We start from the raw sequence: 71,471 nt of genomic DNA, 5'->3' as shown, positions 1-71,471 counted from the left end.
CCGACATTGGAAAAAAAATTATCGAGGATGCCGGTAGTAGTTCTAAAGTTTCTGGATACCAAAACTCAAGTAACGGCATGGAATCTAACCTAAAATGTACGTCGTTACAAATAACTAAATCCTAGGGTTTTCTGTTTATTAGAAGCTTACTACCGGCGTACTCGTTCTGGTGCGGTCTTCAACCTAAATTAGATGCCGTAACTGACTACCGGTGTGGTATTCATCCTAGATTGAATGCCGGTACTGATTTCCGGTGTGGTATTCATACGAAATTGAGTGCCAGAACTACTGAAACTCAACTGTTTCAGTTAGGGTTTCGCGATTCTGACCTAAACCCATAGCTACAAATCGATTGAAACACTAATTAAACAGTTTTAAATGACTTACCTTCTCACAGAAGCCATATTTTTGAGTAGTTGATCGTCCGATAACTCTTGTTCTTCGTGTTCTTGCTCTTGAGCAATCAAAGCAAGCCTTTTCTCTAATTTTTGTTGAGCAATCGATTTTGATTTCGATTGGGCATCTGATTTCTTTCGTGGAGGCATTCTTATGGGTTGGTTTTAATCGACGAATAAATTTTTGAATTAACGATTAATTGACGATGAAGAACGATGGTGTGAACGATGAAAAAGATGAAGAAAAGAAAATTTTGAAACCTAACCTAACTGAGAATGTCGGAACTGATAGTGTAGAAATAGGGGACATTTGATTTGGTCTTTGATTTTATGTTTTAGTTGAAAGGGTATAACAGTCTTTTCACATTGTTTTTTAATTAATCTAAGAGTGTTTTAGTATTTTCGGCCCAAAAAACACCCCTTAGCAGACACCTTTGGTTGGGGGAAGTAATTCATACCCCCTAATTGCGCGTTTTTAATGTCATTTATTTGAGAGTTATTTCTCCCATTTAATATTTGTGTCATTTGTGCAGTTTAATCTCTAAAAATAATTTTTGTTGGCTTTTCTCTTTAATTTTCTTTAATTTTTGTTAGCTTTTCACCCTTTGGACAACTCTATTCTCAAGGTATAATTCTCTGTTGTTTTGCTTGATTGAGATAATTTTTGTTAACTTTTCTCTCTAATTTTTTGTTTAACATCAATGAATTCATGGTGCCTCGAAATTACATTTCTTCAAATAACCTTTTGATGGTTTACAAAGTGAGTATTTGTTTATCTTAAATTCTTCATGCATAAGACAATGGATTTCAATTTTTGATTTCATTGTTATTCCTCCCATTTAATGTCAAACTGTTTCTTTTATTCAAAACTAATTTTGCTTAAGACAATTAATTTAGATTTTTAATGTCATTTACTTGGGAGTTATTCCTCCCATTTAATATTTGTGTCATTTATGCAGTTTAATGTCTCTAGATAATTTTTGTTGGCTTTTCTCTTCAATTTTTGTTAATTTTAGTTAGCTTTTCATCCTTTGCACAACTCTATTCTCAAGGTATGATTCTCTGTTTTTTTCTTGACCGAGAGAAACTTTGTTAGCTTTTATCATTAATTTTTTGTTTAAAATCAATGGATTCATGGTGCCTCGAAATTATATTTCTTCATATAACCTTTTGATGGTTTACAAAATGAGTATTTGTTTATCTTAAATTCTTCATGCATTAGACAATGAATTTCAATTTTTTATGTCATTGTTATTCCTCCAATTTAATGTCAAACAGTTTCTTTTTTTTCTAATTAATTTTGCTTAAGACAATGAATTTAGATTTTTAATGTCATTTATTTGGGAGTTATTCCTCCCATTTAATGTCAAACTGTTTCTTTTATTTCTAAATTAACAATTCTATTCATCCTCTGAACAACTCTATTCTCAAGGTATGATTCTCAGTTGTTTTGGTTGATTGAGATAATTTTGTTAGCTTTTTTTTTGTTAATTTTTGTTAGCTTTTCATCATTTGCACAACTCTATTCTAAAGGTATGATTCTCTGTTGTTTTGCTTGATTGAGATAATTTTTCTTAGCTTTTCTCTTTATTTTTTTGTTTAATATTAATGGATTCATGGTGTCTCGCGCCTAATATTTGTGTCATTTATGCAGTTTAATTTCTCTTTGTTACTTTTCATAAATATTATATTTTGTTATCTCAATTTTGTTTTTTCATTTGCAGTCAAAGGATAATGATCAGATATGATTGCTATCTACTCATTTTTATTCTTATGTTAGGTTCTTTTTAGTACCATACCATTTAATATCCATTTTTTTACACTAAATTTTTTATTTTTCTCTGGACAAGAAATTGTCCAATTAGGCTTTGACTTCTTCGGGCCAAAATCAAAGGATTTACATATATGGAGTGAAAATAAATAACGAAGAAAATGATGGTTCCATTGTTATGCACTTAACTTGGGTCGGTAAATAACATTTTTTAAATGTATTGCTACTGTTGTTAGAGAGTTCATATTCTTTGTTGGATTAGAGTCATGTACATGTTAGTATCAAATGGATTAAAGTTTCTTGATTATGTATATATGTTATTATTCAAATTTTTGGTTTTATGTGAAACTTGAAATTACATTTCTTCATATTTATCATCTTTTGATGGTTTACAAAGTGAGTATTTTTTTATCTTAAATTCTTCATGCATAGTCAAATAATGGTCATATGTAGTTGATATCTAAAAATAGTTATTATCTTAGAAAATCATCTTAAATTCTTTACACATAGTCAACCATCTTGCTGATACTGAAATTTAAGAAGCCTCAAAACAAGCAACGCCGAACTGGCTTATTGAAACTCACCTATAATCTTTTATTTTCTGAATTCAAGAGATTGTTTTTAAGCAATGAAGAAAGCGGTTTAGGGAGCAATACAACAATACAATTTTTTTTTCTGTAGGATGCGTCAATATATCTATATGTGTCGGGACTACACAAAATTTTCATTGCATGCATTTTATCATTGATACAAATGAAGAAGTTTTGGTATTCCAGAAAGGTACAAGCCTAACTTTTGCTAGAATATGTGGTTCATATGAACATATGTGATTGCGATGACTAAATTGTCGCGTTTTTTAAAGATTATCTTGGTTTAAGAGATCTTAGTGCATATGAACCCAGCTACATTTTGCATCTAAAGATACCATGACTAATACTTGATCCATTACCTATCTTTTACTATGTGGATATCATCTAATACTTGATCTTCTTTTATTTCATTGAAGATACCAACTAACCAAAGTCGATATAAATACCTTACACTTTCTAGAAGTTGATTTAAAAAATATTTTAATATTCAATTGTACTATCATGTTCATTTTATGCTAGAAAATTATAAATTTATGCATGTTTTAGGCCTCTTATGTACTCTTAAGTCAAGGTATAATATCAGTTCCATTTGCAAGTTTTCATCCCATTGATATTTAGGTTGTGTCTCTTATTTACTTATAGGTCTCAAACGCAAATGCTGATAAAGAACAACTCTCTTATACATGTATCGTATTGGAGGGGGAAATTTCTTTTGTTTGGATATATAACTTTATTTAATGCGAGTCTTTCACTACTTAGTTAAGACAATAAGATTGTATTATTAGTTTGCAAGGAAAAACATATTTGGCATATGATATATGAAATATCATCGCGCGCGTCATTTTTCACCGCTAAGAAAGATTTAAGGATGCTTCTTATTACTAGTACCCAAGGGAATGCTGTAGGATTTAATGTTTTACGTTTTATTTATTTATTTATTTTTAATTTTTTTTGACGCTATAAGCTGGGAATTTTTCATATGTTAGTTTAAACCATAAATGTATAGTTATCATTCTTTATCAAGGTGTTTCATATTACAGTATAACATCTTCCAAACCTAGAATATTATAGGGAATGATGACGTTTAACGGCCGTAAAATGACTGGCCGTAAATTATATTAACCCAACTGATTCAATTTTTTTACCACGGGTTCGAGTATTACTAATGTGTAACCATGCCAATTATACATTGGTACAAACACAAAGTCAATATTCGTATTTTAAAAATTTCAGCGGTTCCAAAATTAATGTAGATATAACATTTTTTAAGGATATAAAAGAAGGCTTATCAACTTAGATTCAACTTTTTGAATTTCGAAAAAAAATTACTAATTTTTTTTTGCACAAAATGACAATCTTTTTAAACAATGACTGAACTGCATTTATAATTTGGAATGCAATCGACAAGTTACTTTTATTCAAACCTAGAATTTCTAGGTGTTCCCTCTTAGGACATTAGGTTTTCAAGTTTGTTGGTATTATTTGCAACAACTATGAATGGATGGTTATCTCAATTACCATAAAATGAAAACGGGTGCAGATCCCAGTGTACACACTTACATTGGATATCTTAATCACCAAAAAAAAAATACTTTCTACTGTATATATGTCATTGTACATCCATGTGGACATCCTAATCGCCATTTAACAAGAAACCGATCCGGTTGATGGTAATAATATCGATCAAAGCTTATTCAGTTTGAGACAGATTACAATTCCCCCAAGTTTCTCACGCTCAGCTCTTGGTAGTCACACAAGAAAAAAAAATTTAACCAACACAAAAAAAAACTCATAGCCCCGTGCCGTTACGACACGGGTCATATCCTAGTAAATAAATAAATTAAATATATTTACTTCACTGCTGCTTGCAAAGGAGTTGAGCCACTCTGTTTTGCACACAACAAAGAAAAATTAGCACACGAATAAAATGAAGAATTTCTGCAATGGATTTGTAGTACTTTGAGAACAATTACCACAAGACACTAGTAATAATGAGAAGAACAATAGAGAGATGTACTATCATGCATAATATTTAACATCGTCGCAATTCTGCCGATTTTTCCCTTTTGGGCTCACGACAAAGCGAAACAACTGATTTGGTCGAGACAGAAAGGTGTCGGAAAACTCGGTCGACTCGGCCGAGATCAAGCCTACGAGTCAGCCTAGATGAGGGTATTTTAATAAGGATCATGTTATAGGGGCTGAAGGAATTATTAGAGGGACTGAACCTAATAGGACAAAAGGGGTCATTACATGGTAATTTCAAGTGCCCCTTATCCAATTTTTTTTTTGAAAAATGACTAATTAACCCTTTCTTAGTTTAGTGTTGATAATTAAGTTTCACTTATATTAACTCTTAATCAAAACAAAATCAGATTTTAGAGTTATAAAAAAAAAGGTTTAGAGAAGAAGAAAAGAAAAACTTTTGTGATATTTGTGAAACCCTAGGTTTTGATTCACAAGAAGACATCAACAAGGACTTCATCAATAAAGGTATGTGGTAATTGACTTCATTTGGATTCTTGTTCAATTCTACCTTTCTAATCTATCGAAACAAATGCTCACTCTATGGAACAATTCCTATGACGGTTAATGTACATTTATGTATATATACTCGAGGTTATTTGACACACGACTTTTGTAACAATAACCTTTATCCCTGGAAAGGTTCTCATGTTATAGTGAATGATCTTACGAATTCAACGAGCCAAGAATCACTCAATTCCGAGTAATAACGATGAAGTTATGAGTGATTTATTAAAGTAACAGTTTGCTGAAACTATTACAGTTCGTTAGTAGGAAACAATCCACCAATTGTTTGTAATGGTTCATGGACTTGATCCCAATTACGTGACTATAAGCCATTAGCAGGTTATGAAAACAGGGTTCTCGTGATACTCGATAGTCTTTCCCTTCTCAACTTCGCCTTCCTTGTTGCATCCATCCATTGTGCACACAAAAAAAAACTTTTTGACGTTACGAAACGTGTATGTATCAAAAGGAGCATGATACACACACACACACACATATATATATATATGAGTAAATCATAGGAAACCCTAGAGTTACTCGTATATGTTCCGTACGGGTTAGATAATCGTGCATTTATGGTTACAACCTTGGTGCGGGACCAAAAGAGTAATGGATCCAAATTTAGAAGTATTCTTGAGAAATATCAAAGACGCATTCCAAACAAATTGACGGCAGTCTTAGTTCAAAAGAACTTAAGATAATTGTTGATAAACAACAACTAGTTGGTCAATGAGAAGAAGACGGAAAAAGTTCCAAGGCAATCAACAAAGAAATAAAATCTCAAAAGTAGAAGATCAAAACTATTACATCATGTAAAGTACTGGAGCAAGACTCAACAGTTTTATGATCATCATTAAGTAGGATAATGAGAAGAGTAATATAACAACGACTACTTTCTCAAGACAAGAGCTCATCTTGAGAATTATGAACATCCTTCCATAACTACTAGGAGGATGCTTCTTTGACCAGTCAAGTTGTATTTTGATGAGCATTTTGCTCATCAAGAATATTGACTTCTTTTCTCCTTTCTTCATGAAGATTTTCAGAAAAATCAATAGGATTAGTTGAAAGATATTTAAACAAAAGTGAACAAGAAATACCTGAAACTGTAGCTTTCCTTGCCTTCTTAATACTCTGTTTGAGTTTTTTACACTTATCTTAAGCCCCGAGATTCGATTATTGATATGAATGAAGTTTGGAGCAGACACCTTGGAATCAAGGCTTTCTTAAGAGAGAGAAAAATAATTTGAACTTTTTTTCTTCCTCTTATGACTTTTTCTCTTCTCAGAGTAATTTAAAGAATCAGTTGTCCACCTGACATTCTTTCTTCTACATTTGTAGCCATTTGTTGTCTCAAAATCATAATCAAGAATTGGTTCATCACATCATTTTTCTTTATTGCAGACAATGCCTTTTACACCACCTAGATGACAAACAGGTTTAGTAACTTCGTTAGACACCCATACAAGAATGTTATGAAGTTTTTCATAAAAGAATCTGATTCATTTTTTATAAACAGTAAGATAATAAAGAAAAAATAAAAAGATAAAATACAAAATGAAAATGCGTCGATTGTCTAATGGATAGGACGGAGGTCTTCTAAACCTTTGGTATAAGTTCAAATCCAGTTGCTGAGACGGATTTCCACTATTCTTGAAAAGCTTACTTGAACTCTAATTTTTCTTTACAGTTGCAAAACATATGGTTTTTCCTATTTTCGACCTACGTTTTCCTACTCGCCATTCACATAAATTAACACCTCCATTTATCTTATTTACCACTCATATAAATGTTAAAATATCCTAATTATCACCTCTTGACTAGATTTTACACCCAACAATAAAATCAACCTAATAAGGAAAGGAAAAAAAAATCCTGAGTTATACACTATTTCTTCCTCCATCTTCACCCACTAACGACCTTCTCTTACTGCATCATCACCGATCAACACCCAATGCTCGTTGTCTGATAAATAAAATATTGAATAGAAACACATTTGGAAACTCCACTTAACAGTGTTTTTAAGCGGATACACGAGTCACGACTTAGAATTTAGCTTCATATATACATTTGTATACCCTGTTTGAGTATTTTGTATGAAAAATTAAAAGAGCAAGGTGTTTCGGCACCACTAATCATGAAATTAATTGGAAGGTCACCATGTTTAGGGATTTGGCTCAACAAAGCTAACATGATTAGTTCGTCCATTTTCTAGGGTTAGTAGTTTTTAATTACATGGAACTTTAGGGTTAATAATTTTTAATGAAAATAGAAGAAAAAAGAAGGCTTTAAGAGACCCTCCTGCCCAACACCAGACACTCTAGGATCCTTCCCATCCAAGCTAAATACAGTTATAACGCCGGTGGGCCAGACAAAGGAAATAGTACCGTTGATTAGTTGTCAAAAAAAGCAACTGAAGTTTTTCTAGCGTATGTGAAGCTTTTAAAAACCGGATAAATATTCTCATTTCATTTATTACTCGGATTAGACTCCAATGGCTTAGGTAAAAGGGACGGGAATGCTACGAATTTTAGATTTAAACCAAGTCGATGAGACTAAGAGCAAGTCTTATGGTGGAATCCATCTATTTTCCATCTTCCACGCCACCTCAACATCTGGAACTATGGATGGAAGCGCAAGTGTAATGGTGGAATAGTAGAAACGCTATTCTTAATGGAGCTAAAAAACGCAATTAAGAATGAAGCTTTTTTTCAGCCGTTAGATTTCAACAACTCATTTTAAATCTACGGATAAATAAAAAACGCAATTCTTAATTGCGTTTTTTATCTCCATTCTCAATTGCGTTTAACGCTATTCTTATTGGCGTTTAGATGGATTCCACGAACCCTTCCACCAATCCATGGAACCTTGCTTGGATTTTCTGTGGAAAACCCCAACTTGGAAACCACTAGATTTGACATTCAATGAATTTTCCACGCTTGGAATAGGTTGGATTCCACCATAAGACTTGCTCTAATGAGTGAGTCTCATGCGCCAGTGAATGTTGTGGATCGCGGTCTCACACACTAATCTCTACTGAACTGAGAGAGCAGTTGATTATAGTCTAATCTGGTCAACAGCAAGGAGATCAATGAAGAAGAAAGAAGGTACTCTAATGAAAAGGAAGATTAACAATGAAGAAGAAAAATAAGTGTGGTCAACCGTGGTAACAAGTTGATGGTAAATAGAAAATATTAAATTGAAAAATAAAACTACTTTTAATATTCTAAAGGAAGTGGTAATTAGGAAAAATGTGAGTGGCAAATAAGTGAAATTAAAAATATTGCCTTCACTTTGTGAGGTTAAATTAATTGATCAACGCCCATACATTTTGCCCATGCTTCTTTGATACTCAATACCGTGATGTCTAGCACGACTGTGTTACTGCCAGCAGGAGCGTCAAAGATCATCTTATTACACTCATTAGCAGAACCTAATGTATTGTTGTAGTCTCAAAAACAGTTGTCGGGAACTTTTTTTTTTTTTTTTGAGGAGAAAGGTTAATGTATTAAATGAAAATGTACAAAGGCAAAATGCCCCCATTTTAATATCAATTTGACATTTTACATTATGTCTATCACTACTTTTCCAATGAGTGATCAAGTCTTTAAAGTGTAAAATTTAAACCATTTTTGTTTGCGGCCGCATTTGAAGATCAGAAGCCTGACTTCAATGATAACTTCTGAAACATCTTTATGCCTGTTGTCAGTCATGACTCTATTGTTTCTTTCTGACCAAATTTCCCAAGTACTAATTGCAAAAATTACCAGTGGCCAAATTCTTCTACCTCCATTTCTGCCTCTTCTATACTTCCAAGCTTCAAGTTGATTGCTGATTGATGCTCCTTGAACCCAACTAACATTTTACCCACCAATGATATAACACCAAATCTTGTAAGAGAAAGGACAGTGCAGTAGCAAGTGGTTGACAGATTCTTGTTGTAAATTGCAAAGAGAACACAAATGGTTCTGAATTGTACAGCCTCTTCTTGTGAGATTGTCTGTTGTAGCAATTGAGTTTTGGGCAGCTGACCGCATAAAGAACTGTACCTTAGGAGGTACAAACTGAATCCAGATACAAGACACTGGGACTGTTATGAGAGGGTCTGGTAATTGCTCTACTAGCCATTGATAGCAAGCTTCTACACTGAAGCCTCCATTTAAGGAGCATACTACTGCATGGATGATAGTGTTTCCTCTAGCTGATTTATAAGAGGTAACCACGTCATAATGAGGCTGTAGATTGAACAAACCTGAACACCACTGCCAAATTTTAGTTGCAAACATACAGCTCCACAAAATATGCGCCAATGACTCTTCAGCCACCTTGCAAAGATAACATCTGTTGGCTAACTCGATTTTGAATCTGCTCTTGATCTTGTCTTGAGTCGTATAGGCTTCTCTTGAAAGTTTCCAGTTCTGCGCAGCTAATTTAGGGTGTATTGCACTCCTCCACAGAAGGCCATACACATCTGCAGTTGTATACTTCTTTCTAACCAGCTGTTTAGCTGAAGAGACCGTGAAATTACCTTTCAATTCTGGCATCCACACCCTGCAGTCAGTTCCTCCTTGTAACACCGGCAAATTGTTTAAGTTCACTCTGGTACAATTGCAAGACTCTGGGAGAGGATAGTTGTTTATATGATAAACCAATCAAAGATTGTTACCCAAATTTATTTAATGTCTCCAGGTCCAAGAGTTTGAAAATAGCTGAAGTTGGTGTTACTTGGAATCTCAGGGCCCCTAGGGTGAAGCCTGCACAAGTTACAACTGCTATTCAATCAAGGAATTTACCTCAATCTTCAAAAGCTTTAACTTGTATCTGGAACTTAATCCCAGCTGCTATCTTGTGGAGTATTTGGCAAGAAAGGAATGCAATAGTTTTCACTGACAAGGTGAAGCTACAGTTACAAACAAGGCTATTCTTGGTCCTTAGCAATTAAAGATTTTGAGCTCATCTCTTCTGCTGATGTTATGAATAATTGGCACTCAACTTTCTTTGAGAAGCAATAGTTGGGTATGTACAAGTCTGGTATGTTTTGAGCTTAACTTGTTTGTAGGTTTTTCTTTTGGGAAAATTATGCTCAGGCCCCACCGATGGGTAACCCATAATATGAGACCCTTAATTAAAAGAAGTTTAAATCTAGGTCCCGAATTATTAAAAGATCTTGATACCCTTGTGCATATTGTCAAGTCCATAATTAAATAAAATTTAAATATAGGCCCGAAATTATTAAATCTAGGCCCGAAATTATTAAAGTACATTGTGAATGTGTAAATAGAAGTTACACATGCATATGACAAGTGCAATCAAAAGTTACACATCCTTATGACATGTGTAATGCAAAGTTACACTTGTATATATATGCAGAAAATAGACATCAAAAAGAAAACACAAAAAAAATACATGTATTACTTTAATATTCATTTACAACAATTTTTTAGCATGTGTAACTAGAATTTACACACATCTGTCTAGTGTAATTGAGAGTTACATATGTGTCTATCTAGTGTAATTGAGAGTTACACATGCATCTGACTTGTGTATTCAGCGTCAACTCCAGTTCCAGCGAGATCATTACCACGTTTAAGCAATTAGCTTTTATGAAGTTATCTGAAACCTGAAATATAACAACAAGCAATCAGTATTTATAAGATCAAAATGAACAGTACATACAACAATGTATATTCAGTTTCACAAGCATCTGACTAGAGTAACTAGTAGTTACACATGCATCTGAATTGTGTAACTGAGAGTTACACATGCATATAACATGTGTAACTAGGAGATACACATGCATATGGCTTGTGTAACTAGGAGTTACACCTGCATATGGAATATGCCATTTACCATGAACTTGCAAGCCTAAGTTACCTAAAGCAAAGTATGTGTAAGTAAAGGTTACACATCTAATTAGCATGTGTAACTAGAAATTACACATCTATTTAGCTTGTGTAACTAGAAGTTACACATCTAATTAGCATGTGTAACTGAAATTTACACATCTATTTAGCTTGTGTAACTAAAAATTACACATTCATACCAAAACACCACCACTAAGACAAGCAGAATGTAAAGTAGATCCAACTTACAATGTCTAACACAGCTCTAACATCCATACCAAACCTCTCAGCTTCATACCAAAACACCACCACTAACTCCAAATACAAATTATCTTCCAAATCTGATCCAGTACCACCACTGCCTCCTCATCCTCCTCCAAAACCTGCACCTCCACCATCAACACCACCACAAGTGTTGATTTTCCTGTAAAAGAAACATAAAAATATCAGCCAAACTAATCATTGTATACACAAACTAGTCTAGATGCAAAAGCAATACTGCCAGCCTCCAAAAGTCATAAAACAAGCATGTATAATCAACTAACTAAACAAGCATGTGTAAGTCCCAACATCTACAGATGTTTTAACAATCAGATTTCATCTTATCATCTACAGATACAAGTCAATAACTGAATCCATTGTAATCATGAGAGTTCATCGTTTTTAGATGATTGAATTCAACTAGTATTACCAAGAAATTGAACCTAAAACAACAACATCAACAACATCAACAACAATCTAAACGTACCTAGATTCAAAATTCATTGATTCCATAAAAATTATATTTTTCTACTCTGACCTGAATAGAACAACCAAAACAAGAATCAAAACCTAATCAAACTAAATAAGAAAATAGAACTACTAAATGAGTCAATCATATTGAATCAAAACAAAAACGTTACCTGAAGTAGCTTCAAAAGAACAAATTGGAATAAATTGATTGATTCAAATTGGAGTCACCACAATATCACCAACTGAAACCTGAATCATTCAAATTGGAGTTCTTATACAAGATGACAAGTACTACCTAGGTTTAATCATGAATAAGTTGTTTCCAAGCATTAAAAACCTTCAGCTGTTGTATTCAATCAGTATGTGTAAGTAAAAGTTACACATCTAATTAGCATGTGTAACTAGAAGTTACACATCTATTTAGCTTGTGTAACTAGAAGTTACACATCCACTTAGCTTGTGTAACTGAAAGTTACACATCCATAATAAAGCACAAACGGGAGCTAATACCAGCAGATTAATGAGGATAATCGGACATACCTGTATGAATTGAACATATCAACAGCACCTTGGAGATCAAAAGCCCATGTTTCATGGTCCCCAGATTTCATAAGGTTATTGCCAACCCACTCGGAACCTTGGAGATCAAAAGCCCATGTTTCATGGTCCCCAGATTTCATAAGGTTATTGCCAACCCACTCGGAAAGTGATTTGAAGAACCCAAGCTCCATCATGTAATCTACAAGCCACCTGAGTTTTAGAAACATAATATGACATGTTAGATAGTTGATCTACTAACGTCAATTCTCTTACGAAGGTATGATTTTCCATGAAAAAAGAAAACACTTCCAAATGTGTTGTTCACCGGCAGTTCATGAACTCCAAAAATCGTCCACCTTTACAGTGGATCCATATATATAGTAGCGTAGTTGAATGTATATATCAACTTCCCAATTGCACAAATGAAAACTGTAGTATACATACAGCTTCCAAAACAAAAAGCCAATAACCGCAAACAAACTTAAATTCTAATCCCCAGAGGTTTTGGAACTACGAAAATCGTTTTTCAACTCCTTTGCCCTTTTCATACATACAGCTTTAGATTTACCTGGAACAGCAACTGCAATTTTCTCCCATCTCGTTGCAACATCCTTTGGAAATGCTTTTAAAGCATTAAGAAGAGCAACATCTTCAGCAGAAGTCCAATTTGAATTTTCTTTCTTGTCATCATTAATCAATTCGAAATCCCCATTTGATTCTTCCACCAATCTCTTATCTAATGGTTTTCTCTGTTTCAAAAACTGAGAAAATGAATCCCCATTACCTACTTTCCTTTCTGATAATGATTTCCCCATTTTAATCACACTTTCTAATCCATGCCTACCTTGAAAAGCTTCAGTAATCAATTCCCATCGTTTTGGTTCTCCAACTGGATGTTTCAAAATCTGTTTCTTCAACATCTCAAAATCCTCTTCCACCCATTCTTTCTCTTCATAAACCACATCAGTAGTATTATTCGTATTCATCTTCAATTTCTCAGAACTCTTGGCATTAACATCCCTGAGATCGTCATTTTTCTTAACTGTTTGGTGTTGTTTCCGATTAAATCCTCTTCTCTTATCCCCGGTTTGATCCGCCTCATCCTCTTCATTTAGTGGTTCGAGGATTTGACCTTGACCAACACGAATATCACCAGCAGTGATTGAATTAGGAGCAAATGGACCAACAATTAGAGAAAGAGAAAACCAAAATACAATGAATTTTAGGGTTTCAGATTCAAAAACAAAGATTGATGTAATAATAAGAATTACAGAGATGATGATGCATGAAACTGCAAGGGTTTTGTTTACTTTAAAGTTTTCAGGTTCTGTTTCTGTTGATGCCTTGGATTGAAACATAAATCTGGAAGGTCTACTCTCTTCATCTAAAAACTCCATCGCTCCGAGATTTAGATGCAGAGAGAATGAGAGTTGGTGTATAGAAGAAGACTATATAGAAACCCCAAAAAATGGAAACAGTTTCCGGTTCGGATACCGTGTATGGATGCGGTTCTTAGATGAACCCGATGTTTGTTAGTCCGACTCTCTGTTGGTATTTATTACTACCGGGTTTCAACAGTCTTTCTCTTTTTTTCTTTCTTTGGTTCACCACCACCAACTTCTGTGTGTTCTAAGTAAAACCCTAAACCCTAATCCCAGATTAGAGGATAAAAATGGGGATACCAGCATTTTATAGATGGTTATTTACGAAATACCCATTATCAGTTGTTGAAGTTCTTGAAGAAGTACCTGGTGTTGTTAATGGTGAAAAAATTCCACTTGATACTAGTAAACGTAACCCTAATGGTGTTGAGTTTGATAACCTGTATCTTGATATGAATGGAATTATTCATCCTTGTTTCCATCCTGAAGGCAGGGTATTATAATTTTTATCATCTCTTCCTGTTTCTCAGTTTATTTGTTTCTCTACTTTGAATTTTAATTTTAATGTTTAACTTTTCTGTATATATAGCCGCCTCCTGATACTTATGATGAAGTATTTAAAGATGTATTTCGATATATTGATCGAATTTTCTCGCTTGTTCGACCTCGCAAGATTCTCTATATGGCAATTGGTGAGATACACGATCTGTGAACTGTATCTTTGAATTTTTTGCACACTTTTCTTACATAAGCTTTTTCTTTGTTTCTGTTGGCTTCCTGTTGGAATAGACGGTGTTGCACCTCGAGCCAAAATGAATCAACAGAGGGCAAGGCGATTTAGGTCTTCAAAGGATGCGGCTGATGCTGTGAGTGGGTTTTTATTGTATTTTTTTTAATTTTGGTCAATAAGAAATGAATCTAAAGACTCTGGCAAAAACAAAGTGGTATAATCAGTGCTGGATTCAGTTTTTTAGCTCTTTTACGGAACAATCCAGTCCACCTATTCTATACTTATTTCTTCTACCAGTGACATACTAGTGAGTAGTGATTACTGTTTACCACTTAGAAGTCCTGCGCGGCTATTTTGAGAGTTGTTCATAACTGAGTTTTGTTAGGCTGCTGAGGAGAAGCTGAAACACGAGTACGAAAAAATGTTGCCTACATTGGAGCAAGCTAAGACACTTGATTCAAATGTAATCACACCTGGAACAGAGTTCATGGCTTCATTGACATCTGCTCTTCAATACTATATACATCTGAGGCTTAATTCAGATCCAGGGTGGCGGGGAATCAAGGTAAGTTTATATGCTTATTTTTGCCATTTTTATGTTGTTGTTCCCTTCCCATCTCCCGCAATATCCTTATTGGATTTGGATAAGATTCTGAATCCGAGTATACTGGTATTTTGAAGGTCATTCTTTCCGATGCTAGTGTGCCGGGTGAAGGGGAACACAAGATAATGTCATACATCCGCTTGCAAAGAAACCTACCGGGATATGATCCAAACACGCGGCATTGTTTGTATGGGCTGGTAAGCAAAGTAGATTCCTTTGTTCTTGTGTTTGAGATATATTAGCTAGCTGCCGCTGTGCTGCCTCTTAGTTAGTGTCATGATAGATTTTTGCACTACTCCTTCTTTCAGGATGCCGACTTAATCATGCTTGGTTTGGCTACACATGAAATACATTTTGCAATTCTCAGAGAGGTACTTGTGCCTGGAAGTACGAATTATTTTTATGGTTTTTTCCTTTTGGTGTTGGAGCGTCAAAAAATTCATTTGCTGAATTGATTTATGTCCTTGCACAGGATGTTCGTATGGACCAGAACAAATCGAAGCGGGGAGCAGAGGCGAAGTTGAAGCTTGAAGGCAAGGACGCAAATGATAACATCTCGAATCAGTGCTTTGTGGTACGTTTTGTTGTTCAAACGAAATACTGAATGTAAAGAATTTTTTATTCAGTCATCAACTCAAGTAGGTATCTTGATTTAGTAGGTACACATTATATGTAGTCTATGTATGACTGCATTAGCAAGCCAATTTGTTACTATATTTTAATGAGTATGGAGAGGTATTTCTAATGCTAAAATGGAGACTTGGAGACCAACAGTAGTCAGTAGGTACTTATTTCTAGGCGAAGCAATTCTGATTTCTACAGCTACTACAGAAAAAACCCTACAGAAATGAAAACGACAAAATTTTATCGGAGGAAAGCAGTAACTTTGTTAAAAACCCCATTCGGGAGATACAAGTGGTATTGATGAGGATGATGGTGGTGTTGAAGTTGTTATGACACAATGGTAGAGGTATTGGTACTTCCTTCTAGGTGAAGCAATTCCATTTTCTACTGCTACTACAGAAGAAATACAACACAGGAAAAAAACACAACAGAAATAAAAACAGAAACAAGAAAATTTACCGTGGGAAAGCATTAACTTTGTATAAAAAAACCATTTGGCAGAAATATACGAGTGTACTTGTAATGTTTGAGTGGTTGAAATAGTATGAGGATGATGGTGGTGTTGGAGTAGTTATGACACAGTAATAGAGGTATTATGTGGTAGGGACTGGAGTGGTGATGCTGAACTGGCGATTTCCATTGGTGAAGATGGCAGTGCCAATTGCTAGTGGCGGTGCCAGTAGTCTGTCATAAGTTGAACGCCTTAATTGTGTAATACATTTTACTCTCTATAATCAGAAGCGGAAACTCTGCCTGCCTTAAGTTGTAGAATAATTACCGTTAAAGTCATGTTGTACAAGATACTAAATTAACTTTCGATTTTATCTCAATCCCTCATTTGACTTTATTTGAACAATTTAACGAGTTGTACCATTCTCATTACAAGGTTGAGTTCTTTTAGTCTTAACCATTTTCTTACTCATTGGCACCACTATCTTGTTACGAGATATCATAACTGTATGTTCTATAATTAAACAATGAAGGTAGTGATTAGCTTACTAATACTGAGAAATCAGAGTTGCTGGCATGAGCAGTTTGATTGTAATTTTCGGGAGTTAATCGTGTTCCTTGACAGCCATATGGATATTGTGCTTACCTCATCTATCAGTTAGTTTCCACATGGAACGTAGATATTTTATGTGAACATTTACATGTTTTACAGGAATTTACATCCACTGAAAATCAAAATATCTATCATTTCCTGTGGTAATGATGTAATATTTTCACAATCACACCATACTTTTTGATTTTCTATGCCAGTTTCTCAACGTGTGGGTGCTCAGGGACTACCTGGTACATGACATGAAAATACCAGGTTCAGCAGTGAAGCAAGATATAGAGCGTCTGATCGATGATTTCGTCTTCATGTGTGTGTTTGTCGGAAATGATTTTCTACCCCATGTGCCATCGTTGGATATCTCAGAGGTTCGTCTTGGATTGTGCTCATTTTTTTGTAATAGACTACCATTTTTCGTGAATATAGTGTGATGATTAAGTGTATTACAAATTGAACTCTATTTGGGAATAGAGCCAGACCCAATCACAACTTGCACAAATGCTCATCTCATCACAAACAGCTGATTCTAAAGTCTGATTAGTGAGTAGATGATTGTATTGTGTTGTGAAATATAACACTTCTCTAATGACGCAGGGAGCGCTTGATCTACTAATGGATGTGTACAAAAAGGAATTTGTCAATATGGGTGGCCACCTTACCAACTCTTATGAGGTGCATATACCGCATATTTGATTTGAAGCAGAAGAGTGCAGAACCATTTTGTTTTTCAACCTTCTCTTTTTCCTTTCTCGAGCATCACTTTTATCTATTCTGTCACGTTAGTTCTTGGCCGAATTTATTGAAACATGTCGGTGATATGCCAGATCACAACCTTTAAAATTTTCGTTTTTCTGATTCTTGAAAGGCATGCAGACTGTTAAGAGAACAATTTTCTTCTTATTTTTCCATTAACATGGCTATACGATGTTGGCTAGTGTCTGGTTATGTTCTTGTCGTTCACTTGCTCAAATTTTGTAGTCCTGTAAAATCTGTTTTGGACGTAATATCATATTTTATTATGAATTGAGCTATAGGGTTACACAGACAAATGAAATTAGGAAACTAGGAACCACCATCAGAAACTTTTAGTAGTGAAGATAGGGGTTCAAGAATGGTAAGACCATCCTCTCTCTTACTGTTCATCCCAGCTTATGTGATTAGGTTCCGCATTCTTGAAACATAACAGGTTTTTCCTTTAGTGACATACATCAAAGACCGTATTTTGTGGCTTTCAGATCTAAGTATATTTTTGTGCTACATTTTGGGTTTGTGAGCTAATATCTTACTTAAACCTGATACTACTTCCCTGGTCACTGGATGTGGGCTCAACCTCGCCCCTTAGTATTTTTTTAGTTGAACTTTGGGTAGCTTAGCGTCACCTTTTCATATTTTGACACTCATGCTTCTTTTCGGGTTTGTTTATGCTTAAGAATTCTACATTCTGAGTATCATTGCTTTCATGTGCTTGCACATTATCTTTGCCATTTTTTGAGCCACCTCTTGAGTGCAGTTGCTCTCATGTGTTCCAGATCCATAGTAGATAATCTTTATCATCTTTGGGTTAGCCACCACATACTTCTGCATTGTACCGTACATAAAGACATATGTAATCTTTCTGGTGTTCTAGTTTGGGATTGGCAATTCTCTTCCTTTCCATTATACACATATTAAACAATTTTATTTGTAGGTTAACTTGAAACGCGTTGAGCACTTCTTGCAAATGGCTGGGCTGAATGAAAATGCCATCTTCAGAAAACGTAGCCAGGTTCTATATTTTCTTATATTTTTTGAATTCAAGAATTGGCGCATAAAACATATTAACTTACCCATGCAGTTGATATTTTCTTTTGTTCTATTCTGCTACAAATATTGAACCATTTCTAACTCATCTTGGGAAGTTTCTGAACAATGACATTCAGTCCATGACTACCCTTGAGAGAATATTGGTTATAAGTGATAACTTGTCATGCATGTACAGTTGTGCTATGCCAAATTCTATTGAGTGTTCCGTATTTTCTTTTGTATTATTTCTTTAGTGAATCTTTGGTCTTTTACCTCGCCTTTCATGAGTCTCTTAGCACTGATCTAGAAACAAAATCTTAACTGTACTTTTTGTTCCATTGTACTGAAGTTGGTCCAGAAATAACTTGGCTATGATGATCAGGTAGAAAAAGAAAAACGTCAATTCTTTAAGGATATTCCGGGTGTAAACCGCGGTGGCTTTAAAGGCACACATAGGCTTCCTGAGCAAAAGAAGAATCCTAAAGCTTTCTGGGAATTCCTTGAGCATAGCTCAAAGACAGTTTCTGCTACATTAGGAAATGTGAGTATTTGGTGAATGTTTGGGCTTCAAGTGGAGTTTTCCTTATCTGATGCTCTATAGATTTGTCAGTCATGGTATGTACTCGATCTGACAAATATAAATTGGTAACTACTCGCTTGATTCAGTCTGGTGCAGAGGAGGTTCCACCCCCCATCATTACTACAGCATCTAACGGCACACTGGCGGTAGTTGACAATGTTTGATTTCTCACCCCTTCTCTTTTATTCTTATTAAAGTTTAATCAAGGTTCCACCAACTTAGATGTTTCAATTCTTTAGCCTTGGTTGTTTCCATATACACTCTTTTCTTCTTGTTAAGACACTGTTTCTTTTTCAGGTGAAATTAAAGCAAGTTTCTTTTTCATCTTATGTATAACTGACATTGTTAGCTTCATCATTCATCCTACAAGATAATCAGCGTGACAATTAAAACTGATAGCCACGTTTTTATTTAGTCTGGTGTAGAAGAGGCTCGGACCCACATCACTGCTTCAGCTGCTCCAGCATCTAGTGGCATAAGCGCATTTGTTGACAATGTCTGTTATCTTTACCTTTTCATTCTTACTGAAATTTTAAGTTGCTAATCATGGTTTTGTTTTAGACTTTTCATCTCTTTACCCTAAGTGGTTCTCACCTGCATTCCTTTCTCTTTCAACGATGCTAATGCTTCTTCGTCTCAGAAATCAAAATGTATAAAGATGATATTTTAAAAAGTAGTATGAAGATTGAGAACCTTGTCAAAAAAAAAAGTATACTGTATATCAACTAATGCAGCAGCTTTCTTTTACATTGTTCTTGCAATCTTGTGTTGCCAGTAGTGATTTACTGTATTGGGCATGGTATTTGGATATGATAGGTTAAACTGGGAGAAGAGGGCTGGAAGAAGAGATACTATGCTGAGAAATTTGAAGCTGATACTCCAGATGAGATGGAGAAGTTTCAAATGCATGCAGTAAGTAAATTTGAATTCTTGAACACCGCATTAATTTGAATTATTCAAGGTTCTTCTTTCCCGCTGTGGTTGTAATATTATTCCATCCCGGTAAAGGTTTCTGGTAGCATGGGTCATATTCAGTTTATTACTTGTTTTCTTCTCACATTGGTTTTTGCCTCTGGAAACATACACGATGCATCCATTTCTTTTGACCCCCCTGAAATTTACATTCTTAGAATATACAGGGCCCCTTCTGGTAGAATACAGTCTCCAGTTTCTGTTTGTATACATCATACCTATATTATTGACACTAAAAAAACATACTTGATGTTGATATGCAATTCTTTGAGTGGTTTCCCAACAAAAAAATAAATAATTCAATCTGCAGGTACTGAAATATATTGAGGGGATCTGTTGGGTCATGCATTACTACTACCAAGGAGTTTGCTCCTGGCAATGGTGAGGGCAGATATCTTCACTTTATAATTTTAGAAAACTTGTTGTTTCTTGGTTCTCGCTTCTTATGTTGAACTTCACGATGATTGTTAGTTTTTGAGCATATTAAATACCCCACCCAAATGGTTAGGATGGGCCTTTATGATGAACAAGGTTGTTTTGATCATCTTTATAGTTTGTCCATGATTTTTTTCCTCTCTACCATGAGTCGGTCAAAATTGACTACAAAACTGTATACCCCAGGTTTTATCCATACCACTATGCTCCATTTGCTTCTGATTTTCATGGTTTGGAACAATTAGAGATCCACTTTACGCTCGGGGAGCCCTTCAAGCCATTGAATCAGTTGATGGCTGTTTTGCCTGCAGCAAGGTATGCTGTTAAGATTATCTTTTTCCTTGGTGATCTGATCTCTCAGTATGATGACTGATCCAAATTATTCACACCTGCAGCTCGCATGCGCTCCCCGTGCTTTACAGAAAATTGATGACAGATTCAACATCACCTATTTTGGATTTTTACCCAGAAGGTAGGATATTATTGCCAACAGCCTGTGTTAGTTTTTTCACAGTAACAAATTTTTCTCCTAACTAGAAAGAAGCAACTTCTGTTGCAGATTTTGAGCTCGATATGAATGGGAAACGCTTTGCATGGCAGGTAAATTTTGCTTGTTCTAGTGTCGTAATATGACAGAGCCAAGTAGCTTACTCTTAAACTAATTCTTTTTGTTTGTGTTCTTTGCTGTGGTAGCTTGCATGTGTTTTCGGTTCCATGATGTAATTAATGTTATTAGCAGGGATTGATACTAAACATGCATATGTAATTGAGTAGCCATTTTTATGTTTTTTTTTTGTTAACTGTACAGGCTGTTTGTAAATTGCCATTTATAAAAGAATCTCGCCTGCTGGCGGAGATTGCAAAGGTGGAGCATTCCTTAACAGTAAGTAAAATTTTGTGAATGTTTGTTGAGCAGATTCTTTTTTAGAAGTTACCATCTATTCTCTGAGGTTTTGGAATGACAGAGTTTCTTGTTCTAGGAAGAAGAAAAGAGGAGAAACAGAGTGGGTTTGGATGGGCTATTTTTCCACATTTCACATCCTTTGGCGAACAGTGTTTTTTCATTTTGTAAGAATATGAAGGATCACCCAAAATTATCAATGGCCAAGGTCAAACGGAGAATCAATCCGGGTTTCAGGTTCGGATAGCTTGTAAAATCTTGTACTGCAGATTTAATACGTTCATATCTTCAATAGATTAAGGTTTAGAATCTCGTCATGTCTAAATGGTTGCTAGTAGAAGCTGAAGGAAAAATTTGATATAGGGTGCTTTATGGGCTATTGAAGGACAGCCTCAGTTAGGTAGTATTATCACCCATCCGTGGGTAATCACTGATGGTGATAAAAAGTTAAAAAACCCTACAAATATGAGTTATACATACCACCTTTGTAATTCCTGAATTTCAGTTCATGTTACTTTCTTCTTCCGACTTAGTGCTTAGCAATGTCATATGACAGCGGAGGGATGAATGGGTACATGTATATATCTGCTGAACCTGTTCAGAAGCCTGAAATCTGCTCGCCAGTTGAGGACATGGATATTATAAAATCAAATAAAGTCATGTAAGTTACACATCTGATCCTATTTTGACGTTCCTAACCTGATTGGGACAATACATCATCATCATCGTCTTATATCCACAGTCTTGTTTGTCTTTTGATCTCCACAGAGCTGTCTTTTATAAACTGCCACCTCGTCACCCTCACATCGCAAGGCCACCAGAAGGGGCGGTCATCCCTAGGAAGGTATACAGTGACATTTTCCTTAATTAGTGGCTGCTTTGTTAACTAATCCAATGATAACAAATATAACATGATTTGTTTCAACTTTACTAATTGATTCAGCTCTTGAAATCTCTATCAACCAATGTATTATCCTGTAACCTTCTTTTTCGATTCTTTGGCTCATCAAGATTGTGCGAAGGAAAGATATTTTGTTATCGGGAAAGTTATGGCACGAGAAGTCCAGCATCTTTGGATGTGATTCTGAAAGGTAATCAACTATCACTTATGATCCCAGAGAAATATGTTCTATCTATGTCTTTCAACATTTCCATTTTCTTATTCGCTTCACCATCAATGCTGGGTTCAAAGTACCCGACCTGTTTGTTTGATTGCTTTATGTAAATTTCTGCTAATGAATATGTTATATTTTCAACCTACTGTGTGCAGTTCCACAGTGAAGTCTATTTCAGGAAATCTTTTGGGAGAGTTGTCTCATAGACTCATATTGAGTTATTATGAACGGGACGTGAAAGAATTAACTCTCTCATGTGTTACTGAGCCGAAAGTTCAGGTGACCAAGCAAGGGGTGAAGAGGGAGCGTCAACAAAGTGGGGCTTCTATCCCATGTAAAAAAATGAGCTTGATAAAGACCGTCCCTGAGAAGAATATAATGGAGATCTGTGAGGGTCCAGAAGTCAGATCTATGAAATATGATGGCGATGTTACTACTGCTACAGTTGCCACCCCATGTGAAAAAAGCTCGAAAGAAACAGCTTGTGAAAAGACCAAAGAGAATAGTGAGACTGTCAACAGAATAGGGAAAAGGAAACGGAATGGACATGCTGAGCGCCTTAAAAAGTGGAAACTAAATCAGAAGGCAACCACAGATCTTAATGACAGTTTAAGTACCAGCAAAGCTGGGAAAAGGGAACGGCGTGAAAAAGATGGTGAGCACCTGAAAAAGAAGACAACCCCGAAACTTGTTGGTCATGTTAGAGTCAACAACGCAGGGAAAAGGGATCAGAGTGAAAAAGATGCCGAGGGCCTGAAAAAGAGGAAACTCAAGCAGAAGACAATCCCAGAACTTGATGGTAATGTTACTACGACTACTGATGCTGCTGCTGCTGCAACAGTTATCGCCCCATGTCAAACAGGTTCGAAAGAAACCGCCTGTGAAAAGATCAAAGAGAACAGTAAGAGCGTCAATAAAGCAGGGAAAAGGAAACATTGTGATAAAAATTCCAAGCGCCTGAAAAAGCGGAAACTAGAAGACAACCCCAGAACTTGATGGTAGTGTTACCTTTAATGCCACAGGTTCTGCTCCATGTCTGACGAGCTCTAAAGACACGTCTTCTGAGAAGATATCAGAGAATGGTGATATTACCATGGCGAGCAACAACAAGGCAGGGAACAGCAATAAAAACGCTCTATAGGATGCATAAAAGAGTGGAATGATAAAAAAGAAAGGAGGACAACCTCTCATTTAGAAGGCCAAACTCTGGTGTAAAAGATTACCTGCAAGTAAAGAAGAGATGAACAACACCTTGCTCAGAAAGCAAATTTTCGTGCTAGATTTGAAGTTTTCTAGTTATTTGTTGTATTGGTACTATAGTCTGAATCCACTTGAAGTTTTCTAGTTGTTATTTGTTGTATTGGTACTATAATCTGAATCCACCCAATTTTGTGCGTCTAAAGTAATATAGACACTAGGAGCTTCGATCAATCATGGGGTGTCCCCCTTAGTAACATCTACCTCTCCGTCCTCATTTTCATTTGCAATTAATCTGAGGTATTCAGCATCAACAGCAATTTTCACTAGAATCTCTGATTTTTAGATTACTCAATTGGTTACACAGCTCATGCTATATATAGAGGTCAATATTCTTAACATAGGAAAGACCTATAAACTAAGAAATAATATATTGTAAATAAAGTGAGTATCTATCTTATAAAATGCAACACTCCCCCTCAAGTTGGTGCATAGATATTACACATGCCCAACTTTCCCAGAAAACTGAAGTACTGCTTACTCGATACTGAGTAAGGATGTCATCGAGCTGATCTTCAGAACAAATCGGTGGCAACTCAATAATCTTCTTGTCCAGCTTCTCTTTGATGAAAAATCTATCAACCTCCACATGTTTAGTACGATCATGGTGTACATGATTATATGCAATATCACGTGCAACTTTATTATCACAATACAAAAGAATTGGTTCCTTGGGAAGAAATCCACAAATCCTTGAGAAGAAACTTTAACCACAAAGTTTCACAGATACCATTCGCCAAACCTCTAAACTCAACCTCAGCACTTGAACGTGAAACAACATTCTGTTTTTTGCTTCTCCATGTAACTAGGTTATTACCTCCCACAAAGGTAAAGTAGCCCACAGTAGAGCAACTGCCATCTATTTCTCCCGCATAGTCTGAATCTGTATATGCCACAATTCTTTGACAATCTTCATTTTTAGAAAATAAAATCCATTTTCAAGGAGCAGGCTTCTAATACCGCAAGATACGTATAACTGCATCCATGTGTTGCTCTCCTGGATTGTGCATAAATTGGCTAACAACACTAAGTGCATAAGCAAGATCTGGCCTCGTGTGAGATAGATATATACATCAATCTTCCCACAAATCTTTGATATCTTCCTTTATCAACAAGTACTTGATCAGGCTCAATACATAGTTTCACCCTTTCTTCCATAGGTGTATGAACTGGTTGACATGCTGACATGCCTACTTCTTGTAATAAATCAAGGATATATTTTCTATTTGACAAGAAAATTCCCTTACTAGATCGAGATACTTCAATCCCAAGGAAATATTTTGGCGAGCCAAGGTCTTTCATTTGAAATTCCATAGACTTGGTAAATCTTCTAATCCATGCTCTTGGAGATTGTTTCGTCCACACAATGATTTATTTAACTTACATACCTTTTTATTATGGGATGAAGAAATAGGAATACCTGGCGGAAGCTCCATGTACAGTTCTTCAGATAATTCACCATGCAAAAAGGTATTTTTTACATCGAACTGCTGTAAAGGCCAGTCTAAGTTTGCAGAGAGAGATAACAATACTCGCACTGTATTGATTTTAGCTACAGGAGCAAAGTTTCAGTATAATCTATCCCATAAGTTTCATTGTATCCCTTAGCAACTAATCTTGCTTTATAGAGTTCACTCTTACCATTTGAATTGTATTTAATTGTGAAGACCCAACGACACCCCACAATCTTTCTTCCTTCTGGACAATCAACATAATCCCAAGTACCATTTTTCTATTAAGCATCTCTCTTCTTCTTCCATAGTTTCCTTCCATTTTGGATGAGCTAATGCTTCCTGCACATTGTTAGGAATAAAAACAGTTGATAATTGATTCACAAATTCCTTATTTGATTCAGACAAACGGTGGGTAGAGACATGATGGCTCATAGGGGACTTGACCTTATTAGAGATTCTGGTTCATATGTGGGTTTACAAATACCTCTGTTTATACGCTGCGGAAGCTGTTTTCTTGATGATTCAGGAACAACCTGGGCAGACGATTGGTTAGGTGTATCGTCTTCTTGAAGTACTGTAGACTATGGAATTTCTTCTCTTAGAACTTCTAGAATTTCTTCTCTTGGAACTTCTTCTTGAATTTCAGTATTATGATCTGATACTGTATTTCCTGATTCTGTTTCTTCTCTAGAAACTTCTTCATCTCTTAAAATTTATTCATCAGCAGATTGACTGTATATCATCAGGGCCGATAATAACATATACACCAGTATCAGATATATCTTCATCATACTTAAGAGTCTGAATTTCCTTGTGGTACTCCCCCTGAATTTCAGAGTCACATGAAAAATACATGAAATCTTCATGAAATACAACATCCAAAGTAACAAACCTTATTTTGGTTGGATTATGATAACAACAATATTCCTTTTTTGTTGTTTCATATCCTACAGATACACATTTCAAAGCTCAAGGATCCGACTTATCACGTTGACTCTTGTATAGATGTACAAAATCTACACAACCAAACACCGAGGTAGTAAATTTGGAACAGTTTGGAGCGACAACTACTTCAGTAAGAGCCTGATCTAGTGTCGAGTATTTCTAACACATGGACGTATGTACGTAATAACCAAAGTCAGGTCATGGGTGCACAAGTGACAAATTCAGTCACAATGGCCAAATTAGGCATACACCCCGCATAGGTACTATCTCTGATACCAAATCCAAGTAATATAGCTTCCCACGCTTAACACCATAACCAATCGTTTGCCTTGTTTTGATGTCCTTAAATACACAAGAGTCAGGCCAAAAAATTACCACACAATATAAAGTATTAGTTATTTCGGAAACTGATAACATATTATAATCTAAGGTGGGAACTACCAAGATATAATATAAGTTCAAAGTTTCAGTGAGGGATACTGATCCTTCACCAGTAATTGGAGCTTGTGAGCCATTTGCAGTGGAGCCTGTTTTTTGTAAGGATGGTTTAATGGATGAAATTTGTCTGGAATCAAATATCATATGGTTTGTAGCACCAGAATCAACTATCCATGAATTATTAGAAATAAATGAAGATATATTTAATATCTTACCATCATTACCTACTCTTGCAACTGATGCAGATGTTACCATATAATTTTTTCCTTTCTTTGTTGAAGCCGAAGCAGCATTAGAATTCCTCTTTGACTCCTTGTTCCTCTCGAGATGTTGATCCCACCATTCTGGATATCCAACCAGTCAAAACAAATGTTTCTTGTATGTCCAGTTTGATTACAGTGGGTACACTTGAGTGTATACTTGTCCACCTCATTTGAATATCTCTGAAAGGGTCCCTTTTGATTGTACCAGTTCCGAGTTACCATAGCAGAAGGTTCAATTTCTTCTGATTCTTTAATCATCGTTGTACGTCGAACAGATTCACCGCGAACAAGTGCATAACATAATTCCAATTCAGGAGTATGGTCATTTCTCAAGATTTCACCACGGATCAGCTCAAAACTTTCATCTAACTTAGCAAGGAAGATATGTACCATTAGCCGCTAAATTGATTTTTTTCATAGGTTTCAATATCAGTTGTATTCTCCATAACCACTTTATCACGATGATCCAAATCTCCAAAGATTTCAGTTAGCGCTCCGTAATAAATAGAGAGTGCCTTGCCATTTTGTTTCGCAGAAAACGCTCGTTGATTCAGAGAAAATACATGTAGTTCATCATCTCCATCATTAAAGGCTTTATATAGTGCTTCCCAAATATCTCGAGCAGTCAAGGTAGTCAATATCATTTGTACATGCCGATATTACAGGTTATTATCGGATATCGGAAAATACCTATACGATATCGAAAATATCGGCGATACAAAGACGAAATGATATTATCGGTTGTACAGGCCGGTACAGACCGATATATCGGTTTTACTTGTACACCGATAATATCGGTTTCGTGAATAAATTTTTCATCAACATGCATCTAGTCTTTACAGACAAGTACAATGTCAATTGGAGAAGGTAAAAATCCCTAATATATTTATGATATAAAATCAATGACTATATGGTAGGATATAAGATGGAAACCATATTTCGATTGCAAGGCAGAGAAAGATAAAAGATAAATATGAAGGATAAAAAAAAGATTTATTGGCATAATTGGACAACAATCACAACGTTACCACCTTGTATTTTGTAAATTTGAGATATGTATATGATTCTTATTATTTTTTACTATCGTTTTATAATTATTTGAAATTCTATATTAAATGATGTATCGCCTGTAAAAATAGATATTATCATTTGTATAAGTGTATAGGACCCGACCGATACGATACCGATACACGATATTAACTACCTTGCGAGCAGTAAGTAATCGAATATATATCTTCATGATTTCTGGTGACATGGACATCAACAACCATGTCTTGACTTTTTGGTCATCTATGTGCCACTTTTCATATCTCTCGTCTTCTTCAGTAGTTTTTTTTGTCTTTCCTAGAATAAAAGAACTTTTTTCTTTCTCAGCGATATGCATCTCCATGATTTATGACTATAAATCATAGTTGATTTCATCAAGAACAATCCCTGCCTTGAATGTTGCACCTTCAGATTGAACTATAATGGGGGTAGAGTTGTTAGATATTTTTATCTTCTCTTTATGTCTTAGTTTGCCAGATTTCTTATATAATACTGAACCACTGACCATGATTTAAGAACCCTAGATCTGTGATACCAAGTTCAAATATAAAGATATAAAGAATCTCTGATTTTTAGATTACTCAATTGGTTACACAGCTCATGGTATATATATAGCTCAATATTCTTAATATAGGAAATACCTATAAACTAGGAAATAATATATTATAAATATGGTGATTATCTATCCTATAGAATGCAACAGCTTCAGCCACTTGCATTAGAATTGGGGCGACAACAGTTGCAAGCAGATTTGGACTTCGGAAATTGGGGATCTTGCCATTCTATCCTTTCTCCGAAGTTACTTATTCTTTTAATTTATCATCTTGATTTCTTAAAAATAGCTTTTATAGAGACCATTGTTTGCATTCCCAAAATATATACGGCAGTATTTACTTTTCTCTTTTAAATTTAAATGAGGTTTAATACATATTCATCCATCTGAATTTTGTTTTGAATCCTTGATTCACGTCACTCTTCCTACTGAATAAGTTAATAGCTTGTTTGGCTTAACAATGAGCCACATGAAGAAATTCTCTATGGGCATTGGTGCACTTCCAACTATCAAGTATTCAGCTCTATAAAGTTTCTTAAAGTCCATTTTCTCGCATTCCCATTTCATTCAGAGTTGCAACCACATTTATCTAGTTACCTTCTGGATGTAAACTAGATGTCGGGCTCTAGCCTGCAAAACTTCCTCAAGAAAAGCCCTTGCCCTTGCCTCAACACTCACTAAGTGTAGTTGCACAAGACCCTACAACCAAACCCAAAGAGAGATCTAATGACCACACCGTATAGGACTTTATAGAGGTAACAAACAATAATAAGTAAACCGCATGTAAGGAAATATGAACACAAGGAGTTAACGTGGTTCGGTCGTTTCAAGACCTACATCTGCCAGAAGGAGAGTATATTTTATTAATGTTGTTACGAGGTCTTACCCTTTCGATCAAACTCTACAAGAGTAAACTCTCTTCTCTCTCGCTACTTCACTTCCCACTTCAATGTTCTCTCAAACTGGCTCTTTTTAATCGTATCACGTTCCTTTATGCAAGCCAAATAATTATAGACATAAAGGGATTACAAGATATGTTGGGGTTTCTGATATTCTGACGCATCGTACTTTCTTCTACAGTTCTAGCCCTGCGTTAAATGCGATGTCTTTGGTTTAAACTTGGTCATCAGATGGTTTGAATGCCATTCCACGCGTCACCTCAGAGTTGAGGCGGTGGATATCTTGGTTCTGGTGTAATCAGCTTTTGGACCTCATTCGTCGTAATATCGACTTCCTTTAAGCAATTTTGAACTAACTTTTCCAATGCAACTTCTCCTTTTTAAGGAAAATTATCATCTATTTATTTATCTCACGTCTGCCTTCTGAAATGTGTCTACGTAGCCATATTTTTCTCCCATCATAGTTTGCTCCTTTTCGTTTCGTCTTCCCAACAGGTATGATCGGAAGAAAATTAGGTTTTTACTTTTCAACCGTCGCTATGTCCCGAATATCACGCTACGTCTTTACTTTATGACTTGTTTCACCAGTGATGTCGGTTTTATATACTTACACTCTTTTTACACTCTGTTATTTATTTATATGAAAAAAACGGTTTAGTCCAAAAAATCTCCAAAATTACGGATTAGTCCAGCACTAGTCGACCCGGTACAGATTAGTCCAGAATTTATCTAAAAATGTGTAAAGACACTGGTATCCTTCACACGAGTTTCACAAAGCACACGTGCGGCAAATGAAAAGAATTGTGTAACTGACACATTGAATATGCATGCGACACGTTCGATCAAAAAAAAAAACTGAAAAAAACAGAAAAATATATTAAATCATTTAGTCTAACCGAGAGAGAAGAAAATCAGAGAAGAAAGAAATCAAATTTTTAACCTAGCTGACAAAGAAAACACAAAATCAAAATCCTAAATCTTCATAATCAAACATCATTGATGAATGCAGTAGCAATAACATCATGGTAAATCCAAAAACAGTAGCTAAAAAGAGAAAAGCACAAGAATTACATGAAGTTTCAAGAACAATTGAAGTAGAAGAAACTCCAAAATCATCAGCACCTAAGACGAGACCAGAATCTTTAATCTTCATACAAGATCAATTTTTGAATTGCTTCTAAACGTTTTTAATCTTCATACAACTTTTTAAATTTCAGTTTCTAACTTTCTGTTTAAGACTTATCGCTAATATAAATACCTTGAATTAATATTTTTATTAGTTTTAATATTGATGTTTTGAATGTAGACTTGTGTCAGACTTGCAGGGTATATTACAGGTTAGGAAAAATGTTACAATAGAGTACATTATTGTGAACATGTACTGAAAGAGTATAAAATATTAAGGCGTACATCATTGTGCACATGTAGTGACAAAGTAGAAAATCTTAATAATTGAAGTGTTCAGGAAGGTGTACATAATGGTACACATGTCCTGACACTAATTATCCAGGCCTAGAAAATTGAAAAGACATTACTAAAAGTAAAAACCAAAAACATAGAATCTTTCAAAACAAAAATAACATAGTAAAAAGCATCAAGGAATGGGGCAGGTAGCTCTGTTGTGATGACTAAGGGTAAAACACTTTGTGCACATCATATCCCTCTTTTGCTTCTCCCAAGCACTCCTGATATGTTGTGTTCTTCGTCTACCAGGTGGAGGAACATGAATGGGAACAATAACCCTATCACTAGGATCATAAGCCTGCGGCTTGTCAAAATTTGGGATGGGGAAAATGATCTCCTGGTATGCCAAGTTGAACCATTTAGTGGTGAAATAATGGCTCAATAAATGAATAGATCTCCTCCCTCGTAGCTTGAATGGCAGCACAAGCATGTACACAAGAAAAACCATTAACTCGCCACCTGTGACACATACAAGTTTTCTGCAAAAGATATACACAATGAGACCTGGGAGAATGGACTTTGTACAATCTTTCCCCAGAATCACTAACCATCAAAATACAATCAATGTTGACGTTTTCCTTTAGTAACTCCTCATATATGGGAGTGAGCCTAGTGTTGAAATTTTCTAGACCTTCTACCCTTCTCTCAGCATTCTTCTTCATAATCTTCAAACTAAAATAATAAAAACACAAAACATAAATAAAAAAATGATCTAGAAAGAAGACCTATAAATATGTGTACAACAATGTACACGTTAAGGAAACCCATGTGTACAAAAATGTACACACGGTTGCAGAATGACAGATAAAACATGTGTACAAGAATGTACACATTAAGCAAATCCATGTGTACAACATTGTATACAAATAAACATGTGTACGAAGGTGTACACATTAAAAAAAACAAATGAATGAAACACTAAACACCGAACTCAGCATATCGCATCGACCTCAAAATTCACATAGCTATTAGGATTAGTTTCCTCAATGATTTTGATATACCAAACTAAATCATTGTACGACTTCTCGTCGTCGCCAAATTGTTGTTCAAATACGACTTCTCTCCCTCTACGGGCAGGGTGATACTTAATATTTGATCCAGAAGTCTTCTTAAAAAGTGAAATGATCTGATTGGGTTTTAAACTAGGATCTCCCTTTATATTTTCAGCGATCAAATGCTTGACTAACTTGGTTATCACCGGAGGACTCTTCAACCTCAAACCAACACTACAGCTACAAAAAACAAAACATTAAAAAAATAAAATAATATTATGCACCAAAAAGTACACCTAAAGAAATCTTACATATACAAGGTGCACAATCATTTACACCTTAACTGTGGACATACATATGAAAAGCCTAGAATATGTAATGTGCACCACAATGTACACCTAAAAAGCCTACATACATAAGGTGCAAATCTATGCACACCACTACGAAAATCATACATAATGTGGACTAATATGAACATCACTCACCCGTGAAGAATATTAGTATCTTTCAGATAGAACCGAGAAATGTCACCATCCACAGGCCAAAAGTGAATCCTCCATGAACAACCATCTTCTTTCTACATAAGTACAACAAAATGAAGGAGAATAACTCTTACTTTCTTGATGGGATTTCTGAGGGTAAACTTTGCAAGGTCTGGAAAACCTTCTCAACTTCTCCATCACTCTCTTCAGGATTTACATCTCCAGGTACAGATTCCAGTACCCAAAGTTGTTCTGCATCAAGGAAGTGTAGAAAACTTCATTACATGGAAGGATGGACATACTGGGTTTATTAGCAATTGAAAGAAGCAAAGATCTCAAAAAAGGTTTTGTGTGTCCTTCTTCACATTTGTAACAATTTGTTTTAAAAACTGAGAATATGTAAATAAACATACTAAATGCCAGATCCAAATACTTCATCTACATTTCGTATCCTTAAATTACAAAATTAAACAACATCAATAAAACCAAACAACAGAAGCAATTCATCAAACATTTAGAACTCAAAAACAGAATTATCAGATGTTGGTGATACCGAATCTCCAGATGAAAATTATTACTATTAACAGCTTCTTCATTAGTTGTTTCCAAAGCAAAAGAAGAATCAGATTTTGAATCACCTGTGAATGACGATTAGTTGTTATCTTCTTTATTTCTGTTGTTGTTGAAGATCTTCATAGTTCCATTGTTGAACCTGCACAATAAGTAAGTCCTAAGGTTTAAAACATCATTACATACATGAAAAACAACAAAGAAGAGGAAATCCCAACTTAAAAAAACCTTGAAAAAAATGAAAGAGATGAAACAATAACTAATTAGATTATAGAAGACTTCTGACTTGAATGGAGACTGAGAAGAGATGATGAAACCTTAACTTGAGATTCACAAGCTTTAATTTCAGATTCAAAATAAAATTGAAATAATATTTGACTGATTCGAATTCATAGATTATTTGATGCTCAACTATTTTATCTATTGAATCAAATCCATTCAAATCTCTAAATAACTACATCATAACCAGGATGAACTCCAAAAATGCACCAAAATTCCAAAACACCGAGAATAAAATTTCGATTTATCATCGTTTCTAACAGATCTTCTTCTTCTAATAACAAACACGCAGATGATTTACTATCATCTTCTTCAGATCTAAAAAAGCAAATGAAATCAATGAAAGAAATATAAACCTAGAAACTTTATATGAATCTTCAAACAGAAAACTAAATTAGAACGAAATCTCTGCAGAAAAAATGAAATCAGATTACGAAATCAACCGATTGAATTGAAATTTTTCCTGTTGGATTTGATTTTCTACGAGAATCTTCATATTCAGTTCCTGCTGATGAATTTTCATTGAATCTCCGAAGAATAACTGATGTTGATTTCGAATTTATGTTTAGATAATCAGGATCTTTTTTTGTAAAGGTCAGATCTAAGTTATGAAATCATTACTCACTGGAAATTTCGATTAGAAATCGTGTTCTCGGCCTGTTTCTTCGTCTGAGAGAGAGAGCAAACCCTGAAACTTTTTTCTCTGCAACCTGCAACCGAGCGAGAGAGATGAGAGAGAAAGAAAATGAAGAAATGAATGGATCTTATGATTTTTCTCTTGTATATATTGAAAAGGGGAAATTTGACATTATGAAAATGTCACTTTATTATCAAGCCCTAAAAATTAAAGTTCTGGGCCTAGAAATATCAAAATGTGAAAGAATGGAGTTGACAATGAAGGATCCATTTTGTTGGGTTTCTATGTGTTGAACCCATATAGTAGGGGGTAAAATTATGCTCAGGCCCCACCGATGGGTAACCCATAATATGAGACCCTTAATTAAAAGAAGTTTAAATCTAGGTCCCGAATTATTAAAAGATCTTGATACCCTTATGCATATTGTCAAGTCCATAATTAAATAAAATTTAAATATAGGCCCGAAATTGTTAAATCTAGGCCCGAAATTATTAAAGTACATTGTGAATGTGTAAATAGAAGTTACACATGCATATGGCAAGTGTAACCAAAAGTTACACATCCTTATGACATGTGTAATGCAAAGTTACACTTGTATATATATGCAGAAAATAGACATCAAAAAGAAAACACAAAAAAAAATACATGTATTACTTTAATATTCATTTACAACAATTTTTTAGCATGTGTAACTAGAATTTACACACATCTGTCTAGTGTAATTGAGAGTTACATATGTGTCTATCTAGTGTAATTGAGAGTTACACATGCATCTGACTTGTGTATTCAGCGTCAACTCCAGTTCCAGCGAGATCATTACCATGTTTAAGCAATTAGCTTTTATGAAGTTATCTGAAACCTGAAATATAACAACAAGCAATCAGTATTTATAAGATCAAAATGAACAGTACATACAACAATGTATATTCAGTTTCACAAGCATCTGACTAGAGTAACTAGTAGTTACACATGCATCTGAATTGTGTAACTGAGAGTTACACATGCATATAACATGTGTAACTAGGAGATACACATGCATATGGCTTGTGTAACTAGGAGTTACACCTGCATATGGAATATGCCATTTATCATGAACTTGCAAGCCTAAGTTACCTAAAGCAAAGTATGTGTAAGTAAAGGTTACACATCTAATTAGCATGTGTAACTAGAAATTACACATCTATTTAGCTTGTGTAACTAGAAGTTACACATCTAATTAGCATGTGTAAGTGAAATTTACACATCTATTTAGCTTGTGTAACTAAAAATTACACATCCATGCCAAAACACCACCACTAAGACAAGCAGAATGTAAAGTAGATCCAACTTACAATGTCTAACACAGCTCTAACATCCATACCAAACCTCTCAGCTTCATACCAAAACACCACCACTAACTCCAAATACAAATTATCTTCCAAATCTGATCCAGTACCACCACTGCCTCCTCATCCTCCTCCAAAACCTGCACCTCCACCATCAACACCACCACAAGTGTTGATTTTCCTGTAAAAGAAACATAAAAATATCAGCCAAACTAATCATTGTATACACAAACTAGTCTAGATGCAAAAGCAATACTGCAAGCCTCCAAAAGTCATAAAACAAGCATGTATAATAAACTAACTAAACAAGCATGTGTAAGTCCCAACATCTACAGATGTTTTAACAATCAGATTTCATCTTATCATCTACAGATACAAGTCAATAACTGAATCCATTGTAATCATGAGAGTTCATCGTTTTTAGATGATTAAATTCAACTAGTATTACCAAGAAATTGAACCTAAAACAACAACATCAACAGTAATAACAACAATCTAAACGTACCTAGATTCAAAATTCATTGATTCCATAAAAATTATATTTTTCTACTCTGACCTGAATAGAACAACCAAAACAAGAATCAAAACCTAATCAAACTAAATAAGAAAATAGAACTACTAAATGAGTCAATCATATTGAATCAAAACAAAAACGTTACCTGAAGTAGCTTCAAAAGAACAAATTGGAATAAATTGATTGATTCAAATTGGAGTCACCACAATATCACCAACTGAAACCTGAATCATTCAAATTGGAGTTCTTATACACGATGACAAGTACTACCTAGGTTTAATCATGAATAAGTTGTTTCCAAGCATTATAAACCTTCAGCTGTTGTATTTAATCAGTATGTGTAAGTAAAAGTTACACATCTAATTAGCATGTGTAACTAGAAGTTACACATCTATTTAGCTTGTGTAACTACAAGTTACACATCCACTTAGCTTGTGTAACTGAAAGTTACACATCCATAATAAAGCACAAACGGGAGCTAATACCAGCAGATTAATGAGGATAATCGGACATACCTGTATGAATTGAACATATCAACAACACCTTGGAGATCAAAAGCCCATGTTTCATGGTCCCCAGATTTCATAAGGTTATTGCCAACCCACTGGGAAAGTGATTTGAAGAACCCATGCTCCATCATGTAATCTACAAGCCACCTGAGTTTTAGAAACATAATATGACATGTTAGATAGTTGATCTACTAACGTCAATTCTCTTACGAAGGTATGATTTTCCATGAAAGAAGAAAACACTTCCAAATGTGTTGTTCACTGGCAGTTCATGAACTCCAAAAGTCGTCCACCTTTACATTGGATCCATATATATGGTAGTGTAGTTGAATGTATATATCAACTTCCCAATTGCACAAATGAAAACTGTAGTATACATAAGTACAACAAAATGAAGGAGAATAACTCTTACTTTCTTGATGGGATTTCTGAGGGTAAACTTTGCAAGGTTTGGAAAACCTTCTCAACTTCTCCATCACTCTCTTCAGGATTTACATCTCCAGGTACAGATTCCAGTACCCAAAGTTGTTCTGCATCAAGGAAGTGTAGAAAACTTCATTACATGGAAGGATGGACATACTGGGTTTATTAGCAATTGAAAGAAGCAAAGATCTCAAAAAAGGTTTTGTGTGTCCTTCTTCACATTTTGTAACAATTTTGTTTAGTAAAAACTGAGAATATGTAAATAAACATACTAAATGCCAGATCCAAATACTTCATCTACATTTTGTAGGGGATTATAGTATTTTTCACTTTTCTTTTTTCTTTATTTTTTGTTTTGGCCAAGAGTGGTATAAAGCTTTTATACCTCTTTTTTGATTAATATATTCGTTTCTTTGCTGATATAAAGAAGAAAAAAAACATATATATATATATATATTCGTAAAATCTTCAATACAAAGGCATTTTATACCAAGAAACAATAATAATTTTGTATATGGGTTTTTAGTCAGTAATGTTCCTTGTGAAACACAAATCTCGTAGTGGTTTTAGAGCTCATTTTTGTGCACAGCCTTTGCAACTCTTTCGCTAAAACTGAAGGCCCGCAATAGAACACACCTGTGTATTTTTAATATAAATCATCAGCCAGCCAACAACGGTCAAAAATCATAATCATAAAAATACATGTATTAGCATTTAGAACTTGTCTGGCAACTTGGAAGCCAGTAGAGTAGTTTTTAGAAGGCAAGAGCAAGATTCTTTTCACTTCCTGCAAAACATGCTTAATTTATACAAGTTATTTTGAAATTTCATTTTCGAAAAGACCTTTACACAAAATATGTTTTTTAATTTCTAAAAATAATTCAGAAATTTTCTTTTCAGGCTAACTTTTGACTTTTCGTTTTAATTAAATCGGAAAATAACATTTTATACAATAATGCTTAATCCACCGTGAGCTGGACACCGGAGATAATCCCGCCTGGTAGGCCCCAACTCAATTCTAACAGGCCCCCACTGCTTAGCTTCAGTTGGGCCAACCGTGAGTGTGTCATGCGGGACCATCCCCGGTTCCCAGCTCATCCTTTTTATGTGGTACAAAATGTTCCAAACACCCCCATAAGTCTCTTGTTTTCTTTTACTTCTTTATTATACTAAAAGAAATTATTGATCAAACTAATACTAAACATAAAGTTTGAGTATAAAATTTTCTAAACAACTTCTAGTAGTAAAAAGTCAACCTTAATATTTCTGCTCTTAATATCTAAACGCGCTATTCACACGGATATTATTTTTATATTTCTAAAACTAACTTTTGGCTTTTTGTCTTAACCAAATCGAGAATAACTTCTTATTCGGCTCCGAAACACCGGCCGCCCTCTCCACCACTACCAGTGTTCTGGTTGTACCTTCTCATTTTAATAGGTCTATTAATTAGTCCAAAGTGGTTGAAACAAGTTTTCCTTATTCCTAAACACTTTGTTTATTTTTTACCTCAAAATGTTTGGTGGTTAGGTAATTTATAAAGTGTAGTGGTGCCTATTGCCTTGGTGATTTAAGCTAAGCTGCTACTACTTAATAATACGTATTATGAAAGTTGGTGGCCAAAACCAATGAATCCTCAAACTTTATACTATAAAAGTTTCTGGAATTGTTTACCTAAAAGCTACCTTTTAAATGGAATACTAGCCAGAAAGAAAATACTTAATTTTGAGTTAATCGACTTACCAATCCTTGCACCTTCGTGTTTAGTGGACAGGTTTGACAAAACTTCAGACCAATTTGGCCTTGCAAAATGTGTGTGCACCTGCAATAATCAGCTTCAGAATTGGTGGACAGTGCATATTGATAGAGATAGCTTCAAGTGCTAAGGATCTTACCGGAGTGTGCGAAAGAACATCAATGCCATTTTTCTGATGATGCAGAGATTGAATTATGCTGATTAATGCTGACCTGGCGTCCCCGTCCTGATAAACACTTGTAAGGTAGTTGTGCATCTCGATCACGGCCTAACGTAATTACATGAAGAAAATTTTGGGTAAGTATGCTCGTGCGACACTTGATAGATGACAAACTTGGAATCAGAATGTGTCGCGGCTTACCTTGTTTTGGTTTTTCTCGGATATTTCCTTCATCACATCTCTAAACCATCCAAAAGAACTCTGTTCCCTGGTAACCCAATACATGTAAGCTTTTGACGAGCAAACGTTGGAAATGCCAGATTCTTCATCCTCAACAGGAGCTGGTTTTCGTAGAGTATTATGAATGATGTCTTTGATGACACTGATGAAAGGTGTTGCTCCTATGCCAAGTCCAATGAGAACGACGATGTCGTATTTCACGTGATCTTGTGAAGAAGCGCCATAAGGACCGTCAATGTATACTTCCGGATACTGCGGATTGCCACTTACTATTGCCTCTTGAAAACGGCTGTAAATCTGATAACTCCAATCTCCCAGTGTTCTAATATGCACACTAAGATGATCGTCTTCCGGTGCCGATGTTAGAGATAACGGGTGCCATTCAAATGGAGAAATGTCAGGGCAGTTGAGGAATAAATACATTCCACTTCTGTATGTGAAGCCTGCAGGTTTGCTCATTTTCAAGGACAAAACTTTTCCAGGATATGTAGTTGCCTTGACAATTTCGACACGGTCGAATTCTGATCTTATAGCTCGAACTATCCGTTCCCCGGCATACAATAGAACCGGAATTGCAATATACATCCACGTCTACATCAAAAATTCAGTCCCAGCGTCAACAAAAGCTGAACTAGAAAAAATGTATTGAAATTCACTAATATAATATCGTTGTCGCTTACCGTTTTTTCGCTAATGTCCTTGGTGAGGAAGAGAAACATGGAGTGGATGATGAGCAAGACGTAGACAAGGATGAAGAGGTGATGTGAATACCAAAAGGTGTTGTATCCTGTCACCTTCCGCAATGGCTGTGGCAATGTTGATGATTTACGCCTGGACACATGTGTCGCTAGGATGAAAGCTATGGCCATTAAAATGACCATTCCAAGTCCAGTGGCGACTTCGGTTGTAGCTAATATCTCGTAGTATGATGGTTGGTGGTTCCCGAAATGCACTGCAATGGTTCGGCGGAAAACTGATCGGCTACAACCAGCAATCCTCGGAAAATCACATGTTAAATGTGTTCCTCCATGTAGAATTACAGCAATTACTATCCCCCCTGCAATTAGCTACACTAGTAAATGTAAGTACAGTGTGTCATGCAGATGAGAACATGTTGTGTGAGGCGCTAGGCGAGGCCAGACCTTCAACTAGCACCCTAGGCGCCCAAAGAAATAAAAGTCTCACATTTTTGCGCCTAGGTGAGTCCTATCTCGCCTTTCACAAACATGAGAAAATGAAATAAAATCCTAAACTACCGGTCAAAAAAAAAAAACTACCTTGTGAAAATTAATGTTGTCGTTAAACGGGATCATGTAATTCAACGTCCGATTCCTCCTAAGCAACGTTATTGTATTCCGGCAAACAGGTAACAGAATGAGTGCCATATTGAACTTCAAGGTTTCTGCAGCGCCTTTTGAAGTGCATAAGCAATAACCCATAACTTGGAAAGCCTTTCTTTCTCTATATTGCATGAACTTCCAAACAAAAAGACCAAAACATATGAGTAACCATACTATAACTATCCACGCCCGTCTCCAGTACGTTCGTATAGCGATTTCCATCGACGTCATTGGTTCTTCATAATGTTCATGTGATTCATGGACTGTATTCTCCGTCAATGTAATTGTCTCCGTTTGAGTTTTGACTGCAGATTTGCTTAAGCTGTCCTTGAATAGAGTTTCTAGTTGAGATAACTGCAACAAATTAGTATCGTTCAGGGTTCATGGTTCAGCCGTGCCGCGTCAAAAGAAAAAAAAAAGTACAGTACGTATGATCTTAAGAGTTTAGAATGTGTACTTGAATGTATCCATGGTGTTCAGAATCAAGCTCTTCCATGAGTAAGGCAGCATATTCTTCTGCTACTTCTTGTGTTATGTAAAGCTTGTTTGTAGCTGCACTCAGTAAAATAACCTGGAAAACATACAATTTTACCATTACACCACTAGAGAAGAAAAAAATGTACATTTTTTTAATTAAATATTATTTTATTTTTTGATGAAGAATTAAAAATTGTTTTAACCTGCTTTATTTCCTTTTGAGTAATCTTTCCATCCAAATTTCTGTCGCACCTGAAGAAAAATATAAGTAAATTATAAAAATCTCTTCTTGGAGTATCTAAAGAATTAAAAATGAAATTTTATTCAAAAATAAAAATAAAATTCAAGTCACTTACAAATCAAAGAAAACACGAGCGCGAGAATCGAATTCGGGGTCGGTGATTCGACACCAATGGTCATGGAGTTCAGCTTTTGATATTCCCAGTGCTAAATCTTTTCTCCCTCTTAACGCGTTTAAAAGCTCCTCTGCAAAATCCGGTGTATCTTTCATCCCTGTATTAAAGAAACACAAAAGGAAAAGAAATTAGATGACTGTTTGCAAGATAGAAATATATAAAAATAATACGGATTTCACTAAATGAATTGAAAAAGAAAAACTATTAGAAAATAAATTTCTAACGGCAAGCTAAAAAGCAGCAGGCAACGCAATATGCAGTGCAGGCTTAAAGATTGTGGTGGTGCAGCAAAAAAAGGCTTCAAAGCTGGAAATGCCAAGCAAGACTAGTATGTGTTTATTGCCCCTGCACTTACCAATGCAGTATGCAAAATCGGAGCGGCTAATTAAACCAGTCCGCAGTGAAGCGAACTGATCAAACCGTTGTTCCACATCTTTCCATTTATCTCCTCCTACACAATTTAACGAGTCAAAAAACCTCAGCTGTTTCATTCCTACCCCATCATCATGTTCTTGTTGTGAGTACTGATTTTTCTGGTTGTTTCCTGGTGAAGCAGGAACTGACCAATCTTGGGTTGTAGTCGAAGACGAAGATGTTGACGAAGAAGAAGAATTAGTTAAAGAATACTGCTGTTGATCATGGGTTTCTTGAAATTGAGTTTCCATGGGGTTTTTCTCTTTGGAAACTCAACTTCAGACTACAAAGAATATACTCAAAAATGGAGTGGATTTTTGAAAGTAGTCTGGATGAATATTCAACGGTGGAGGAGAAGAAGAAAATGTAGAATTAATACAATAATATTAGATGGGTGGTGTGATTAGGTACTTGAGAGAGGGGAGTGGGGGAAAAAGAGACTAAAAGAAGAAGAAGAAAAGGAACAGTATCTGCTGTACGTGGTGAGAGTTGAGAGATAGATGAGTGGGGGGAAAGGGAATTGGAATTGGAATTGGAAAGAGTAGTAGGAGAGAATAGGTGAATAAAAAAGAGAGAGCAGGTGAAGTATAGTAGTAGTAGAGACAATAGAATAGAAAGTTCCACGAAAAGTAAATGATTTTTCTTCTTCTTTTTCTTTGAAGTTCATCTGTTTTTGAGGAAGTAGAGAGATAAGTGGAGGTAAAGGGTCCAACCAAATCTTTTTTCCAAATTCGGTTTCTTGTAAGCTGAGGTGACACAAAAGTTTGGGTTTGAATTTAAAATATGAAAATCATCCAAGCATGGTTGTGTGCGAATCCATCCATCCTATTTATGCGTCCACTAAATGTCTACTGAAAAATAGTTGCATGTATAGAAGTGTACTCCGTCTCTCGGAAATTCTGGAATTCTGGCATGGTAATGTGTGCCATTTGGACAAACGGATGCAAAGTGTCTTGTGTCAAAAGACTAAAAATGAAGCTGTGACTGTTGAAATCATAATCTGGTAGAGTTGCAAATGAGTAAGAACAAACTGGGATTGGGAGTGGCAAAGGAACTATCAGTGTAGAAACTTTCATAATGAGCGAGGAAAATCAGAGTGACTAAATGTAACACAAGCAGCATGAGTGGATTATTTCAGATGATATTACAGCAGGTAAAAAATGGAAAACCATACACTGCAGAAGCGAAATGAACTTCCTAGGCAAAATCGCAGCGGAAAATATCTATTTACATAGCTTTTAGTTCCTAATTCAAGATTACCAGACATGATCAAAATTTTCCTCAAGTATGCTGCTAGGATAGTATTTAACTTCAGGAAGCAATGTAAAACACAAGAACAAACTCTGCATAATTTTAGAGCCGCAAGTATCGAATGATTTTAACATGAGGATTTCTGTCTTGATTTTTTTCCATCAACTCCCATATCTGAAATGGCTTTGTTCAGAATTTGGTGAAGTTCCTTCACTCTATCCTTTGCAAGTCTAATGCAACCCTGCAGTTTATTATTCAATAAGCTTCTCATTATCAATCACCAGATAGGTTGCTGGAAACTACTTAAAGAATTCAAATAAATGCCTGCATGAGCTGAATGGATACAGAGTTTCGTCATTACCATCATGGTCATATAAATACGGCTATCCGGGGGTGATGGAACCATCTAGTATGATGGTCATTTGGTGGTTTCCTTTTGAGATAGATCATTTTGCCCAAAATGTTACTAGTTATCATACCAAACTACACTTTTTTTATACCATGCTAATGATCCCGAAACTTAAATTATTCAACATCTTCCTTTCTACGAAAATCATCATGTCATCTTTCAAGGGCTGTGAAAAGTGTCAAAAGTCTTGGGTGAATTGGCCGTTTAAAGAAGCTTTTCAGTTTCCAAAAGAAAACCATTCTCTGGGGTAACAGGTGTTAGTGATATGGTTATTTTCATGCAAGCTAAGTTCTAGAACAAGTTGGACCGACAATGTAAGAAGAAAAAGAGAAGAAAGGTAAAACTTAAATGTAACTAGAAAAAAAGAAAGAAAGAAAGGTAAAACTTAAGCGGGTCCACTGTGCACGCATCGAGTGTATGAAACCTAAAGTTAAAATGCCATCAAGTGATGAACTAGAGAGGAGAAAAATAAACCTGACTACTGATGTGGAGGCAAGAAATGATCCACCAGGTTTGAACAGAGTGATGAGCCTACTGGACGAATGCAATAACACCGTCACAAGAGTTTCCATGATGGATTGTTCCTCTTGAGTTAGGGTCTGCCAAGATATAGTTCTAGTGAAGAATGCATGTCAGTGAGAATGGAACGCAGCTCAAAGTAAGTTTCCTCCTTTCTTTATTGAGTGGCTCCTGTACTGTCTTGTTCCCCTTGTTTCCAATTGACAAAGCAATTACACGACAGGGAAGCACATTGCAAATGAAAAGAAAATAAAATGATACATGTGATCGACATTAGTCATCTTAAACCATATATAAACATCATCAAACAGAAAACCAGAGAGAATGACCCCTCACTTGCAGGCTTGGATATGTGACATCTTAACAGTATGAACTGTAGCAACTAGCATCATATATCAAACAAGATTCTAAAAAATAAATTTGCAAATGTGGTGTTCAAAGCATGAAGTACAGACAAGATATCAAAGATCCAAAAATGCAAAAGAGTATGGATGGCTGCACTTACAACTAGAGAACGCAGCAACTGCTGAAAGTAGTGCAGCATTGAAAAGTGTGCCATCTCCGCCCAAACAGTATATGTCCTGCACGAGAAGAAACAAACTTTTCATGTCACCAACAGCAGAAACAGTATATATAATCGGTGATTAAGCAATATCACTTTCTGTTTGGTATGGGTGAAAAATCTGTCACTTATCAGTAGCAACAAATGCTGCCTTGATACTAGAACAGGTTGACATGATAGACAAATTGAACCTCTCGATCCGCAGGGGAGGCATCATAAACTATTCTTTTCTGCAGGTTGCCGTAGTAAAAGTAGGTAATGAATAAGAAAATAATTATGGACGAGTTAAACAGAGTTGGTACTTGATTGTATTTGTATATCAATGGTAGTATCCACCCTTTTCCACAAGGAACTACACTAAACTAGTGCACCGAAGAAGGAAATAAATGCCATGCAATGTCCTGAAGTACAAGGGAAACTATCCTTCTAGTGGTGTTCCTTGGCTATTGGTATTAGTGTTTTGCGGTGGGGGTGAGCTAGTTTAAGGTAGCCTATCATTTTCCACCAAATTCGTATGGAAAACAAATACATGATGATTTTTCGGTTAAATTTTATTGCACCGATAAATAACAATAGTATCAATGATCATGAGAGTTCAGAATGTTCAGATTGGGAGGTCATTACCAGGTATGCAATCCATGGCATGCTGCCTTTCCACTGATCAAGGATAACTCCTTCAAATTGATCATTCCAGAACTGCAATAATCAAGGTGAGAACCGTTGAAACGCGTTTGTACTTGTAAAACCAAATTTACTTGCGCACCAGTCATCCAAACATATTGTAATTTTGTAAGCAACGCAGTATAACAGTTTCATGTTGAAGGAAGTCCAATCAGAAAACTACCCAAGTCGAACAGAAAGACAAATGGGGTGCATTACTATATGAATCAGAGTATTACTAAGGGTTCCATTATGTACCACTAGTACTAGTGTCTGATGCCTTTATCTATGACGATGATAATTAAGTATGGCGCCTTTGTGAGATCTTGATTTCGTTCTTTTATTCAATATAACGAACAGTTTAAACTTAACCAAGATTTCATTATCACAAAATCAGAAAATTCTAGGGGGAAAAAACAAAGGAAAATGCTACATACATCTGAGTCGTGAACTTGTGAGTAGCTATTGAGAAGTAAGGATGAACTATTCAAAGGAAAAAAAATGTTCAGGCTGACAATCCAAAACTAGTTATTCTAGAAGGTAAGCAGTTTGCTGATTCTGTTAGAACCCGTATAATCTTGTTATGATAGTGCAGGTAAAAACTGCAAGTCAGATTCTTCATACTAGGTTGTTTCATTCTCTGTCCCCACCCAAGTAACACTCGCACTGGTTGTTCAACATCGGTTCAGTGGCAGGATTTTTTCTATCTCGCTCAAAGTTCCTCAAACTAAGTAATCCTATACTTGGTACTTAAAGCACTTCATAATAAATGAGATTAGCAACATAAAATTTTAGTTCTGATGATATTCCTGTGAACATGGAAGAGACTTCCACACAACTGTCTATAAGTAAGATGTTAACCATTACATAGTGACTGCTCGTGTTTCTTCCCTAACATGTTTAGACACACACAAAACAAATAGAACAAAAAGAATGTTGCTTAACACTAATAAAGGCTTTAAGTGTACCTTAAAATAACATCAGATAGTTGTTTAGCAATAACAGGTGCTTCCTCAGCAGGCCAATCAGGCCTAACAAGTTGCGAAGAAACCGTAAGCATATGAAACTCAATAGCTAAGCAACCCTCATCATGTGAATCCATTGATGGTATCATGACTTCCATTTTAATAGCAGCAAGCATAGCCTACACACAACATAAGTTCATTAGCACGTTTCATCAAACACCCGATTTTCATTTAAAAAAAAAAAAGTGAGGGTTATACATACCGTGAAACCAATCTAGGTACGGCTGAACCATCAGCAGATGAAACAGGCCAAGAGTGACAGGAGTGGGTCTAGATATCCCAAGATGTCTGACATCAGGATAGATGGATTCATGGAGATGACACTCGTAGTATCATAGAGACGATGGTCTCCTGAAAGCATCGACTTCTATGTCTGCTACATTCCCATCTTCAACCCCCATCTCTCTGTCTCTCCGGTATGATTGTTCTGTACCTCTGGACGGACTACCTTTTTTGACGACCTAAGAGAGGTGTTGGGACAGAAGAGAGGACAAATTCATTCATTTCCAATTTTCCACCCAATTTGTGGCACTGCTGTGGGGTGTTTATGTTGGAAATCAATCTCTAAGAATTTCATTTCACTCAGGTTCACCAATACAGAAGCTGACCTTTTGTTCAAAACGCTCAAACAACAGATATAGCTATTGTTTCTAAATAAAACACCGCCGGAGTTTGTAGAAGTGAGAGTTAGGTCACTCCTTTGAAGCGGTGGACTCAGCAATAGCTGGCTCATCTTTCTTTGGGGTAGAAGTAATTGCCTCCAGCGTCTTGAAGAACTCCTCTGTCAGACCTGGACGATGCAGAGGGACGTGCTTCGAAACTGGAGCATCATTCACAATAATCTTACATTCATAATCATTTGAAACACCCCACAGCTCCCACTCTGCAATTCAGTAAATTTTAAACCGAGTTAGCTTAAAGGTATTTCAGAATCAGCTCATATTGAACGGACATTAATATTGCACGGACATTAAAGAAAGTTCTGCTATTCATTCTATAGATTCAGCAAACATCAATAATGATAAAAAAAAATTCATTAAAAAAAAAAATCAGTATTCTTAGCCAACGTGACGGTCATATAACCAAACGATCAGAATTAGAGATGCAGTAAAAAGGCCAAATTCATAAACCATGATAGAGGATAGGAAGCACATCAGATGCCTTCTCCACTCCAATATATTCGACTTCTACTATACACTCTTAACATTATTAAATTGATTAATTCTAATGGGGCGAGTAAAAGCTGCTCAAAGCATTAAAAAAAGAAAACAGAGCCTACTCTGCTCTATCATGAGGCAATAGCAATATATGGTGGACTTAAGTAGTTAAGTTCTCTGTTGTAATGGAATTTTCTGATCTCCGATGTGTCTGCAGTGTTATGATAACTCCAGGATCTTCTAATTAACTCACTAGCGAAAATAATGCACGCTTCCCTGGGGAATATAGGGTTCAATCAAAATGATGGAGTGAACTCCACAAAACAGATACCAAAGCAATCTTGTTCAACAGCCAGCATATGGACAAACAACCCATCCTTTCTAATATAATAAGATTTACTACCATAAAAGAAGAAGGAGATGTATTTTACTAAAAGTATGTGTGAGAATAAGAAGAGAAAGATAGATCCTTTCTTTCTCATCAGGAATTAGCAAACTCACCAAGATAGACATGTCATTACTTATACGCACTAACAAGTGAATGTGAAGTACTAGCCTTTAGATAATTGATTGCAAAAGCAGAACATCAAAGAGTCTTCAGATTGCTGTAGTCTGAAATCCACCAATATTAAGACTAAGAAAGGATGATGTGGACTTTAGAGGTCAAAATGGACTGTTCATTGCAGATTGGGGATGAACCTTATCCCAGGTACGTCTTAGAAAGCCAGCTTGACCTAACTAGACAAGCTCATCTTCCCGTGCTTGCCCAATCTTAGACCCCCAAATCATTTCGGCCTGTTTTGGTCGGGTTAGGATGGTATCATACTTTATAGATAGGTAAACCCTTGTAACATGCAGTTTAATATAAGAATAATCTAACTGTACAGGTTTGAATTTTGAGGTGACGCAGACCTATATGGCTAAATACTCAATGTAAGAAAGGACAGGTAAAAGCCTTAATTTGGATAGAGCAACCTGACAAAACTGTAACCCTGTCAAAAGGCCCAGTTTTGAATTTGTGGCTAGTATGTCACATTTTAAAATTGCAGTTTTCGCATATGACAAATGACTAATGTCGCGTCAATTATCATCCCAACTTCCCCACAATTTGGTTGTCTGGTACATAGTCATAATAGTAACTTAAGGTGCCTAAAGACAATCTTATCGGGCAGAATGTGAACATTAAAATCACAAAACAAAAATCAATGAAGAGGCGCTGAAAAACAAAGTACAGACGTCAGATGAGAAAAACTACCAAATACTCAACATCTACTTAGCTCAATCATCTAAGAATGACAAATGAGTGGAAATTCATCTAGAAATCATTGTGAAGATAGGTGCAAGGTTATACCATTTGATAAATTTGGCAAATGATCAGCAAGTTCAACACATGATCATACAAGTAAACCTTTGTTGGGTTGGGCTGAGTTGTGGTGACTTATTATTGAAAGTGGCTAAATATTCAGGTTGTCCCACAAAAAAAGTACCTAATACAGCAACATACGCATTTTTACCTAACTGATTCCAACAAAATCAGCTTTGACAGTAGTTTTTCTGATAAAAGAGTTTCAAGAGAAAACAGTAGTTTCATATCATTGAATAGTACTCTAACAGACTAACCCTAAATGACAAATCAATCTTGTAAATACAAGGCATTACTTCAAAGTTTTCTTCAAAATACACTAATCGTAGCAGTCATCATCGCAATTTCCATTAGGAATATTCAAAACCCTTATTTCAGATCATAAAAATACGAAATTCCCAATCAGCATATGAAACTAGAAAAATAAAAAAACTAAAAAATTAGAGGGAAATGAAAAGGAGAGAGAGAGAGAGAGAGAGAGAGAGAGAGAGAGAGAGAGAGAGATACCAATCATCTTAGAAATGAGAGTGAGTTCATCTTGAGCTTCTTCAATGAGTTCCTCGACTTGACCACAAGCAAATTTCTTCTCGACCTGTTCCCAATCATGTTCTTCTTCATCTCAAACCTGCGTTATTTAAATGTATTTCAGAATCAGCTCATATTGCATGGCCATTAAAACAGTTCCGCTACTTATGCTATAGATTCAGCAAATATCATTCATGATATCAGTGTTCATCCAAAAAACAGTATTCTCAGTAAATGCAAAAGGTTTCCCAACAGTCATTATCAACAAAAATATCTGGAGGGCTTGGTTCAGCTTAGTCCAAAGAAGGACTAGAAGGTTTAACTTGTTTTTTTCTTTCTCCTTTCACATATCATAAGCAGACAACCAGAACCAGAGATGCAGTAGAAAAGCCAAACTCATAAACCATGATAGAGGATAGGAAGCACATCAGATGCCTTCTCCAGTCCAATGTGTTCGACTAGTCTACTACAACATTTTAAATCTTTGGTTTTATGGGGCGAGTAAAAGCTGCTCCAAGTATTTATTTATTTTCAAAAAAGGATCTTGTTCTCTGTCATGAGGCAAGACTCAATAGCAATATACAGAGGAATCAAGTTCTCTGTTAAAATGGAAATTCCTGATCTCCAATGTGTCTGCAGTGTTATGATAACTCCGGATTCTTCTAATAAACTCACAAATAAAACTAAGGGCACTTTGCTGGACAATATAGGGTTCAATCAAAATAATGCAGTGACAGTTTTATGATTACATTACCTCCGCTTCTGGGAAAGAGGTATCATTACTGTTTCATTTTAGCCTAAAAACAGACCAAAATTGAAAAGGTAATTATAATTCTTTTCCAGAAACTGAGGGAGGAACAAACTTTTGTCAGGACAATTTTATTCTTTACCAATTTAATCTGAATTTTGCGCAACTAGAGCATATTCTTGCTCAACAGCCAACATACGAATAATTGCCTCAGAAAGAATACATCCTCTTAAATAGTGGATTCCCCTAGAATCCTTATCCTAGCTTCCCTCGCATTTATTTCGATTCACAAAAATGATTGTTAGGAGTACAGAAAGTTAATTTTTGCCGACAACCACTCCATTCTTTCCTGCATATTCATATCTTATCCTTCTTTGGTATCCTAATAAAATTTACCATCATAAAAGAAAAAGGAAACATACTATTACTATAATATGTGTGAGAATAAGAAGAGAATATCCTTTCTTTTTCATTAGGAGTTACCAAACACACAAAGATAGACATGTGATTACTAAAATGCACTAACAAGTGGACACAAAGTACTAAAGTTTGAAATTAAATAACTGAAAAGGCAAACATCAAAGAGTCCTCAAATTGCTGTAGTCTGAAATCCACAAATTGCAGAGATGACAGATATGTGGACTTTAGAGGTCAAATTGGACTCTTTGATTCAGATTGGTGATGAACCAGAACCCGGTACTGCTTTAGAAAGCCAACTTGACCAGACTAGACAAGCTCATCTTCATGTGCTTGCCCAATTTTGGACCCCAAAATGCCAACTGCCCACTGGTCACCCATTTCGGCCTGTTAGGTCAAGTTAGGATGGTATCGTACTATATAGATAGGTAAACCTTTATGCATCTAAACCATTTATCAGAATTACATAGAAGTAGCAAATATAAGCTTAATCTAACTGTACGGTTTTGAGGTTTAAACTTGACCCGGAACTATAAACCCAGTGTAGGAAAGACAGGTAAGAGCCTTTATTTAGATAGAGTGCAACCTGACAAAATTGTATCCCTATCAGAAAGGCCCAATTTTGAATTTGCGGTTAGCATGTTACTTTTGAAAATTGCAGTTTTCCAAATTTTCATCCCAATTTACTAATGTTGCATCAATTATCATCCAAATTTCTGTGCAAGTTGGTTGATTGGCATACAATCATAATTGTGACTTATGGTGCCAAATGACAATCTTATCAGGCACTAAACGCCTTTGAGCGTAAACATCAAAATCACAAAACAAAAATCAATGAAGAGGTAATGAAAAACAAAGTCCAGATAGGAAAAACTACCAAGGTGCAACATGGTCATATTAAATAATAAATTTGGCAATTAATCATCGAGTTTGACATATGATGATACAAGTAAACCTTAGCTGGGTTGGGCTGAGCTATGGTGACTTAGTGAAAGTGGCTCAAGATTCAGGTCGTCGCACCAAAACAGTATCTAATTCAGCAACATATATGCATTTTAAACTAACTGATTCCAACAAAATCAGCTTTAACAGCAGCATCTCTGATTAAAGAGTTTTAAGAAAAAGCATTAGTTTGATATCATCAAATAGTACTCGAATAGAATAACCCTAAATGACAAATCAATCTCCTTAATACGAGGCATTAGTTCTAATTTTTCTTCAAAATAAACTACTCATACCAATCATCAGCTCAATTTCCATGAGGAATTTGGGCAATTTATAAGTACTGGAGTTTTATGATCCCAAATCACTAAGAAATAGGGTAGGGGGAAATGAAAAAGAAGAGAGAGAGGGAAAGAGATACCAATCATATTAGAAATGAGAGTGAGTTCCTCCTGAGCTTCTTCAATGAGTCCCTCAACTTGACCACGAGCAAGTTTCATCTCGATCTGTTCCCATACTCTTAAAACAGAGCCGAGTTTGTAGAAGTGAGAGTAGGCTACTCCTTTGAAGCGGTGGACTCGGCAATAGCTGGCTTGTCTTTCTTTGGGGCAGAAGTAATCGCCTCCAGCGTCTTGAAGAACTCCTCTGGCAGAGGACCTGGACGATGCAGAGGGACATGCTTTGGAACTGGAGCATCATTCTCAATAACCTCACATTCATAATCATCTGGAACACCACAAGGGTCCCACTCTGCAATTCAAACTTCAACCGAGTTACTTAAATGTATTTCAGAATCAGCTCTACTGCATGGCCTTTAAAATTAGTTCTGCTACCCATGCTATAAATTCAGCAAATATCATTCATGATACGTGTTCATCCAAACAAACAGTATTACTAGTAAACGCAAAGATTCGCGACAGTTATTGTCAACACAAATATCTGAAGGGCTTGGTTTAACTCAGTCCCAAGAAAGATTAGAAGGTTCGACTTGTTTTTTCTCTTTCTCCCTTCACATTCAATAAGCAAACAATCAGAGAATCAGAGATGCAGTAGAAAAACAAAACCCATAAACCATGATACAGATAGGAAGCATGTCAGATGCCTTCTCCACTCCAATGTATTCGACTAGTCTACTACACACTTAGCATTATTAAATCGTCTGGCTCTATATGACGAGCAAAAGCTGCTCAAAGCTTAAAAAAAGAAGAGCATCCTCTCAGCTCTATCATGAAGCATAGCAATATACGGAGGAATTAAGTTCTCTGTTAATACTTAATATGGAGTTTTCTGATCTCCAATGAGTCTGCAGTGTTAATAACTCCTGAATCTCTAATAAACTCATAAACAGTAATGTGCGCTTTTCAGGGACAATTTAGCTTTAGGGTTCAATCAAAATGATGCAAAGTCTCCACAGAACAGATACCAGCTAATCTTGTTCAACAGTCAGCATACGGAGAAGTGCCTCTGAAAGAATGCATCCTCTTAAACTCTAGATTCCCCTAGAATCACTATGCTAGCCCTAGCCTCCATCATATATACTTTTGATTAACAAAAATGATTGGCAGGAGTACATAAAGTTAATTTTTGCCGACAATCGCTCCATCCTTCCCTATATATTCATTTCCCATCCTTTGTTATCCTAAGAAAATTTACTATCATGAATGAAAAAGGAAACATATTTTTACTAAAGTATGTGTGAGAATAAGAAGAGAAAGATAAAGCTTTCTTTTTCATCAGGAGTTACCAAACTCACAAAGATAGACATGTCATTACTTTACTAAAACGCTCTAACAAGTGGACATGAAGTACTAGCCTTTAAATCCTTTCTTTACTTGAAAAGGCAAACATCAGTGAATCCTCAAATTGTAGTAGTCTGCAATCAACCAATACCAAGACTACATAAGAATGACAGATATGTGGCTTTAGAGGTCAAATTGGACTGATACAGAAAGCCAGCTTGACCTAACTAGACAAGCTCATCTCCACATGCTTGCCCAATTTTAGACCCAGATGCCAATTGGTCACCCATTTTGGCATGTTCGGTTAATTCAGTGACGGTATCATACTTTACAGATAGGTAAACCTATATGCATACACGAAGCTAAATTTTTGAGGTTTAAACTTGTTCCAAACCTAAACATTTAATGTAAGAAAGACAGGTACGAGCCTATATTCAGATAGAGTCCCTGACAAAATTGCATTCCTATCAACAAGCCCAATTTTGAATTTATGGCTAGTATGCTACATTTAGCAGTTTTCCAGTTAGACATATGACTAATGCCGCACCAATATCAATCCTATTTCTGCATAATTTGGTTGACTGGCATATAATCATAATTGCAATCTATGGTGCCAAATGACAATGTTATCATTAATGCCTTTGAGCGTAAACATCAAAATCACAAAACAAAAATCAAAGAAGATGAGTAAAGATTGAAATCAAAGCACATATGAGAAAAACTAACATATAGTCAACGTCTACTTAGGTCAATCATCTAAAGATGACAGACGAGTGAAGATTCAACTATAAATCGTCGTGAAGACAAGTGCAGCCCGATCAATTAGACAGGTACAACAAGGTTATATTGATCACTAAATTTCCCCATTGATCATTAATTTTGACACATGACCATCCAAGTAAACCTTGTCGGCTTGGGCTGAGTTATGGTGACTTGGTGAAAGTGACTCAATATTCAGGTTGTTCGCACTAAACTGGAACCTAATTGAGCAACATACACATTTTTAACTAATTCATTCCAACAAAATCAGCTTGAAAGTAGATTTTGTTTGATTAAAGAGTTTCGAGAAAAAGCAGTAGTTTATCATGGAATAGTAACTCTTACAGAGTAACCCTAAATGACAAATCAATCTCCTAAATATGATGCATTACTTCTAAATTTTCTTCAAATACACTAAACATCGCAATTTCCCTGATGAATATTCAAAACACTCATTTTCAGGATCATAAAAATTCAAAGCTTAGAAAATGAAATTCCCAAATCAGCTTTCACTGTAACTAAATAATAACAAAAATTATGAAAAATGAAAGTTGAGATTACCAACCATCTTAGAAATGAGAGTGAGTTCATCCCGAGCTTCTTCAATGAGTTCCTCAACTTAACCACAAGCAAGTTTCTTCTCGACCTGTTCCCAATCATGTTCTTCTTCATCTCAAACCTGCGTTATTTAGATGTATTTCAGAATCAGCTCATATTACATGGTCGTTAAAATAGTTCTGCTACTCATGCTATAGATTCAGCAAATATCATTCATGATATCAGTGTTCATCCAAAAACAGTATTCTTAGTAAATGCAGAAGGTTACGCGACAGTCATTGTCAACATAAATATCTGGAGGGCTTGGTTCAGCTTAGTCCAAAGAAGGATTAGAAGGTTTAACTTGTTTTTTTCTTTCTCCTTTCACATACCATAAGCAGACAATCAGAACCAGAGATGCAGTAGAAAGCCAAACTCCATCCTTTCCTACATATCCATCTCCCATCCTTTGTTATCCTACAATAATTTACTACCATGAATGGAAAACGAAACTTATTTTTACTAAAAGTATATGTGAGGCTTAAGAAGAGAAAGATAAACCCTTTTTTTTGCATTAGGAGTTACCAAACTCACAAAGATAGACATGTCATTACTTTACTAAAAATCTGTAACAAGTAGACACGAAGTACTAGCCTTTGAATCCTTTCTTTACTGGAAAAGGGAAACATCAAAGAATCCTCGAATTGTAGTAGTATGAAATCCACCAATATCAAGACTACACAAGGTCCCATGACAAGGATGACAGATATGTGGCTTTAGAGGTCAAATTGGACTGCTTGATTCAAATTGGTGATGAACCGGCCCAGGTACTGTTTTAGACAGCCAATTTGACTCAGTTGACCTAACAGACGAGCTCATCTACACGTGCATGCCCAATTTTAGACCCACGTGCCAATTGGTCACCCATTTTGGCATCTTTGGTCAAGTTACTGATGGTATCATATTTTATAGATAGATAAACCTTTATGCATCTAAATGATTAACAGAATTACATAGAAGTAGCACACAGCTAAATATAAGATTAATCTAACTGTACACGTTTAAATTTTGAGGTTTAAACCTGATCCAAACCTAACCATCGAATGTAAGAAAGACAGATAAGAGCCTATATTTATATTTAGATTCCCTGACAAAATTGTACCCTATCAACATGCCCAGTTTTAATTTTTGGCTTGTAAATTACATTTTAAAATTGCAGTTTTCCCATTCGACATATCACTAATGTGGCACTAATCAGCAACTCGATTTCTGCACAATTTGGTTGACTGGCACGTAGTCATAATTGTATCTTATGGTGCCAAATGACAATCTTATCAGGCACTAAATGCCTTTGAGTGTCACAAAACAAAAACCAATGAAGAGGCGCTGAATAACAGTACAGATGAGAAAAACTACCACATATTCAATATCTACTTAGGTCAATAATCTAAGGATGACAGGTGACATGAGTGACAATTCGTCATTTAAATCGTTTTGAAGACATGTGCAGCCCCATCACTGAGGTAGGTGCAACAAGGTTATATTGATTAATAAATTTCGCAATCGATCATTAAGTTTGACACATGATCATACAAGTAAACCTATGTTGGCTTGGGCTGAGTTATGGTGACTTAGTGAAAGCAGCTCAAGATTCAGGTTGTTCGCACTAAAACCATACCTAATTCAGCAACATACACATTTTTCTGATCAAAGAGTGCACAATAGTTGATATCATTGAAATACTAACCATGACAGATCATATAGGAGGCATTAGTTCTAAATTTTCTTCAATTAAACTAATCTTAGCCATCCTCACCGCACTTTCCATAAAAAAAAAAAAAAATCAAAACCCTCATTTCAGATCATACAAAATTCCCAAATCCACCGTATAGAACTAAATATAACAAAAACGAAACTCAAATTTGCAAATGCAAGAAATTAGGGCAACCAAAAATGTAAAGGGAAAAAAAAGAGAGAGAGAGATGGAGATTACCAATCATCTTAGAAATGAGAGTGAGATCATCCTGAGCTTCTTCAATGAGCTCCTCCATTTGACCACAAGCAAGTTTCTTCTCGATCTGTTCCCAATCTTCTTCTTCTTCACATACTCTTAATCTATTTGTAGTAAAAGACTCGACAGCTTTTCTGTAACCCTCATCTTCAGGTACAGCTTTGATTTCATTTAGGGTTTTCTTGTAGAGCCAAATCAACACTTCTCTTGCATTTGGTACTACATCCTGTTGTCTCTTTAACACTTGCAAACAATGGACCTGATCCTGTGATCAATCTTGGAAGAAACATCTCCCACCTTTCATGCATCACACTACCTTTGAGAGAGCGAAAATTCACTTACATTTTGGAGTGAACCAGCAATAAGAGCGAGACTTATGGCACATAATTTCAGCCGTAGGCCAGCCACTCAATAATAACCATTTTTGTTTCTAGTAAAAGTAATTTGCTACGTGATATCCAAATATAGCTTGTTTGGATAGTTTTTGTGGGTATGAAATTTCCCAACGATTTCTAGAAGCAAAAAAAATCAGTATTTTGTGAACCAAAATGTTTCTACTTTGACTTCTATTTGTGATATCCAATTGTGCTATAAGAGACTGTTTGTATACACACCCAGAAGTTACTTTTTGATTTCTGAAAGCAAAAAAAAAATCAGAAATTAATTTGGATACAGAATTTCAAAATAATTTCTAGAAGCAAGAACTTTTTATAAAGCAAAATGTTTTTACTTTTGACTTTTGCTCCTAGAAAAACAGAAGCGCTTACGGTACCCAAACGCGTTATGATAATGGATACCAGAAACATAAGTGTCTATGCTTTTCTAGAAACAGATGTTAGAAGCTAAATATTTTTACCTCACAAAGAATGAACTTTTTTGTTTCTAGAAATATTGTATTTTAACTTTTAGAAAACATCAAACATGCTTTAAAGTAGAAGGCTATTATTGGGGCGTCACATTCCAATAGAGGGACTTCACCTAATAGGACAAAAATAGGTCACTCATAAATAATATCAAAAACCCCTTATCTCAAATAATTTTGTAATGACTAAACAAGTAATTTTAATTTAACGGTTGGATTTAATCCAAACCTGGACGTAAAATCAACTTCTACGTTTGGAATTAATCCAAACCTGGACGTAAAATCAATTTTTACGGTTGGAATTGCTACCAAAAAAAAAACTTCTACGGTTGGAATTAATCCAAACCTGGACGTAAAATCAACTTCTACGGTTGGAACTAATCCAAACCTGGACGTAAATTCAACTTCTACGGTTGGAATTAATCCAAACCTGGACGTAAAACTACATGGAAATCAAATTCTATGGTTGGAATTAATTCAAACCTGGACGTAATTTCTTTATAAATTAAAGTTACGGCTAGAAAAGCCGTACCGAACCTAGACGTAACACTAGCAGAAACGTTACTGAAACCCTAATTTTACTTCAATTTCATTCAAGATTGGGTTTTTAAGTTTTTATTTTAGTTAAAAGGTAATCTACATTTTGTATATATATTAGGATATTCCATAACCACTTTTTTGGACATTAAAAATCCAAACCCCTCTATTGGAGTGTAACGCCCCAGTAATAGCCTTTTTTAAAGTATGCCCCGGTGCTCTGCCGGTAACTGTAGCATAGGATTGTGAAATTTTAAAATATGTCATCTCTTCTGGATTTTTTTCCGGATTTCTCCCGAAGTCCACCATTTTCGATGAACTTATTTTTTTTATTTTGATTGTAAGACAGATTTTATTATTAAGAAATGTAATACGTCAGATTGTCATTGTTTAAACAATAATCTATAAAAATTAGATTGCTCATATACTCGTTGCACATGTGTGAGCAATAGTCCTATTTTCGTTATTTTCAGACAATCCCACTGTTGATCACTTGCTCTTCCAAAAATTCTTTGTTACAAGATTAATCCAACACTTTCTCAACTTATTCAGGGAACAACTTGGATGATACCACCAAGGACTGAGAAGACTTAAAAGAAAATGAAGGAGAAGATCAAAACAAGCACAGGTTACAAAGAGACCCAACATTACGACCTCCCCTTAGTTTGCCTCCTTACAGCTTCTTACTTTGATGTTGTTCTGACATACACCTCATAACAACCTCCTACAAGATTAACAAAAAAATAAAAAAAACGCTTGTCAGGCATTTCATTTCCAATGCATAATACATAGTTGCACTGTTGCTGGAAAGAAGATCAGAACCACCGACCAAATAAAGCACAATAAGGGATGTTATTACTTATTAGATTATAGCATACCAGAAATGACAGCAAGGGCAAGAACATCTCCAAATCTTCTGACTAGGTGCTCAGCTTTCTTAGTAGACTTGAAAGGTTTAAGTGCTGGGTGTGGTTCCAAAAGCTACAAAAAATAATAAGGTCATGAAATTTGGACACAGGAACCAAACAAATCAAATAAAGTTGGCAAACACTTAAGTAATAACCCAAATGAGAGAGAATAAAATTTTGAAACATTCAAGGGCTACATCATCCAAAAGTTCCATCCAGTTCATAATATGAAGTGAAACCAGTAAACGGGGGAAAACATGTACTCCAAAAGGAAGATCCATCATAAACAAAAATCATCAAAATAGAGATTTGATTGTGTATATGGCCAAACAACTCGTGAAAAGGGAATGGCAAGAAAACCCGTTCACTAATCCACTGTAGAATTCATTGAATCCAGTAAATACTCCATAGATACAAGATGTGTTGGAATCCCAGTAAGTACGACATACATTTAGCTCTAGAAAGTAGAAACTCTTTTTCCTTGTCAATAGAATGACCTAAAATTATCCATCTGCACAATGCCTGTAAGTTTTTCAAACCATGTGATCCTAAACTGAACATACACGTACATATATATAATCAAATGGACTGTTAGCGTTTAAGTCCTTGATGCTTCAGCTAAGCGGAAACCAAAAACTTTTGACAGCTGTGGTGTGCACAGTTCTTAAGGGATATTTTCTCAATAGTACTGTAATTTTTCAGAATTCGCTAGACACTACATCCCAAAACAATAAATAGTTGAGAAACCAGGCACATCTTTGTAAGATGAAAAATCAACACTTCATAAGCATTTTCCCTATCCTATTTCGTGTAGCCTCACCAAGAAATTGACTGTTCTCTAATCTAAGGTAGATCAAAAACTTAATATAATCCTGGATATCTTTGCAACTCTGGTCTAATAAAAAATAGTTTTTAGAACCCTAAGCACATATACCCAAATCATCTTACAAAACAGCTTAAACAACACAAAACCTAAAAAGGATATAAAATCGAAGCACTTACAGCTTTCTCGCGAGCACCAAGTTCAATATGAAATCCACGGCGAGATGATTGAAGAAATGATGGATTCACTTTCTACAGAAAATAAATAAATAAAATCAAGATTCAAGTAAAACTGACCTAAATATTTAATAAGCGGTAATAAAAACAAAGTCCAACCTGAGTAGAAGAAGAAACCAATCGAGATATTGTGGAGGCTTTGTTAAGTAAAAACGCCATGGCTGAATCCCCAAGGAAATACACTGATTTAGCTTTCTGAAAGAGGGGCGAAATATGAGAGAATGAGAGGGTTGGAAAAATGAAAATTCAAACAAAGTAAGCAGATTAGAAGTGAACTGTAAGGAACCTAGGGTTTCAATTTTCTGGCATGCAGTGATAACAGCGACCGAACAAAAGTCCAGGTACTGCTTGAATATTTCATGATATCTTTGTAGAGTTGGCCCTGGTTGATTCCAGAAATTACTAAACCTAGGCACTACAGAAATTAGTGTTTTCTGGGACAGTTCGTGTCTACCATTCAAACTTACAAGGTTTAGCAAAGATAGGGAAATAGTAAGGTAGAAATTTTGTAAAGACGGTAAACAATGTCAACTTAGATACAGATCTTCTCACTTACGAAAAAAATAAACTAAATGATATCATTGTCAACAGGACTTCAAAAAACAAGGCAAAGAAGATGCAAAAAAAACACACGAGACATCTGAAATTATTGCCTACACCCTGAAGATCCCCAGGACCTATTGATCTTGTGCAATAGTGGTCTCAATACTGCTGGAGCTAACACTAAAATAGAAAAAACTGGAAATACAGGTGCACCGTAAGGCAGAACTAGTTTACTTAGCCCAATTTACACACCAATCTGGCTACAAATACACAAGACAGGTAACAATTTTCACATTTTACACAAACATGAATTCTAAATCCCGAATTCAAGATGCAAGGGACCTAGTTTTCCTAGTTTACGACTTCCCCAGGGGGTTCTGGCAGGAAGAAAAAACGAATAGATACAGACATTATTTCAGTTAGATGGTAGGATAAGATGAGCCCCATAAGGGAATAAACAATTAAAAGACTGTCAAGTGAGTAAAGAAGCGACTTTAAGAAATGATTGGTAACCCTCAAAGTCATTATTTTCTTACATACACTCCAACCTCTTGCATCTGATCTTAAAGGATAATCTCTTTCACTCACAAACAACATCCACATCAATGGTCGACTAATAAACATATTGTTCTTCATCCCCACACACTAAACTCACTTAAACTACCCCACATCTCATGACAATCTGACTTCCATTCCTGAGTGCCAATCACTAAAAACCCACATTTCAACCATGATAAGCCAATTCCCCATGGAAATGCAAAATCAGACTAAAATTAAAAAAATAGATAACTACCAAGCCCACTTCCCATGGAAATGCAGCATGTTAATCTTATTAAGTCGACACAATCTCAAATTATAATTATACAAGTCAGACGCAATTTAGACACCATTAAACATGAGCTAAAGTTAGATCAGGTAGTGAACAATCAAACGCAATCTGATCATTATCATTCCAGAGTGCCAATCACCAAAAACCCACATTTCAACCATGAGAAGCCAAATTCCCTATGGAAATGCAAAATCAGACTAAAATTGAAAAAGCAATCATTACCAAGCCAGCTCCCCATGGAAATGCAGCAGGTTATTCTTATTAAGTCCACATAATCTTAAATTACAACACTAGGCATATAATAACGATCAGATTTGAATAGCTTATACAAGTTAGTTGCAATTTAGACACAATTGAACATGAGTTAGAGTTAGACGAGGTAGTGAACATTCAAACAATCAAACGTTATCAGCAATTTTTTATGTAGCAGTAAAAAACCACCATCATTATCAACAGTTCATATTGAATGCATATAAAACTCTGTCCATATTAACCTAAAATTTGAAAACCCCATTGAAATTTCAATTTTCTGAAACCCTACCTTTCAGTTTTGTAGAATCCTAAAACATATTTTCAACATTAAAGAAAGGATTATAGGAAGAGCAAATGATGTAGCATACCTTCTGAGTGAACAATATACTGGTGTGATTTTGATCTGAATTTTATCAAAATTCTTCTCTAATTCGACGGGAAAAGATGAAGAGAGGACGCATTATATAGGGCAGAATTGGACGACAGAGATAAGGTTAATTAGATTAGATTAGAGTACCATTACATCTACGGCTGTGTATTATTGTTGGTAATTTTTTTTCTTTTTTTCATAAAAAGAGAATTTTATTGAATCAATGAGAATGTCCAGGCTCAATGTGCCAACGCAAAAATGTACTCGCCATGGAACTCAAGCAGGAATATACCTGGGATCAAAATCATTTATCGCCAGTACTATTTGGGATGCAATCTTATCCAAATTCAATGCAAACAACATTAGCAATAATAATTGTCTTCGTGGGATGGCTCAAATCCCATTTTAATTGGATCAAAATTAACACGGACGGAGCAGCTAGGGGATATCTCGGAATAACGGGAGCAGGTATAATATGGCGAAACGAAGGGTGCGGCACAATCTTAGCAATAGCACAACCACTGGGTATCATCACTGCACTTGTAGGGGAAATTTGGGCCATGCTCATTGCTTCCAGAACGGCGACAGAATGGGGATTGCTTCAATTTGAAACAGACTCTGAGAACTTAACGAGATTTCTAACCTCGGACGTTGACACTCCGTAATATATTTCTAATCAGATTGCAGAAATCAAGTATAGGTTTACTCAAATTCAGCAATATACTATTAGGCACGTCTACAGAGAAGGAAATCAAGTAGCGGACGGTCTGGCAAATTGAGCGGCAGATGATTGCTCAACATTCTCACGTGTAGTCTTAGTTTAAATTAATAAAATGCATGTTTAAAAAAAAAATGTACTGATTCAAGGAAAAAAATCATTTGCACTCCTCAATTTTTGGAAGATGGCATGAGCTATATTATTACTAAATCTACTACGCTTTCTTCAATATTAACTGCACCCACCACAAATTTTGCGTCAAGCTCAAAGTACACCTTCTCCATATTTAACTTTTTGCCCACTTAACAGCTTCCCACAACCCTATACATTCAGTTTGCTTTGCACTTATGATGTATTTCAAATGGATGCATTCGGCCCCTTGCTGAGTACCTGCAAAGTTATGTATTATTAGACCAATACCACCTAATTTATTAGAAAGCTGAAAAGACCCATCAAAATTGATAGTATAGTAATCTGAAGGAGGATGAATCCAGTGAGTATTATGTCTATTCACAGATGTGATTCTGTTATAAATTGGAGAAAATCTGGATACGTGATCTTCAATGATCATTTTGCATCTCTGAATGATCGTTCTTAGAGTTGAATACCTGGTTTGGAAAACATTGTCACACCTCTCAGTCCAAATAGTCCAGGCTATGATAGATCTCTCAACCATTTCAAACTCTGATATTTGTTTTTTGTGCATGCTTTCAAACCAGCTACTTATCCAAGTTGACAGACTATCTGAATTATTGGCTGACCAGCCTGATGAAGAGAATCAGACTGCTACAAAGATATTACAATTCAGAATAACATGAGTTGGAGTTTCTTCTTGTTGATCACAGAAATAACAGTAGTTATTATTTCCAGTGACAGCAGGACTGAGAACATCTTTAGTTGGCAGAAAATTTGGAACAACTTTCCACATAAAACTAACATATTCTTGGTAACATGGGAATTTTCCAGAGAGTTTTGTAGATCTTTCGCAGATTTGGACCAACTGATTGAGATAGATGAGATCAATCCTCATACATCTTACGATAGAAAGACTTGACCGAGAAGTTACCCCTTTTTTCAAGTAACCAGATAATTATATCATCATGATCTCTGTGGATGGTTATTCGAAAAATGATATCAACAATACTTGGGTCGAACAGCTCCTAAAGAAGATTTGTATTCCAAAAAGAAATATTTGAATCAAATAACTGAAAAACATGAGTGTAGTTATTATGAGTTAAATACCCCTGCTTTGGAATTGGTGGAGACTGAAATTTTGGAATCCGACGATACTTCCACATGAAAATACTCGAACCATTACCCAAACTCCAACAGATGAATCTATGTACAAAGTGATGAAGTTTCGAGCTAATATTATTCCATGACCAGGTGGTATTATGTTTTTTTTTTCTTTTTTTTATATATTGAATAAATCACCATCTGCAGTGATTTTTTTATTATTGACGTTTTATCCGTACACAGCTTTCATGCAGACTTGGCCAATAATGCTCTGTTAAATATGTGCATACCACAAAAACCTAATCCACCTTCTTCTTTAGGATTAGAAGCTTTCCTCCAAGTTACAATATGTTTACCCTTATTTGATTTTTTGTTTCTTCGGAACTTTTGTTGGCTGTCTATTTATTATATTGTTTATTATATTCTGAAAAGTCAATAGCCAATTTAAGTATACTTTTTAAAATAAATGGCTATCAATTTATTTATTATATTCAGAAAATATTGAATAAACAAAGAGAAAAAATTGTTCCAACAATAGAAAGATAAAATTAATTATTCAAAACAGAAATATAAGGGTAATTATCTTCTTTTTTCTATAGGAAGGAAGAAAAAAGAAGGGGAATACTAAAAGGCGATATCATAGGATAATTATATTGTTTATATGTTTTATATAGTCGAAAGTTAGAGTAATAAATAAAGGTAGGAAACCTCTTAAGAACAAAAAAAAAAGGAAATGGAAACCTTAACGAGTAATCAGTGACAACTCACAATTACCAATCCATATTTAAATGAGAAATATAATCATTTTGATTTATTTGAGCATTTTTCATTATTCAATTACTAAAAAGTCAAATAACCAAACAACAAACCAAAAACTGGTTTTTAAAACATTTATAAACTGTATACAAGGTCATTGATAATACCTTATTAAATTAATATTTTTTTAATGGAATCATAATTGGAGAAAACACATTATTCTGGATCGTAATTAATACTGAAAAGTTACTAATATGAATGATTTTTTAAGGATTGTCCATATTATCTTGATTAGATAAATGAAGTTAATAGAATATCTAGCAGCTTGTTGTTACTTGTTAGAAGTCTATATAATCTAATAAGTTATTGCGTTTGTCAAGTAAAATAAAAGAAATCTTTAGAATTGTAATTATATGTATAGAAAACTATAGTGGGGGTTGTAACATTTTTAATGGATATACCATACCATCTGCAACAAATTGGGCAATATAAGGTCTCACACGTGTATCTAGAAATGAACCAAATAGCGGATGGACTGGCAAACCATGCGACACAACAACTACAGGTAGGAAATAACAACATAAACATATGTATCTGGGACAACATGTGTCCATAATTCTTAAATGTAATTGTAACGAATGATTCGATGGGGCGTACTTACCCCAGAGAAGTTATGTTTATCTGGGACAACAACAAGTGACAGAGATTTTCATTATAGTATTTGTGGTGAATCATATCTTACTAAGGCTAAGTGTTATGGTGCTAGTTTGGCTTCTAGATTAGACAACAAGCATTGCATATTCTTCTCTTCTACATCTCTCTCTAGATATATCTCGAATGCCAACTAGTAGCCAGATAGTTGCGCTGTTTCATTCGGCGCAACCAAAATTCTACTTTTCGCTGAATGGTTCAACGAGATTGTTTTATTTTTTGATCTGACGCCTGAGATGGTTGCATTGCTCCATTTAGCGCGACCAAATTCTACTTTTGCAGAATGGTTAAGCGCATTTAGATGATAGATTGGAATGACCATAATACTTGGGGTGAGTATTCTAGCTGACATGGACTTCCAATCTAGATTTTGGATTGGAGACCATAAAACTAAGCCTACATTTAGTTTCAAACAAGCATTATCGGCATAGTGAAAATGCGGGGGTCTAACAACCACACCCAACAATTCGTTTGGCAATCTGAGAGGACTTACTCCAATACACTTTCTAGAGAATCAACTAGACAGTCAAACTCAATCTAAATTAAAGTATATCAAAGAGTTTAATATCTCTAACTCTTAATTCAATCCACAATCAGCAAATAGAAATCTGCGAGCCCGATTGAATAAGAGGAGTAACTTGAACGGTACCAAAGACCAATGTTCAAGTGTCAATCAATGTAAATCAACAGCCCAATGTTGGATATTCTAATTGATTAATCTTAACACACAACCTGTGATATTTAAATTATATAACAAAATATAATGCGGGAAAGAAATAACACAGACACCAGAATTTTGTTAACGAGGAAACCGCAAATGCAGAAAAACCCCGGGACCTAGTCCAAATTGAACACCACACTGTATTAAGCCGCTACAGACACTAGCCTACTACCAATTAACTTCAGACTGGACTGTAGTTGAACCCTAATCAATCTCACACTGATTCGAGGTACAGTTGCGCTCCTTACGTCTCTGATCCCAGCAGGATACTACGCACTTGATTCCCTTAGCTGATCTCACCCACAACTAAGAGTTACTATGACCCAAAGTCGAAGACTTGATAGACAAATATGTCTCACACAGAAAAGTCTATAAGATTGAATAAATCTGTCTCCCACAAAAATACCCAAGATTTTTTGTTCTGTCTTTTGATAAATCAAGGTGAACAGGAACCAATTGATAAAACAGACTTATATTCCCGAAGAACAGCCTAGTATTATCAATCACCTCACAATAAACTTAATCGACTAGCGAAACAAGTTATTGTGGAATCACAAACGATGAGACGAAGTTTGTTTGTGATTACTTTTCTATCTTGCCTATCGAAGATATAAAATATCGATCCAATTATTCAATTGCACTCAACACGATAGAAACAACAAATCAGATCACGCAACTACAAAGATAATAGTTGGGTCTAGATTCACAATCCCAATGAAGTATTCAAGTCGTTAACTTACCTGGTCTCGAGAAGAAACCTAAGGTTAAAGGAAAATCAACTCTAGTTATGCAACTAGTAACACACAGGAGGTGTGGGGATTACCTTTCCAAGTTGCCAGAGTTCTCCTTTATATAGTTTTCAAATCAGGGTTTCCAATCCAAGTTACCTTGGTAACAAAGCATTCAATATTCATCGTTAGATGAAAAACCTGATTCAACCAAGCTAATACCTTTCAACCGTTAGATCGAACTTACCTTGTTACACAGAAATGAAATGTACCATCATTTAGGTTTATGTAGCCGTACCTAAACGTGTATACCATGTTGGTTCACAAATAGTTAACCGAGGTTAGCCATATGATTACTCTCATATCAACCTTATTCATCTTAACCATAACTAGTTCAAATGACTCAAACGAAACTAGTTAAAGAGTGTTCAATTGTTTAGGAAACACAATTGAAATCAAATCGATTTCATTCACTTGAATCAATCATGAACATTATAGCCACGGTTTGCAAAGATTGCATTCCTTATGATTTAAATGTTTAAGTTCATGGACTTGACCGATTTGACAAAGTAACCAGCTTAAGTATGCGTACTTAAGCAACCGTTTTTTTGAGTTTGTAAAGTTTCCAAGCTCAGCAGAAATTTTCGGTTCAAAAACTTCCGCCAGTATGCGTACCCGTACGCATACTTATGGTGACTAGTTAAGAGTTTTGCCAAAACCAAACTCAGCATAAATTCTCATTCTCCTTCACCAATTCCGTATACACACATATGCATACTCTTGGCTTCCGGTTTATGGACTTATACACTAATGTGCGAACACACTATATATGCGTATATCCAAAGATGGTTACATCATCAACTTTTTATTTCAATCATTGAAACATTCTTCTATAATGTCAATAGTCGTTTTCATACACTATTAGCATCAAAGCAATTTTCAAGATATTGAAATAATCATTATTGAAACCTTCCAAGTCTTACACCAAATGATTGTATCACACAAACCATGTAAGATGTTACTCGGCAATTTTCTCATGATATAAGATGAACTTGGTCGAAGCGAAAGCTTACCAACACATATTTCGAGAAATATGTAAGAGAGATATACTCAGCTCGAAATCTCAAATGTGTATAGAGAAAACTATATTGTAACACGACTTATATCTCAATATAGGAGATACTAGAAATAGACTTTCCAAGTGATAGATAAGCTCAAGTCTCCACATACCTTTTTTCGAAGAAGTTCCACAAGCTCACCTTTGTAGTTTTTCGTCTTCAAGAGATGAACATCGAGAGATTTAAGCTCAACTGCACTATATATGTCCTAGTCCGAGACATCTATAAATAGGATAGAAATCAAGACTTATAGTTTTGATCACTAACATTGACAAACATGCTTGAGATAGCAACGCATGCGAGTTTGACCGAGCAATGCTCTAACACATAGGAATCAAGCAAAGTTTTATTTGTTTTCAAATTAGGTAAAATTTGAAATTAACATCACTATTTTTATGTTTACTTCCATACTAATTTATTAGTTAGATTTTCTAGGATATACAACCATGAATAATTTAATTGCAATAAATGCAAATATATTGTTTCCAATATCGTATACCAGAAAACCTAACACTTCCTAATGTTCAAGATATCCTCAAGATTTATTCTCATTTCTTGTTACATGCATATAATTAATTTCACTAATTAAGGATACTAGAAACTATGGAAAGCTCTCAGCTACATCAGACTAATTCATGTGTATACTACAACAATTTTCTTGAGTGATATTATTTCCGGTTAGTGTTGTAGACAACATATGCTTGACTAATGTATATTATTTATTAGTTGTCACTGATTTATCTAAAATATATATGTAACATAACCAACACGATCATCCCTTAAAGGGAAATGAGATCCAGTTCTAAACTTCTATTATCACCAACATGGCCATGAATGATCAAGTAGAACTTGTTTTGAATTTATAACCTTGAGGGACATATGTTTCTTCGAATCATGAACACAAATTTTTAAGTCATGATTTCTTTCCTTAGAGATTTTAGAAAATGCTTCCCTTATCAATTTGAAGCCTGTATAACATTCAACTATTCAAAAGTCATATAATATAATTTTCGGATCCTTAACAATTTTTTTTGTCATTGGCTAATTTTCAAAAGCTAATGGCTTTCCTCATTTCTAAAAATTAATGTAATTGATTTTTGAAAGTACGGAAACGAGCAAAGTTTTTAACTTGCTAGTCCACTTTCAAAAGTTCAAGTCTTTTCTATGAAAGTTAAGTAACTTCCAAACATTAAACCTCTTTATTTTTGAAATTTCAACAATCGGGACAAAATATCCTATGTTGTTCGACCATGGCTTGTTCGGAATCTAGGTAAGCTAATGTTCAAAAACTGAAAAAGATGGGGTACCAGGTACACCATCATTTTTTTTTAATTGAGAAACCTATATGGGAAAACTTGTCATAATCAGTAGCGCAGATCAACAATATAGATCTGATACCTGATATAAAAACAAGTTTAACTTGGGATATCTCAGAAAATCAATATCCAAGTAGTAATATAGTATGTACCCACGAACAGAATTCTGACATGAACAAGTCTTGTAATATTTCTTTCAAGATACGAATTCTCAAGAATAAATCTTGTAATATCTATAAAATATTTTAGGATCAAAATTGTTTGTGTTATTCAATGTACTGATTGTGATGATTCTATTATAAAGATAAACAATACAATTCGTAAAAGAAATAACACAAACAAAAACAAAAATTTTGTTAACGAGGAAAATTGCAAAGCAAAAAAACCCTGGGACCTAGTCTATAACCTAAACACTATACTGAACTAACTTGTTATAGACAATACTATCATACTTCAGACTGGAATATAGTTCAGACCGAATCAACCGTATGAGAATTTCATCTTCAATTATGCTCCTTTAAGTCTCATGGATCTCGCAAGACCTTACGCAACATGATTCCTCTAGATGAAGTCCTTTACAAGCATAAGAGTTGCTTCAACCTAGGTGAAATACTTTTATGACTATTCTGCCTCTTACATAAAGCCTATTTGATTTCATTCAGAAAGATATTTAATCAAGGTATGAAAATTTATATACTATGAGGGAATTTTAAGAAAATAACATATTAAGCGAACTCAAGATTAGCTTGAACTTATTACCTTAAAAGTAATAGAGATTCCTAATCAATTATACCTCACGAAAACAATCTAAACAAATCAAAACACAAGTGATTTATATATCTATCTTGTGGAATCACGAAGCCTGCGACGAAGAGTACTTTGTGATTTCTATATGTCAAGTTTATGATCTAAAGTTTCGGAAACTTAGAAAATCAATAAGAACAAGATCCGGATAACAAGAGCTATCAGGTAAAAGATAGTCTGATCGGGTTTCACGAATATTTTAGTGAAGTATTTCAAATGTGTAACATAATACAACTTTACCAGAGGAAACCCAGTTTTTTAGAAGACGACTCTAACCACAACTAGGACACATAAGTGCCAGGATTAAGTGTCTACTGTGGAGGGAGTCCTCTATTTTTATTGATGAAAAATGCTACACAATGCAAGTTTGTGAATTAGTTTCCATGTTTATGAATTTCTTTGTATTCAAGCAAGCCAAACTTCTCCATATAGATTATGAATAAAGGCATGCAAGAAGTTTATTTTGAATTACAAAGAAAACTTGTGCAATTGTAAATATACATAATGCAGCAAGTGGTTTGCCAAAGATCCATGGTTAAGTGGTTCTTGAACTGTCAAGCATAAGTAGAATAATATATCACAATGCCATTTTAGTTCGTGAACTGTGAAAATAGTTTATAAACTCAAAGTCATCTCAAAACTCTGGAACCTATTGATTTTAGAAAGTTCCTGAACTGTGAAAAAAATTTGTGTACTTGAAATTAAAAGGTGTTTAAAAGAAATATTCAAAATCAATATAAATCAATTAGTGTACCTTTGAATTAAATACTGTCCAGTACTATCTCAAAATCGACTGGTTCGTGAATTGAGCAATTCAGTTCGTGTATGCGAGTTAATTGGGATGAAAATAATCAAGTCTTTATATTTATAAGTTCAAGTTTGTGAACTGCTAAAACAATTTAGTAGACTATAAATCAAGTCATAGTTTTAATCAACTAAAATTGACAACAACATTGACATACAAAAACTTGTGAGTTTGACCGAGCAATTCTCTAACACTCTTAGACTAAGAAAGAGTTTGGATTTCGCGAGTAACCATTGTTTTTCCTGTTTTAGCCTTTGTCATATTCCCGATATTAGAGACATAAACTTGTTATTGATATACATATGCTAACTAAATAAGAGTATAGGTGTAAAAAACCTTCTTGGAATTAGGTTTTCGCCTACCTAGTGGGACAAGAAAATTCAAAATTATGGCTTCATATGTGGGACGAATGGGGCATTAGTTAGTCCATTTGGCGTCATAAGATTAAAGACAATAGGATGGGAAACTGAGCTAATTTTTGCCATTATCTCGCGACAGTCAGATAGGCAAATAGTCAAAATAGATGGGCAAACACATAAATTTGAGATTTTTCCCATCCCATATCAAGTTGATCTCTCAAATTGAGACGCTTAACCAAATGAAGGCCGAGACTCGGCTCATGTTGAGAAACTGTCGTCTCAAATTGGGCCTAAAGTGTCTAGTTCCATCCAACGGTTCTAATATCATCTTCTATAAATTCAACGATATTCACTTCTAAAATCACACCGTCTTCACCTTTTACACCCATAATTTCCGAGAATAGCTTCATCGTATTGTTAACCCTACATAGTTTATCTTTGATGAATATCTATCTCTATGTAGAAACTTTGCAGTATGTTATACGGCAAGGGATGCAGAACGATGACAAAATGGTTTACTGAGTTTGACTTATTGAGCAAATTTTAAGAAAACTACTGTACTGACACTGGTAACCCAAATAATATTAATGCAACCGAGTTATTTTATCGATATCAAGCTATAAGAAAACAACTAGAAGAATTTATAGCTTTAGTTCGGGTTGTCAATCGATATATACTTAGAGGTGAAAACAATAATGGAGTTATATTGCGAGATCAGTAGGAATGACAGATGCGAAAGAAAAAATTTATTTTACGAATCTTATTACGCAATCCTT

The 71,471-nt window shown here is 35.3% G+C and overlaps 5 protein-coding genes, 1 long non-coding RNA gene and 1 pseudogene across 9 annotated transcripts; 1 reads left to right on the top strand and 6 right to left on the bottom strand.

Moving 5' to 3' along the window:
* Positions 1-10,846: 10,846 nt before the first annotated feature.
* On the bottom strand, positions 10,847-13,879 carry LOC113271726 (transcription factor MAMYB-like). 2 transcript variants are annotated; one of them, XM_026521631.1, is made up of 6 exons: positions 12,972-13,879; positions 12,404-12,613; positions 12,034-12,112; positions 11,880-11,930; positions 11,381-11,555; positions 10,847-10,908 (listed from the first exon to the last, which is right to left on the bottom strand). In XM_026521631.1, the coding sequence occupies exons 1-2, from the start codon at positions 13,798-13,800 to the stop codon at positions 12,603-12,605; spliced, it is 840 nt and encodes a 279-aa protein (XP_026377416.1). In that variant the 5' UTR covers positions 13,801-13,879; the 3' UTR covers positions 10,847-10,908; positions 11,381-11,555; positions 11,880-11,930; positions 12,034-12,112; positions 12,404-12,602. The 2 variants fall into 2 exon arrangements, with proteins under 2 accessions (XP_026377416.1, XP_026377417.1); XM_026521632.1 differs by lacking the exon at positions 11,880-11,930.
* Positions 13,880-13,945: 66 nt separating this feature from the next.
* Positions 13,946-24,013, top strand: LOC113271725 (5'-3' exoribonuclease 4-like). Of its 2 annotated transcripts, none has more exons than XM_026521629.1 (24): positions 13,946-14,279; positions 14,375-14,477; positions 14,575-14,651; positions 14,901-15,080; positions 15,197-15,316; positions 15,428-15,490; positions 15,592-15,693; positions 17,004-17,168; positions 17,395-17,472; positions 18,488-18,565; positions 18,965-19,123; positions 19,249-19,320; positions 19,578-19,658; positions 19,979-20,074; positions 20,445-20,515; positions 20,756-20,884; positions 20,965-21,041; positions 21,129-21,169; positions 21,378-21,452; positions 21,550-21,707; positions 22,027-22,131; positions 22,239-22,314; positions 22,482-22,561; positions 22,741-24,013. In XM_026521629.1, the coding sequence occupies exons 1-24, from the start codon at positions 14,076-14,078 to the stop codon at positions 23,579-23,581; spliced, it is 3,231 nt and encodes a 1,076-aa protein (XP_026377414.1). In that variant the 5' UTR covers positions 13,946-14,075; the 3' UTR covers positions 23,582-24,013. The 2 variants fall into 2 exon arrangements, with proteins under 2 accessions (XP_026377414.1, XP_026377415.1); XM_026521630.1 differs by having other exon boundaries at positions 14,100-14,274.
* A 10,656-nt stretch (positions 24,014-34,669) lies between these two features.
* LOC113271723 (respiratory burst oxidase homolog protein F-like) lies at positions 34,670-42,021 on the bottom strand. 2 transcript variants are annotated; one of them, XR_003322292.1, is made up of 16 exons: positions 41,381-42,021; positions 40,966-41,122; positions 40,813-40,861; positions 40,590-40,703; positions 40,070-40,486; positions 39,473-39,859; positions 38,754-39,383; positions 38,532-38,660; positions 38,380-38,458; positions 37,127-37,272; positions 36,626-36,743; positions 36,220-36,360; positions 35,850-35,928; positions 35,696-35,746; positions 35,197-35,371; positions 34,670-34,724 (listed from the first exon to the last, which is right to left on the bottom strand). XR_003322292.1 is itself a non-coding variant. In XM_026521628.1 (10 exons), exons 1-10 carry the CDS (start codon positions 41,688-41,690, stop codon positions 37,163-37,165), a joined length of 2,382 nt encoding a protein of 793 aa, XP_026377413.1. In that variant the 5' UTR covers positions 41,691-42,021; the 3' UTR covers positions 37,060-37,162. The 2 variants fall into 2 exon arrangements, 1 of the variants encoding a protein (XP_026377413.1); XM_026521628.1 differs by lacking the exons at positions 34,670-34,724; positions 35,197-35,371; positions 35,696-35,746; ... (1 more) ...; positions 36,220-36,360; positions 36,626-36,743 and having other exon boundaries at positions 37,060-37,272.
* A 496-nt stretch (positions 42,022-42,517) lies between these two features.
* LOC113271721 lies at positions 42,518-46,562 on the bottom strand (annotated as a pseudogene).
* Positions 46,563-46,719: 157 nt separating this feature from the next.
* LOC113273350 (probable NADH dehydrogenase [ubiquinone] 1 alpha subcomplex subunit 5, mitochondrial) lies at positions 46,720-57,771 on the bottom strand. The gene is made up of 5 exons (XM_026523085.1): positions 57,625-57,771; positions 56,046-56,328; positions 51,439-51,767; positions 48,893-49,010; positions 46,720-46,748 (listed from the first exon to the last, which is right to left on the bottom strand). Exons 1-3 carry the CDS (start codon positions 57,769-57,771, stop codon positions 51,574-51,576), a joined length of 624 nt encoding a protein of 207 aa, XP_026378870.1. The 3' UTR covers positions 46,720-46,748; positions 48,893-49,010; positions 51,439-51,573.
* Positions 52,831-54,539, bottom strand: LOC113271722. Its single transcript, XR_003322291.1, has 3 exons — positions 54,445-54,539; positions 54,081-54,194; positions 52,831-52,890 (listed from the first exon to the last, which is right to left on the bottom strand). It is a non-coding gene; the product is annotated as an uncharacterized LOC113271722 (long non-coding RNA).
* Positions 57,772-57,848: 77 nt separating the features above from the next.
* On the bottom strand, positions 57,849-61,563 carry LOC113274418 (succinate dehydrogenase subunit 7B, mitochondrial-like). Its single transcript, XM_026523813.1, has 5 exons — positions 61,422-61,563; positions 59,529-59,624; positions 59,373-59,444; positions 58,341-58,443; positions 57,849-58,186 (listed from the first exon to the last, which is right to left on the bottom strand). Exons 2-5 carry the CDS (start codon positions 59,586-59,588, stop codon positions 58,146-58,148), a joined length of 276 nt encoding a protein of 91 aa, XP_026379598.1. The 5' UTR covers positions 59,589-59,624; positions 61,422-61,563; the 3' UTR covers positions 57,849-58,145.
* Between the last annotated feature and the right edge of the window lie 9,908 nt (positions 61,564-71,471).

Source organism: Papaver somniferum, chromosome 4 (assembly GCF_003573695.1).
Source record: "Papaver somniferum cultivar HN1 chromosome 4, ASM357369v1, whole genome shotgun sequence".
Classification (NCBI taxonomy): Eukaryota; Viridiplantae; Streptophyta; class Magnoliopsida; order Ranunculales; family Papaveraceae; genus Papaver; species Papaver somniferum.
Note: the sequence above shows the minus strand (reverse complement) of the source record. Positions and strands in the feature narration are given on the sequence as shown.

What these genes read in the sequence shown, in the direction of transcription:
- LOC113271726 (XM_026521631.1), bottom strand. Translation starts at nt 13,800, where the DNA reads ATGGAGTTTTTAGATGAAGAGAGTAGACCTTCCAGATTTATGTTTCAA.
- LOC113271723 (XM_026521628.1), bottom strand. Translation starts at nt 41,690, where the DNA reads ATGGAAACTCAATTTCAAGAAACCCATGATCAACAGCAGTATTCTTTA. An exon ending in ACAACATTAATTTTCACAAG is followed by an intron (nt 39,860 to 40,069) that starts GTAGTTTTTTTT and finishes TTACTAGTGTAG; the next exon opens with CTAATTGCAGGGGGGATAGT. An exon ending in ATGTTCTTTCGCACACTCCG is followed by an intron (nt 38,459 to 38,531) that starts GTAAGATCCTTA and finishes TGATTATTGCAG; the next exon opens with GTGCACACACATTTTGCAAG.
- LOC113271725 (XM_026521629.1), top strand. Translation starts at nt 14,076, where the DNA reads ATGGGGATACCAGCATTTTATAGATGGTTATTTACGAAATACCCATTA. An exon ending in TCTCGAATCAGTGCTTTGTG is followed by an intron (nt 15,694 to 17,003) that starts GTACGTTTTGTT and finishes TTTCTATGCCAG; the next exon opens with TTTCTCAACGTGTGGGTGCT. An exon ending in TAAGCGCATTTGTTGACAAT is followed by an intron (nt 19,659 to 19,978) that starts GTCTGTTATCTT and finishes TGGATATGATAG; the next exon opens with GTTAAACTGGGAGAAGAGGG.
- LOC113273350 (XM_026523085.1), bottom strand. Translation starts at nt 57,771, where the DNA reads ATGGTGGACTTCGGGAGAAATCCGGAAAAAAATCCAGAAGAGATGACA. An exon ending in CGTTACACTCCAATAGAGGG is followed by an intron (nt 56,329 to 57,624) that starts GTTTGGATTTTT and finishes GATTGATCACAG; the next exon opens with GATCAGGTCCATTGTTTGCA. An exon ending in TCTCATTTCTAAGATGATTG is followed by an intron (nt 51,768 to 56,045) that starts GTAATCTCCATC and finishes TTTGAATTGCAG; the next exon opens with AGTGGGACCCTTGTGGTGTT.
- LOC113274418 (XM_026523813.1), bottom strand. Translation starts at nt 59,588, where the DNA reads ATGGCGTTTTTACTTAACAAAGCCTCCACAATATCTCGATTGGTTTCT. An exon ending in TTGGTGCTCGCGAGAAAGCT is followed by an intron (nt 58,444 to 59,372) that starts GTAAGTGCTTCG and finishes TATTTTTTGTAG; the next exon opens with CTTTTGGAACCACACCCAGC. An exon ending in TGCCCTTGCTGTCATTTCTG is followed by an intron (nt 58,187 to 58,340) that starts GTATGCTATAAT and finishes TTAATCTTGTAG; the next exon opens with GAGGTTGTTATGAGGTGTAT.